At 43.6% G+C, this 67841-nt stretch overlaps 1 protein-coding gene across 1 annotated transcript; it reads left to right on the plus strand.

Annotated features, from left to right (window-relative positions):
* The first annotated feature begins 932 nt into the window (after window positions 1-932).
* LOC138672846 (myeloperoxidase-like) lies at window positions 933-40454 on the plus strand. Its single transcript, XM_069761249.1, has 13 exons — window positions 933-975; window positions 1065-1141; window positions 9242-9335; window positions 12073-12248; window positions 16599-16719; window positions 17472-17601; window positions 17740-17946; window positions 29959-30274; window positions 31138-31298; window positions 31378-31630; window positions 32677-32847; window positions 38643-38880; window positions 40243-40454. The coding sequence occupies exons 2-13, from the start codon at window positions 1066-1068 to the stop codon at window positions 40442-40444; spliced, it is 2145 nt and encodes a 714-aa protein (XP_069617350.1). The 5' UTR covers window positions 933-975; window position 1065; the 3' UTR covers window positions 40445-40454.
* The last annotated feature ends 27387 nt before the right edge of the window (window positions 40455-67841 follow it).

The following is a 67841-nucleotide window of genomic DNA, read 5'->3' on the forward strand; positions in this document are numbered from 1 at the left end:
ATGTATCCGTTTTGGGGGCCCTACTGTTTAGATTTATAAGAATAATTAAACTTTTATTTAATTACTTTGCAAATGAGAATCATATGCTGAAAGGGATGGTTTACCAACCTAGCTCATCCGGTCTTGGTAGCTGATTCCAGCTGTAGGTCTATCAAAGATCCATACTCAGCGAGTGAGGTGATCTACCCATCTCCCCATGCTCAGACACTATTCCCCGATGAGAATGGGGGAGGGGAGCATAAAAAAAGTCATTATTTTTTGCTAGACTGGTACAAATAATCTACTAGGATAGAATAAACTACACAGACATCCCATCAATTTCAGCATGGTGTTAGGGATAGAAGGAAGCAAATTACGGTAATGGAGTTTATTACAAAATTCAGAACTTTACAAGGGCTGAGCAGTAATTAAACAAAAAAAAAAATCAGCTACTCTTTAATTGGTTTACGCTCATATCTACAACATTTCCTGTGTATTTACCACCATGGAGCATAAGGTGTGCGCTGCTGAGGAAGATAGCAATGTTCTGATAACAAGAGGAGCAAAAACGATCTCTGCAGCAAAATCTGCGGGGCGAGACGTAGATGGATGAAGCAAACTGTAGACGATGGGGAGATGACGAGTAAGGCTGGACGGCCACCCCACTCCTGACCATACAGTCTATTAATGATGTTCCAAGTGTGCAGGGCAGACTGAGGTATTTCCTAACGTAACCTTTGTGGTATCATCACATTAGATTTCAAACGTCTCTAAGCATCCTAACCTTTATTTTGCCATAGAAAAACCATGTTAAGCAAATGACCAGATATTTCCTGTGTCACAACCGCTGTGTCCCAACAGTCACTATTCCTAAATGCATGGGCGTTCTAGAGACCAGAGCCTTCCCCTGGGTGGTCTCCACTCACTGGTGCCCCCCATTACAACATTATAAATTCTAGTGAAGAAACTGGCTGGCTAGTACAGAGGACCAGTGACGTGAGTGATCCTCAGGGTCTCTGTTATGTACAGTATGTTCTTTTCCATGTTAATCCAGCTTCTCCCTTTTTCTTTTTTCCCCTCCATAGCATGGCTTCTCTGTACACCGGTGTGTGGCTACTGCTGGCCTGGGGACTGATACATACAGGCTCATCTTCTTACTACGGTAAGTCCTAAATATCACTTGTATTACTCACTGTTAAGTTTTATATATTATGCTGTTTATCTACTATTTAATGTAATGTATGATCAATCATAATCGTGCCATATATAATATTCCAGTGACCATTAGGGCTCAGTATCATTTTAAAGGGTCCTACAGTTTGTCATTTCACTGATCATCTGCAGGGGGGGGGGGCAAATCCCTCTACTATAGGCCGTCATGTATGCACAGTGCATTGACTTTCTGCAGAAATCAAGTTAGAAGTCTAAATTTCCCAAAAACAAGCTCCATGACAATTGACAGTAAATCTTTTCTTGGGGTCCTAGAATCTCAATGGGTACATTGAATATGTCTACAGTATACTTGTACTATATAGCGGAGTTCACGATGACAGCCTATCAGCATGTAACCAATTTGAATTAGAAAGTAGGGATGAGCGGACCTGTGGAAGTTTAGTCCAAAGTTCGGTTTGGTTACCAGAACTGTACCCGAACTTGAACTAGAATCCGAATCCCATTGAAAACAATGGAGACCCGAACTTTGGATCTGGAAAACAAAAAATCTCTCATCTTTGGACTCCCTCTTGAACGCCAAAAATTAACGTAGACGTCCGGGAAAGGTCTGTGTTCAGAGTTTAGAACCGGAGACTGACTGCCCAGTATGAACCCCAAAGGTTCACTCATCTCTATTAGATAATATTTAGGGTCTTAGAAACATCGTAGGTAGTTAAAGAGGACGAGTCATCAGATCATAAGCCAGCTGTTTTGCTTTAAGGCTACTTTCACACATCAGGTTTTTTGTTTCAGGTTAAATCCAGCGAATGTTGGAAAAATTAGATCCGGCTCAGATTGTGAAAAACTGATGCGACGAATCCATTTATTGGACGGATCCGGCTAGCCTATCTAGATTATTGGATAAAAAAAAATTGGAGCATGCTCAGTTTAAAAAAATGGATCAGGCCGCCGGATCTGCCTTTTTCTGGATCCGGCACCTTCTGGCTCCCATAGGCTTCCATTCTAGCAAACAGCCGAGAGCGCCGGCGCTTCAGGCTTTTTCGCCGTAGACAAAAAACGTTACAGTAGACGTTTTTTCCAGACGCCGGAATCGAATGTTTGCCGGATCCGGAAAAAAAAAAGGAAGAAACGCTGGGCCATCCGGTGCAATCTGGCGCTAATACAAGTCAACGGGGGAAAAAATGGTTCCGGTTTTTATCTTTTCCGGTTCCGTTTTTTCTCCAAAGAGCCAGATTTAGCCTGAAACAAAAAAACCTGATGTGTGAAAGTAGCCTTAGATTATTCCTGCTGTTCCCCAGTGTGTTTCATTTTTTGTTTTTCTAATACCTGACATATGATTCCATAGCCTATTGTGCTGTTTTCTATGGACTGTACAAGGGGTTTGTCTCACCAGGTAATAATGCAGAAACTGAAGGAACGCTCCCACAAAATCCTAGGAGCAAGTAAAGACCATAAAAATTAGCACTATATAAAAAGGACCATATCTCTGGAATTGTATGTAGTCAAATTTTTTCAGAGGAAGGCACTGGAGCAAAAATTTTCTGAAAAAGGTGTTTGGTTTTTTTTAGCTTTTCTTGTCATTTTCTAAACTCTTGTTCAGTGCTTTTGACTGTTATTTTTCCAGAATTTTTAGGGTTAAATTTTTAATGGTGCTTTTTGGGCATTTTTTTTCTTTTAAAGGGAATCTGTCAGCATGTTTTTGCTATGTAATCTGAGGACAGCATGAAGTAGGGGCTGAGACCCAGATTTCAGCGGGCTGATGTTTCCATCCGAGTGTTTTTATCTGCAGGTGATTATTACTGCCTGCATGTGAGCCCTGGTCTGACCACGCCCCCTCCTCTGATAAGCAGCTCACTGTCAATAGGCAATGTGCACAGAAAGCTGTGGTGTATGTGGGGGCAGATTTCTGAGCTCTGCTACACCTAAGAACTAATTATTATGTCACAACTACTGCGCGCAGTAAACTAAGTGATGCATCACTGGAATCAGGGTCTCTTTTCCAACATTATGATGCTGTCAGGTGAGGTAGCAAAAACGTGGTGACAAATTCCCTTTAATGTCACAAAATATTTAATGATTGTTAAGGGTAATCAGCTTTATTACTGCTCCATTAATCAGAATAGTTATTATTCACGCTTCTCAATTTTCTTGGTCATTAATGATTCATCTGCGTTACGTGCATGTTAGGCAATGTAAAGCTGCAATTCTCTTTGCCTTTTTTTCAACAAGTGTTTCAAGTCCAAAAAAAACTGCTTGTATTGGAAAAAACCTTTATGCCCAACCTAAAAGGTTTTCTAAGACCAACTATCCAAATATTCGCAGTGCTCAAATGTACAGTACTGAATATTGTAATGTATGGGTCTGGGCAAAAGGTGGCTGAGCAAAGTATTACGAAGGTACTCATATCAACTTGGAGCTAAGTATATAGTGCTTAGTAGTAGGGATTTTTATAATTATTTAGTCCCTTGGCAATAGACATTATGTGTACACTGTATTACGGTAATCTGCGTATTGATCCCTACCTTCTTCTGTTCCCAGCTCGGTTTTGGTTCTCTTCTGCACCTTGTGACCACAGGTCTGACTAGCTGGCTTGCACAGCATCTTCTGGATGATCCGGAAGACACTTTGTCAATGCAAACCTATCAGACTCACATTGAGGCTCTCGTAGATCTATATTGAGAAGGTGACTTCCAGTCCACACAGAAGACGCTGTATGAGCCGGCAGCTGAGAACTGTATTCGGCTTAGAAGAAAATCAGAATAGCACTGGGAATGGAAACTGTAATCAATTGGTAAATACCGTACATTGATATATGCATTTTGCACACCTATACGTGACTAAGGAGGTAGGTGACCAAAAATTATTGGAGTTCAGCTCTGAATACATAAGTCCAGATGCCGAGGCAGGCCAGTCTCCTTCAACTAATTCCATTGGCTGCATTACAAATTGGTTGTATTTTTAAATCAAACCTGGCAGTAGATTCACGCTGCCCAAACCACAAGCAGCATGAATCAGGCACTGCCAGTGTGTTGGCAGTCCTGTTTTACGCTAAAATGCCGTCGCATTTCAGAGTAAACATGCTTCGAAAAATCATCCGGGGACAATACGCTTTGAATGATTAGGCAAAGGTGCCCTGTGGCTTCTCAATTCTCGGGCAGCATGAATCTCCTGCTCGATTCTCTTTAGGGCTTGTTCATGCAACCGTATTTTCGGTCCGCGTGTTCTCCAATATTATTCATTGGGCAGAGCAGATGAGCGATATTTTTCAATGATCAAAACTGCGTGTGAAAAAGATGCTGCCTGCACTAGTTTGTTTCGTAAATCGGATGAGACTCACCCATTCAAGTCTATGGGTGTACAAAATAAATTAGATGCTATATGAAGCCACTGTATACCATCTGATTTTTACAGGTTCATTGGAAATCTGTAAAATAGGAAATTGTAAATGATCCTCTAAATGACTGATAGCTGCTGCAGTAAAAAAAAATGGATATGGATGACAAGTGACAAGAATCCTGTGAGCATCCCCCATAGAATCCTGTGAGTCACCCCCATAGAATCCTGTGAACCACCCCCAGAGAATCCTGTCAGTCACACCCCCAAAGAATCCTGTGATCCATGCCCCAGATAATCCTTGTGAGTCACGCCCCCAGATAGTCCATTAAGCCACGCCCCAGTGAATCCTGTGAGCTACCCCATAGAATCCTGTGAGCCACCCCCAGAGAATCCTGTGAGCCACCCCCCAGAGAATCCAGTGAGCCACCCCTAGAGAATCCTGTGAGCCACCCCCAGAGAATCCTGTGAGCCACCCCCCCAGAGAATCCTGTGATCCATGCCCCAGATAATCCTTTATGCCACGCCCAAGGTAATCCTGTGAGCCACACACCAGAGAATCCAGTGAGCCACCCCCAGAGAATCCAGTGAGGCACCCCACATAGAATCCTGTGAGGCACCCCACATAGAATCCTGTGAGCCACACACCAGAGAATCCAGTGAGCCACCCCCAGAGAATCCAGTGAGGCACCCCACATAGAATCCTGTGAGCCACACACCAGAGAATCCAGTGAGCCACCCCCAGAGAATCCAGTGAGGCACCCCACATAGAATCCTGTGAGCCATGCTCCAGAGAATCCTGTAAGCCACCCCAGAGAATCCAGTGAGGCACCCCACATAGAATCCTGTGAGCCACACACCAGAGAATCCAGTGAGCCACCCCCAGAGAATCCAGTGAGGCACCCCACATAGAATCCTGTGAGCCATGCTCCAGAGAATCATGTAAGCCACCCCCAGAGAATCCAGTGAGGCACCCCACATAGAATCCAGTGAGCCACACACCAGAGAATCCAGTGAGCCACCCCCAGAGAATCCAGTGAGGCACCCCACATAGAATCCTGTGAGCCACACACCAGAGAATCCTGTGAGCCACCCCCAGAGAATCCAGTGAGACACCCCACATAGAATCCTTTGAGCCACACACCAGAGAATCCAGTGAGCCGCCCCCAGAGAATCCAGTGAGGCACCCCACATAGAATCCTGTGAGCCACACACCAGAGAATCCAATGAGCCACCCCCAGAGAATCCAGTGAGGCACCCCACATAGAATCCTGTGAGCCATGCTCCAGAGAATCCTGTGAGCGACCCCCAGAGAATCCAGTGAGGCACCCCACATATAATCCTGTGAGCCACACACTAGAGGATCCAGTGAGCCACCCCCAGAGAATCCAGTGAGGCACCCCACATAGAATCCTGTGAGCCACACACCAGAGAATCCAATGAGCCACCCCCAGAGAATCAAGTGAGGCGCCCCACATAGAATCCTGTGAGCCATGCTCCAGAGAATCCTGTGAGCCACCCCCAGAGAATCCAGTGAGGCACCCCACATAGAATCCTGTGAGCCACACACCAGAGAATCCAGTGAGCCACCCCCAGAGAATCCAGTGAGGCACCCCACATAGAATCCTGTGAGCCACACACCAGAGAATCCAGTGAGCCACCCCCAGAGAATCCAGTGAGGCACCCCACATAGAATCCTGTGAGCCACACACCAGAGAATCCAGTGAGCCACCCCCAGAGAATCCAGTGAGGCACCCCCATAGAATCCAGTGAGCCACCCCCATAGAATCCTGTGAGCCACCCCCATAGAATCCTGTGAGCCATGCTCCAGAGAATCCTGTGAGCCACACACCAGAGAATCCAATGAGCCACCCCCAGAGAACCCTGTGAGCCACCCCCCCATAGAATCCTGTGAGCCATGCTCCAGAGAATCCAATGAGCCACCCCCATAGAATCATGTGAGCCATGCTCCAGAGAATCCTGAGAGCAACACACCAGAGAATCCAATGAGCCACCCCCAGAGAATCCAGTGAGGCACCCCACATAGAATCCTGTGAGCCATGCTCCAGAGAATCCTGTGAGCCACCCCCAGAGAATCCAGTGAGGCACCCCACATAGAATCCTGTGAGCCACACATCAGAGAATCCAGTGAGCCACCCCCAGAGAATCCAGTGAGGCACCCCACATAGAATCCTGTGAGCCACACATCAGAGAATCCAGTGAGCCACCCCCAGAGAATCCAGTGAGGCACCCCACATAGAATCCTGTGAGCCACACACCAGAGAATCCAGTGAGCCACCCCCAGAGAATCCAGTGAGGCACCCCCATAGAATCCAGTGAGCCACCCCCATAGAATCCTGTGAGCCACCCCCATAGAATCCTGTGAGCCATGCTCCAGAGAATCCTGTGAGCCACACACCAGAGAATCCAATGAGCCACCCCCAGAGAACCCTGTGAGCCACCCCCCATAGAATCCTGTGAGCCATGCTCCAGAGAATCCTGTGAGCCACCCCCATAGAATCATGTGAGCCATGCTCCAGAGAATCCTGTGAGCCACACACCAGAGAATCCAATGAGCCACCCCCAGAGAATCCAGTGAGGCACCCCCATAGAATCATGTGAACCATGCTCCAGAGAATCCTGTGAGCCACCCCCAGAGAATCCAGTGAGCCACCCCACATAGAATCATGTGAGCCATGCTCCAGAGAATCCTGAGAGCCACCCCAGAGAATCCAGTGAGGCACCCCACATAGAATCCTGTGAGCCACACATCAGAGAATCCTGTGAGCCACCCCCAGAGAATCCAGTGAGGCACCCCACATAGAATCCTGTGAGCCACACACCAGAGAATCCAGTGAGCCACCCCCAGAGAATCCAGTGAGGCACCCCACATAGAATCCTGTGAGCCACACACCAGAGAATCCAGTGAGCCACCCCCAGAGAATCCAGTGAGGCACCCCCATAGAATCCAGCGAGCCACCCCCATAGAATCCTGTGAGCCACCCCCATAGAATCCTGTGAGCCATGCTCCAGAGAATCCTGTGAGCCACACACCAGAGAATCCAATGAGCCACCCCCAGAGAACCCTGTGAGCCACCCCCCCATAGAATCCTGTGAGCCATGCTCCAGAGAATCCAGTGAGCCACCCCCAGAGAATCCAGTGAGCCACCCCACATAGAATCATGTGAGCCATGCTCCAGAGAATCCTGAGAGCCACCCCAGAGAATCCAGTGAGCCACCCCCCCATAGAATTATGTGAGCGATGCTCCAGAGAATCCAGTGAGCCACCCCCCCATAGAATTATGTGAGCCATGCTCCAGAGAATCCAGTGAGCCACGCCCCAGGCAATCTTGTGAGCCACACCCTAATGAATCTTGTGAGCCACCCCCATAGAATCCAGTGAGCCACGCCCCAGGCAATCTTGTGAGCCACACCCTAATGAATCTTGTGAGCCACCCCCATAGAATCCTGTGAGCCATGCTCCAGATAATCCTGTGAGCCACACCCTAATGAATCTTGTGAGCCACGCCCCAGGCAATCTTGTGAGCCTTGCCTACTTAGAAAGACCATAAGAATTAGCACTAAATAAAAAGGCTGACATCCTGGGAACAGTTTGACGGATTAAAAAAAAAAAAAAAAAGAACAAATAGGGGACCAGTGAGCATAAAACAACATAAAAATGCTGTCAATCTTGACTTGGTGATAGATCATTTTTAAGAGCAGAACCAGGATCTATGATCCCCCTTACCTACCGATATGGAGAGTTTATACCAGCTGCTGTGGAGGCTGCATGTTACATCTATCCCTATAGAAGGGGGGCTGTAATGGGCGCAGCTGGATGAAAGCCCCCACATGACTGCGTTGCCAAGAAGGGAGTTTTAGAGTTTTGAATAAAAAAAAAAAAAAAAAAAAAAGGGATCTTATAGGTGATTGGTGGAAATTTTTGAATAAGGGGTGGACCTAGTGGGGAAAGGAGGCAGGGGCTGGAGAAGTGCGGGAAGGATCACTTGTGAGGTGAATCATCAGGAGAGAAGCCCACCCTCCCTCCCTTTATTGTGGATTAGTTTAAGTGAACAGTTTGATGGAGGGGTAGCCGGGGAGTTGGGTTTTTTCTCATCTCGGTTTTTTAATCAGTTGTTGCCAGAGGGGAGTTTTCGTTATCATTGTCACAGTGGCAGTTTTGGCGGGGGGTGGGGTTCTTGGAGGTGGTGATGACGTTTTTACGGGGTTGATCTGGCTTTTGTTTACGGGCTCTGGACGGGGAATTTACCTCGGGAGCTTTGGGGTTTTGGTTTGCCCGAAATGGGTTACATGGTGCCCTTGAGCTGGTGGTCACGGCTGAGGGTAAAGAAGTGTTTGGTTTTAAAGTTGGTGGTGGCTTTATGCCTATTTTTGAGCCAGATTTCTTACCCCCAAGAACCCTCCCCTCCAGGTTTTTACATATGGTATATATGTTGTTATTTATGTTATTGTTTGTTTAATAAAATGGCCGCTGTGGCCAAAATTATCCAAAGAAATTTACGTGTTGGTGTTTAATTTAAATTTACAGGAGAAGGGGAGAATGGCCCCCTGGGGATGGGGTGGGGGTCAGGAAGATTGAGTACGGGAAAGACCCTGTTTTGGCGATAGGCGGTCATGACTCCAGGAATGAACTGCTTTAGCTAAGGAGATTGTATTTATAAAGTCTTTTCATTTCCATTAAGGTATCATCTGTACTTATCACTGTTTTAATATTTTTTTCTATTTTGTTTCTCAGATGGAATTGAGGAACTGAATAATGACTTTATAGAAAATTGTGCAAAGGAAGCCAAACACCTGGTAGATACCGCCTATAAAAACACCCGCCAAGTGTAAGCAGACATTCATTGAAGCTGAGGTTTTACAAGTCATTGAGCAATATATGATGATGATACTTTAGTCATAAATGACGGCATATAAATATATAAGATTAAACAGGATGAAGTGATTAAGTGATAAGAATTTATTATGCCATTGATGTTAACTATCAAATGAAGTAACTGTGATGTCCCTGTATATAACTAGTGATTTCATTTATCCTAGGGAAAGGGCACTTGTTTGGTCACATTATGAGTTTATTAGTTCTCCCATTTCTTGTCCATTTAGTGGTCAATTTCATTCATTTACATTGCCCTACATTGACATCATATCATATAACAAGTCATTAACAAAACACAAATGATAAATGATAATAACAAATGACATATAAACGATAAATGACGTGATAAATCTGCACTGTGATGACCCATAAGGCCGACCCTTGTTAGAACTAATCATTTAGGGAAGGGTACCCCATAAGGATCTTCACACAGTCGCAAAGATGCCCAAAACATGCACAATCCTGAAAGTCACAGTCATTATTATAAACTGAGTGCAAATGATTGCTTAATGTTAGTGGCAACTGTTACATGAGACCCTATCATATCAACAATGGTCATTAACAATTGTTGCCGCTGTACTGAAAGTGCAGCTACCAGAAGACAATGAACTTTATTTCTCCTATTTGGTCTCACATGCACTGTGAGGTCTTAGGCTACGTTCAGATTAGCGTTTCCCGACGCTGCGTCGGGAAACGCAGCGGCGACGCACGCGTCATGCGCCCCTATGTTTTACATGGGGGACGCATGCGTTTTTCTTGTTGCGTTTTCCGTCACGTGCGTCGTTTTTGACGCTAGCGTCGGACGCAAGAAAATGCAACAAGTTGCATTTTTCTTGCGTCCGATTTCGTCAAAAAAACGACGCACGCGTCGCAAAACGCAGCGTTTTTGCGTGCGTTTGCACACGTTTTTTCGTGCGTCGTGCGTTGCGTCGCCGACGCAGCGGCGCACAACGCTAATCTGAACGTAGCCTTATATAGACAGGTGTGTGCCTTTACAAATCAAGTCCTATCAGTTTAATTAAACACAGCTAGAGTCCAATGAAAGAGTAGAACCATCTCAAGGAGGATCACAAGAAAATGTACAGCAATATGAGTGTCTGAGCAAAGGGTCTGAATACTTATGACCATGTGAAATTTTAGTTTTTCTTTTTTTAATAAATGTGCAAAAATTTCTACATTTCTGTTTTTTTGTCAGTCAAGATGGGGTGCAGAGTGTACATTAATGAGAAAAAAATGAACATTTTTGAATTTACCAAATGGCTGCAATGAAACAAAGAGTGAAAAATTTAAAGGGGTTTGAATACTTTCCGTACCCACTGTATAGCAACCTTTATCTCCATCATCACAACATGGAGGATACAGGAGAGAACTGATACAAACAAGATAGAGTGTTATGTGACTGTTGTTTGATATCCCGTGGCTAGGGGCTTTTTCCCTATCCCAAAAGCTAGGGGCGTCCTAGGTATCACTGCTCCTTAGATCACTTAAAATGGTGAAGATGTCGAGGCCACATACCACCTTGCTGAGCTCCTGAATAATTTATTATTTGTCCCCTCCACCACCCAGGGAAGTGGCTAGTAGCTGTTGTATATAAGAATGCACAAACCAGACTAACAAGGGAAGATGTACAGGGATAAATGATAAATGAAAATATCAATCATACAAATATGCACTCACAAACAACAGAGTGGAACACTTAGAAGTAAAGGGCGGAACAACCAAATAGAAGAGGATGAGAATATACACACAGACATATCACCAAGGAACAGTCTTTAGAACAACACTCCAAGTGCCTCCTTAACAAACACCTCCAACTCCACACCAGGCAGTATAAAAGTAATGCTGGCAATTCTGATTGTCAGATGTGAGTATATATAGCAGAGGGGAGTGGTCAACACTGAACAGCTGAGACCAACAAAGCAGTAAAGCTTCAAAGACTCTCAACTGAAAAGATTTAACCTCGACACTGCTAGCAGAAACCTGCACCGTTTAATATGATGGTGAAGCACTTCTCATCAGTGCAGGGTTATGTGGAGTCAGACACCGTGGTCTTCTGGCCTCCCTTTTTCATGGTAAACCCCTGACACAGAGAGGTCATGCAATACAGTCTAGAGAGCAGCTACACATATATGAACAAGTTACAATGCAGCCCCATGTGCCGTCTTTTTAACCCTCTAGCATAAGTCTACAGATGTTGTAAATTCCAACACATATAACTCTATGGCTATACTGGGTATTTTGAGGTCTGTATAAAAGAATTAAAGCTCTGTCCAAAACATATAAAAAAATTGATAAGCATTGATTATTTATAATTTATTGTTTAAACATTGACCTTTTATTTTGAAGAGTTTTCTGGTATTTTTAACACACAATCATGCAGCTGGAAAAGTATTACATTGATTAACATTGAATTCAGTGGTTATCGTCAGTTTTGCAGTGATGATATCCATCATTCACCTGGCATTTGCATTTACAGTATGTGACCACTGAGGCTAGTGACTTAATTTAGTGGTCATTGGATGTCATGATTGCAAAATCGGAGGGGACACCACTGAAGTAGCGGGAGATTTAATATGTGAATATTATTTATTTTAATATTTTATTACTTTTTAAACTGTTAATCAAATTTTTACTAATGCCATTAACTGCAGAGTAAGTTGGAGAAGCTAACATGTCTTTATATTATCCAGTTTGAAAGAACGTTTAAGGAGGAAGGATGTTGACGCTCGCGACCTCATGGCTTATTTCAAGCAACCTGTTGCGGGAAGCAGAAATGCCATACGAGCTGCTGATTACATGGGCACCACTCTACAGATTCTGCAAGGAAAACTCAAATACTTCTATGACCGTCCTTTCAATATTTCAGGTACCCTGGTCCACTATAAATGGTTTACATATTCAAATGAGGGTTTCCAATTTTTTTTTCTATACAATATTTTTCCTGCGTCTTACTTATATTTGTGCAACTTAAACTTTCCTTTTTTGAGTGAACTGTTCATTAATTTTTCACCTAAATATTTTATTTGTTTTATAGCTCAGTCCTATTCACTATCATGATATTAGCCATATTACCAGACATCATACTTAGACAGAAGTGGTGCATCTAGTGAATCCAGCAGGAAAGAAAGTTCTTTCTTTATATTTCCAATTCCATTAAAATCTAGTTCTGGTTTTAGTTCTACAAAATGGCTTTAAAAACTATGTTTTAAAAAAAAATAAATGTTGGGGTTAAATCCATTTTATTACCTTCCTTCAAGTGCAAGTTCAATTACCTCGGGTATATGAACTGGGGACAGAAGCTGTGCCAACAGCATCCGCGGCATTTGGTAACGCTGATGCACATGTGTGGGTCCTGGCTGGGTGTGTGGTCTTGGGTGGTGAGGGCCTAACACCCATGCAGTGGGTGACAAGGACCCACCAGTAACATTGACTTTGGGGAGCCCATTTTTCACCTGCATACAAATATTATACTACCTTCGTTCACAAATGTACCTATATCTCTATATAATAATAAACTGGGCAGCGTGATTAATGAATTATGAGATGCTGCTTTTTTCTGTAGAGAGTGAATCAAGTGAATTATGTACTACTCATCCAGTGGGGTTGGGGGCCCAGATCTACACAGGGGCCCACCGGGGGATTCCCCTGTTACCCTGTGGGCCAGTCCGAGCCTGCACCCATGCGATCCGCATGTAGCCGGTGGTGTGGGCTGACCAGTACCATAAGTTCCACAGTTCAATAAGGGAGAACGCCATTCAAAAATTAAGTCTTTACTGAACGGTAACTTGGTAAGGGTTATACAGAAGGGATAGCGGGTACAAAGTCTTATGGAGGTTTCCTCTACAGTATGGAGCATTTCCTTCACACAGTATCCTTCCTCTGTAGTCTACTCCAGGGCTCTGTAGACACACTATTTCATCCTACTTTGCCACAATACAGCCTTAACGCAACAATACTGATCAGCAAGTTTCCTTACTATCTCAGCGACTCGGCATCCTATTTCTTCCACTACTGGTGCTCTGAATCTTCTGCTCGGGCCCCTCAATAGTCCCTTGAATTCAGTCCTGTTTAAGCATGTTACCTCCTGTATTACAAGCTTTGTCACTAAGTGTCTTCCCCACGCACCCTTCTCTTGAAGGCCACAATGTCTCATCAGTCTCTTCTCTTAAAGGGAACCTGTCACCCCGAAAATCGCGGGTGAGGTAAGCCCACCGGCATCAGGGGCTTATCTACAGCATTCTGTAATGCTGTAGATAAGCCCCCGATGTTACCTGAAAGAGGAGAAAAAGACGTTATATTATACTCACCCAGGGGCGGTCCCGCTGCTGGTCCGGTCGGATGGGCTTCTCTGGTCCGCTGCGGCGCCTCCCATCTTCATTCCAAGACGTCCTCTTCTGATCTTCAACCACGGCTCCGGCGCAGCCGTACTTTGTCTGCCCTGTTGAGGGCAGAGCAAAGTACTGCAGTGCGCAGGTACTGGGAAAGGTCAGAGAGGCCCGGCGCCTGCGCACTGCAGTACTTTGCTCTGCCCTCAACAGGGCAGACAAAGTATGCCTGCGCCGGAGCCGTGGCTGAAGATCAGAAGAGGACGTCTTGGAATGAAGATGGGAGGCGTTGCAGCGGACCAGAGACACCCGTTTGACCGGACCAGCAGCGGGACCGCCCCTGGGTGAGTATAATCTAACGTCTTTTTCTCCTCTTTCAGGTAACATCGGGGGCTTATCTACAGCATTACAGAATGCTGTAGATAAGCCCCTGATGCCGATGGGCTTACCTCACCCGGGATTTTCGGGGTGACAGGTTCCCTTTAAGGATCTCGCTATCCTTAACCATTGGTTTCCTCTTTCTATGGATCACCCACTAGGCAGCACTGCTCACTTTGCACTTTAAACTCAAACTCACTAGCAGGAAGCAGTCACTTGCCCTAACGCTAGCCTCAACCCTATAGGCTAGTCCCAAACATTAACTACATCCTAACTTACCCTATCATCACTACCTATACTGCAGTCAACTATCTACATCCCTTCTACTACCTATCTTATACACTATGCCTTACATTATCACATCCTACACTATACATTACTACACAATTCACATGACACGATATATGTAAAGACGCATTACATAATACACATTACAATACAACACAGCGCGATTAGTGTCTTTAAGGGCAGGAATGCGACAGTACAATCCCCCACCCACACACAGCTGATGTCAAACTGCAATAGCCATAAATGGAGCTACCTGCCAATGGGGTGTCATAGTGTTTCACACTGTATGGCCATTATACTATGCCTAATCACTGACATACCAAAGTATTGTATCATTGACAGATCACAATGTGAAAACCATTAATACCAAAATAAAGAAACCTTTTTTTTCCCTAAGTGTGTTATGAAAAAAATACACAGTAGTTTTCCATATGAAAAGTGAAAGCATTAAAAAATTACACATAAATGGTATCACAAAATTCACTACAGAAACATAACTACAGAGTGAAAGTGCAGCAAAAATTCCACTGCATTTTACAGAGGCACTTGTGAAAAATATCCACAGCTCAAATTGGCCGGTGCTGACGATTTGAAATCTGCAGCAATTCAATTTCTGCTATGAAAATTTTGCTGCAGCATTTCTACTGTAGGAGGTCAGCACCCGAAATACAACCTGGTACTAATAACTTAAACCATATTGAAAAAACTGAAAAAAGAACAGAAAATAAGTACCGTACATTATTAATTTTTAATCCCCTAAAAAAACCCAACAAACTAATAATATGTAATAAATTACATTATCTCCAAAATGGTTTTATTAAAATATTTCTTTCCGCAATAAAAGGCTGTAAAGCAATAAATTATTAAAACAGAAAAGAGTATACAATATATATAAGATATTGTAGTAATATTACAGATCCATAATATAAAACACAATATGTATGTCCCATGGTGAAGAACAGCACGAAAACAATAGTAAAAATGCTATTTTTCCATTCCTCCTCAAGAGTTAACAAAACTTAAAGGGAAGGTGCCACCAGTTTTCTTGCATTTTGTTTTTTTTGTGAAATTAAGCTTAAAATAGTAATTAAAATGTATTAATGCAATGTTTGCACTGTTTGCAAACATTTCTATATGAAAAATATTATATATTTTTCTACAACTATACATATTTACCACTAGGGGGAGCATTTTCCGTTTTAGACCTCAAGCAGCTATAGTAAGATTTAGCAGCTCTGCCCCAGGGATATTAGACCACCCAAAAGGGGAGGGAAATGGTGATGTCAGCAGTTACTGCCCCAATTTTGCTTCTAACAGTAAGAATGAAGAGCAGCATCACAGGGCAGCACCATTTTGTGTGTGACTGCCCTGTGACCTGCTATCACCAGCAGTTACTGCATCAGAGGCACAGCTTGTTTACAGAGGAGCAGAACACAGTGGGCTCAGCAGCATTTTTTGTGAATAACATTCTTGCCATCCCCCTTCCCCCACCTTAATTCCTGTCCTGTCAGCTGCCCTGCTCCCTCTCCAAGTGTCACCTCCCTCTCTGCAGGCTGTGAGTGCCGCTTACCAGAGATCACAGGGACTGTGTGTGAGGGGGAGGCGGAGACACAGCAGGAGAAGCACACAGGGCAGCTTGTGAGGAGCAGAGGATATGCCTGCTTGGAGTACAGAGGAGCAGTGAGGGCTTCTTCTGTCCTGTGATAGAGAGCACAGGGCTATAATAAAATGGCAGCTAGTCACACCTACAGCAGTGAGTTGTGCAGCCCACAGAGGCATGCCCAGCTCACTGCTAATGCTGCTGCAATGTTACAGATAGGGTCCGTGCTGGTCTATTATCTCCTATGTCCATGGGGTGCCGTAATCTGACACTGATAGGGCCCTGCTACTGCTGCAAAACCAAGATGTCAGCCCCCAAGTGCATTCTTTAAACTCATATAACACATGAAATCTGTTTCACATGCATTTCAAACTTGCTTATAGCAGCATGTTATGCTACATTACAGTGATTTATTAATGACCTACAAACGCGGTACCTTCCCTTTAATCAGTAAGTTACATGTATTCCCAAAATATAGCCATTAACACACCCCACGAAACCAGCAGCTCTCATTCATCAGCTAACAGAATGCGGCAGCACAAAAAGTCCTGCAGTGCTAAGGACCAAATTAGTCCCATGTCTGAAGGGGTTTAGTTGAATTTTATAATTTTACTTTGTATTTTAGATTTACTAACAAAGAACCAGATGGATACTATTTCTAAGATTTCAGGCTGCGCCTCTCAACACCTTCCAAAAGCTTGTCAGAACAGTCAATACCGCACCATTACTGGCGAGTGCAATAACAGGTGAGAAGGTCTCCAAAGATCTGTTATTAGAGGTTGTCAATAGTATATGAATGGTTGTGTCACCACTCTGTTGTCAAGTGTCCCAGGACCAGGGGCTCCTTCCCTGTCCCTATCCCTAGCTCGCCCTGTTCCCCGGATTACTTCTGATGGTGAAGATGCCAAAGGCCACGTACCTTGCCTTAGCTCCTGAATCTTCCCTCAGTCTGTACCCTTCCCCCGCACAGGGAAGAGGGGAGTAGTAGTGTACCGTAATACACCAACCAGAAAAACAAGGTAATACAAACAGCGATAACGAAAAATACCTATGATACAAATATACTCACACAGACAACAGAGGAATGCACCAGGGAGTGGAGGATGGGGTTAAACCAAAGTAGGAGAAAAAAGGGAATTGTCACAGACTCAAAACCTAGCTAAAGTGACAGATAAATCCACCAAACGCCTTCTCCAATAACCACCAGCAACAACCTCCAGCCATGCAGCATAAGCTAACTCTGGCAATGAGTGCTAGCCAGGACCCAGATTACATAGGACATGGGAGTAGCTAACTGCACAGCTGAGAGCCTTAATGCTCCAGGAGCTCTCAATGGAGCAGATTAACCCCTGCACTGTTAAAAGAAACTTTCACTGTTTAATATGACGGTGAAGTGCTTCTAATCAGTGCAGTCGTAGGAGAAATCAGATGCTGCGGTCTTCTGGCTCCTTTCTGTCACAGTAAACTCATGACAGGTTGTTTCATTGTATGATTGCAGGAGAGATCTCAATCTTGGTGCTTCTAACACTGGGTTTACTCGACTGTTGCCGGCTCAGTATGAGGATGGAGTGTCAGTTCCTCGTGGCTGGACTGAAAATCGTAGAATTAACGGCTTCCGTCTGCCCTTGGTAAGGAAAAAGTGATTCTGTTAGTGTTTCAAGAGCCAATATAAACAAACCAGGTGTCCAGACCAAAAACCATGTTACCTGAAATAATATGCCAATCCAAATATTTAATGATTGATAACAACACATTTTCTTAATTAGGCACGTCAAGTATCTAATGAAATTGTCAGATTCCCCACTGAAAATATCACCCTGGACAGTGGCCGAGCACTTATCTTTATGCAGTGGGGACAATGGACAGACCATGACCTTGATCTCTCTCCTGAGACTCCAGCAAGGTCAACTTTCCTTGAAGGCATAAATTGTGATCTCAGCTGTGAAAGAGAACCCCCCTGCTTTCCACTCAAGGTAAACAACACATTTTGATGTGTTAATACAGTCAACCAGATCTTATTAAGCAACTTTTCTGATGTAGAGCAGATTTTTCTGTCAGTACTATTTCACTTTGCTATGTGAGTTGTCTACTATCGATAGATGCATGTGCCCAATTTGTCTCAACTATGTAATATTACTTCCATTCAGTCAGTATGCTAATTATTTTCTTGGATATTGCTTGTATAAGTTTTCTTTTCAGCTAGATGTGATTGTAGAGATGATTACTTAGAGTGTGGGGTGTTAAAGGGGCATTCCCATCTCCAAAATCCTATCCCAATATGTAGCAAGTGCAATAATAATAATAATAATAATAATAATACCAGCAAATATCGCCAATTAGGAATATAGTATAGTTCTTCTGATTTACTATGTCACTTACCCCACGTGCAGGGCATTGTAGTAGCTTAGGTATCCATGGTTATGACCACTAACAACTAACTAATGAACTGTCACTATATGAGTGGTCACAAACATGGATACCTAAGCTACTGCGCTACTGCAATGCCCTGCACACACACACACATTTAGGGTAAGCAACATATCAAATCAGAAGAACTATACTAATGTACATTTCTAATTGGAGGTATTTGCTAACATTACTACTATTATTACACCTACTACATATTGGGATAATATCATGAATAGGGTTGAGCGAAACGGATCGTTCATTTTCAAAAGTCGCCGACTTTTGGCAAAGTCGGGTTTCATGAAACCCGACCCGATCCCTGTGTGGGGTCGGCCATGCGGTACGCGACTTTCGCGCCAAAGTCGCGTTTCGTATGACGCGCTTGGCGCCATTTTTTCAGCCAATGAAGGAGCGTGGGCAGAGTGATGACATAGGTCTTAGGGGCGTGGACGCCTATCGTCATCTTGTCGCTTGTGCGCTGTAGCGATTTGAAATGTGTAACACCAGCTTTTCTGTTCAGGGACGGAGGAGGGAGGGAGGGAAGGAGAGAGAGAGAGAGAGAGAGAGAGAAAATCCCATTGACTTTGCATTGGGTTTCGTGTTTCGGTCGATCCCCAACTTTTCGCCATAATCGGCTGATTTCACTCGACTCGACTTTAGAGATAGTCGAGTTTCGCGAAACCCGACTCGACCCTAAAAAAGTAAAAGTCGCTCAACCCTAATCATGAAGATGGGAACACCCCTTTAAGTGTAAAGTATCACTTTTAATACAGTTGTGTGAAAAAGTGTTTGCCCCTTCCTGATTTCCTATTCTTTTGCACATTTGTCACACTTAAATGTTTCAGATTACAAAACAAATTTCATTATTAGACAAAGACCACACAAGTAAACACAAAATGCAGTATTTAAATAAAGGTCTTTATTATTAAGGGAAAGAGAAATCCAAAGCTAAAGGGCACTGTGTGAAAGTGATTGCTCCTTTTCCCTCCTTAAAGCATAAATTAACCGTGGTTTATCACATCTTTGGGAAACTGAGTTCAAATTCCTCACCACACCCAGGCCCGATTACTGTTGCACCTGTTCTAAATTAAAAATTCACTTAAATAGGACCAGCCTGATAAAGGGAAGTAGACCAAAAGCCCCTCAAAAGCTAGATATCATGCCGCGATTCACAGAAATTCTGGAACAAATTAATTGAGATCTATCAGTCTAGGAAAGGTTATAAAGCCATTTCTAAAGCTTTAGGACTCCAGCAAACCACAGTGAGAGCCATTATCGACAAAGAGCAAAAACATGGAACAGTGGTGAACCGTTCCAGGAATGTTCGGCTGACCAAAATTACCCCAAGAGTTCAGCTACGACTCATCCAAGAGGTCACAAAAGACCCCACAACAACATCCAAAGAGCTTGTACAGAGAAAAACAGACTAGGTCCTATAAATGGGGATCACCACAATATGGATATGGCAAAGGTATAAACACAGCTTTATTGAAATACACACAAAAAAGTGACAAAAACACTTACATTAAAAACATTTAAAAAGCATAGTAATGCTATACACACCAGCCCCTAATACGGCAGTAACCCACATTGGACTCAAACAATATAACTACAAATACAATATGTTCTCACAAAGGCCAACCTGGCCGTAATGTAGTACATATAGGCAAAAATACCTCGGCTCTCCCCCGGACAGTATACATGTATACAAAAATACTGATAATAGATAAAGAAAACATATATATATATATATAGCAGTAGCAAAATGTGAAGCTTACACCAATATGTCAATCCCTGCGCTCTAGGTCCAAGGTAAGGTAAAGAGCCGCACCGCTCACACCTCCCTAACAGTAAAAAGACAGATATGCATAAGGATACATACAATACCAGGTATCAGGGACTGTTAGCAAGCTGCGTAGTCACTTGTGATATGCGACCCACGATATGCCACAAAGCTGCCAAGGAAATAACACAAGGGGAATGTAAAAGCCACATGTAAAACAGAGGCAATGAACGTATAGTGCCCAAAGGCATGTAATGCCTAAGCCTGTTAAACCTCTCGTGGGAGTCCTAATGTGGGCTACTAAGAGACCCAACGCGTATCGCCACCACATAGGGTGGCTTCGTCAGGGGTTTTCTTTATCTATTATCAGTATTTTTGTATACATGTATACTGTCCGGGGGAGAGCCGAGGTATTTTTGCCTATATGTACTACATTACGGCCAGGTTGGCCTTTGTGAGAACATATTGTATTTGTAGTTATATTGTTTGAGTCCAATGTGGGTTACTGCCACATTAGGGGCTGGTGTGTATAGCATTACTATGCTTTTTAAATGTTTTTAATGTAAGTGTTTTTGTCACTTTTTTGTGTGTATTTCAATAAAGCTGTGTTTATACCTTTGCCATATCCATATTGTGGTGATCCCCATTTATAGGACCTAGTCTGTTTTTCTCTGTACATGTCCATTATTGTATAGGTCCTGGTGGTATCCCACAGTCCGTGGTGCCCCCTTATAACTAGTTAACATCCAAAGAGCTGCAGGCCTTACTTGCCTTAGTTAAGGTCAGTGTTCATGACTCCACCATAAGAAAGTGACTGGGCAAAAATTGCCTGCATGGCAGAATTCGAAGACAAAAACCACTGATGAGCAATAAGAATATAAAGGCTTCTCTCAGCTTTGCCAGAAAACATCTTGATGATCGCCAAGACGTTTGGGAGAATACTCTGTGGACTGATGAGATAAAAGTTGACCTTTTTGGAAGGTGTATGTCCTTATGTGTATGTCATTACATCTGGCGTAAAAGTAACACAGCATTTCAGAAAAGGAACATCATAGCAACAGTAAAATATGGTGGTGGAAGTGTGATGGTCTGGGGCTATTTTGCTGCTTCAGGACCTGGAAGACTTGCTGTGGTGAATGGAACCACGAATTCTATTGTCTAACAAAAAGTCCTGAAGGAAAATGTCCAGCAATCTGTGACCTCAAGCTAAAGCACACTTAAGTTATGCAGCAGGACAATGATCTAAAACCCACAACAAATCCACCTCTGAATGGCTTAAGAAAAACAAAATTAATACTTTGGCGTGGCCTAGCCAAAGTCCTGACTTTAATCCGATTGAGATGTTATGGCGTGACTGTAAAAAGGCAGTCCATGCTCGGAAACCCACCAATGTGGCTGAATAACAACAATTCTGAAAATTCCACAAGAGCATTGAAACAGACTCATTATCAGTTATCGCAAGAGCTTGATTGCAGTTGTTGCTGCTAAGAGTGGCCCAACCAATTATTAGGTTTAGGGAGAAATCACTTTTTCACACAGCACCCTGTAGGCTTGGATTTCTTTTTCCCTTAATAACAAAATCCTTCATTCTAAAATTGCATTTTGTGTTTACTTGTGTTATCTTTGTCTAATATATACATTTATTTGATGGTATGAAATATTTAAGAGTGACAAACATGCAAAATAATAGGAAGGTGGCAAACACTTTTTCACATAACTGGTATGCCTCTATTCTCAATCATCAGGCACAGATGACTGTGGTTCACAAAAACTTGGAGACCTTTGTACCATAATTATTCTCCCTCTAATTTGAGAGGGTTAGAAGTCTAAAGGAGCCAACACATCTTAGATCTCTTTCAAGAACACCTGTGCTAACTCCCGACATACACTTACACGCTCAGTGCGGCTGAGTATTCATGTACAGAGCTGCCACTAGAAATTTTGGGGCCCTATACTGGCAAATTTTTTTGGGCCCCCTTGAGATTCCGCCCAGGCTCCATCCCAGCCCCGCCTCCACGCTCCACCCCTCGAACTGTCCACAGTCCCACCGCTCTCTCTTGGAAAAACGCCACTTCTCACCTATCACACATTAACAGTTCCCATCACCAGATCACACATATAACCAGCAGCTTTTGTTTTGGCCAAAAGATTTTTTAAACCGCCACCATAACACGGTAGACACTTTTGGCCAGGCCCTACTCTGTTGTAACCTATTAAATATTTGTTAAAATATGCAATACAATTTAGGTATATTTTTATTTATTTTTCAATTTTTAAAATGACCAATAATATCACATACAAGGAACAAATACCACAACACCATGGCCACACCACATATTACCACCACCAGTGACCAAATAATATCACATACAAGGAACAAATACCATCGCACCATGAGCAGACCACATATTACCACCAGTGACCAAATAATATCACATACAAGGAACAAATACCACCGCACCATGACCAGACCACATATTACCACCACAAAGTGACCAAATAGCACATACAAGGGACAAATACTGCAACACCATGATCAGACACCATATTACCACCACAAAGTGACCGAATACTACAATATTGATCAGTAATAAAAAAAAACACTATACTATCACCATCAGTGCCATTATACACAGGAGATCTGTACTTAGTATGCAGTGTCTGTGTACAGGTAATACAGTGATCACCGGTGACATTATACACAGGACCTCTGTATACAGTATACAGTGTATAGTGTCAGTGTATAGGTAACACACTGACTCACCAGTGACGTCTCTAGGTGAAGTCCTTCATCTTTCAACTTTCATCCAGCACAGACCGCCGTCACTTCTTCCAGCCAGGACTTGTCTCTGCAGGAAATAACACAGTTATCTCGAGCTCCGCTTGCAGAACACATTACTTAATTTTTCTCAACGTCTACATTACACCACATGAAGAAAAAAAGGCGGCATAGTATCACTCTACACAGTAAGAGGACCGCGCCCCCATTTAAAACAGTATACTCAAAAAATAAAATAAATACATCACTGCAGTAATAATATCCCTTAATTAGCCCCCATGGTAATAATATCCCCCATCCTGGCCCCCGTGTGTTTCATTCCTGGCTCCAGCCATATGTTCTCCCATCCTGCCCTCATGAGTATCCATCCTGCCCCATATGATCTCCCCATCCTGCCCCATCTGTTTCCATCGTATCCATCCTGCCCCATGATCCTGCATGATCTGCCTCCAATCATGCCCATGTCTTTCATTCTGCCCCGTGTCTCCAATCATGCCCGTATCTCCATTCTGCCCCCAGTGTCTCCAGCATTTCTGCCCCCAGTGTCTCCAGCATTTCTGCCCCCAGTGTCTCCAGCACTTCTGCTCCCAGTGTCCCCAGCATTTCTGCCCCCAGTGTATCCAGCATCTCTGCCCCAGTGTATCCAGCATCTCTGCCCATCGTGTCCAGCATCTCTGCCCCATCGTGTCCAGCATCTCTGCCCCCAGTGTCTCCAACATTCTGCCCCCACTGTATCCAGCATCTCTGCCCCAGTTTCCAGCATTTCTGCCTCAGTGTGTCCAGCATCTCTGCCCCCAGTGTGTCCAGCATCTCTGCCCCAGTGTGTCCAGCATCTCTGCCCCAGTGTGTCCAGCATCTCTGCCCCAGTGTGTCCAGCATTTCTGCCCCAGTGTGTCCAGCATCTCTGCCCCCAGTGTGTCCAGCATCTCTGCCATAGTGTGTCCAGCATCTCTGCCCCAGTGTGTCCAGCATCTCTGCCCCAGTGTGTCCAGCATCTCTGCCCCAGTGTGTCCAGCATCTCTGCCCCCAGTGTGTCCAGCATCTCTGCCCCCAGTGTGTCCAGCATCTCTGCCATAGTGTGTCCAGCATCTCTGCCCCAGTGTGTCCAGCATCTATGCCCCAGTGTGTCCAGCATCTCTGCCCCCAGTGTGTCCAGCATCTCTGCCCCAGCGTGTCCAGCATCTCTGCCCCATCTGTGTCCAGCATTTCTGCCCCAGTTTGTCCAGCATCTCTGCCCCAGCGTGTCCAGCATTGTGGATTGCCGCTCTAAAAAAACACGAATTCTTACCTGGCCGCGCTTCTGCTCACTCCCTCCACGCAGGACTCACCGGCTGCTGACAATGACATTAGATGCTTGTGAAGAGCGCACTGCGGCTCTAGTCGGGCTCTAGTCAGTTGCCAGCCTCCGATTGGCTGGTGGTTGTTAACTATTGTCAATAGTGTGCCGCAGCGCCTGTAGGGGGGAGCCCGGTGAGCAGATGAGACATGGCCCGATGCAGGCCCCCTCTGCCCACCGGGCCTCATACGCCAGTCAGGGCAGTAATGCCCTGATGGCGGCCCTGTTCATGTACTTTCAATGCGTAGACTGGAGTAAGCTGCTTGCAGAAACCCCTGGCAGCAACTTATCTCTTCAAAAAGGATCCAGCAATGCAGTTTGACAATCCCAATTATTTTCTCCCGATATCATCAGATTAGGTGTAATTGGGAAGTCCCCAAACATTACATGGTTGGTCAGCACCAAAGGTTTGGACGACTTTAATGTGTATGGAGATCCTAAAGGAAAACCTGTCATGTAAAAAAAAATGCTATTAGCCTGCAGATATGGGGTTCTGATCTTGCCAGTCCTGCTGCTGGGAGGAATTTAACTTTATTCTTCCCAGCAGCCCTGGGCTTTCAGTCATAGGGGAGGGCCGGCAACAGTCAACCCTTATGACTCAAAGGCTAAGGTAACAGAGAGGAATAAAGTTCATCTCTTCCCAGCAGCGGGACTTTCAGTACAGGCAGCTTTGGAACACTATTAACCTGCAGATTAACCCCATATCTGCAGGTTAATAGTGTTTTTTTTAACATGATTGGTCCCCTTTAACCTACAAGAAGATAATTTTTTTTACTACAATTTTTGGCATAAATCTACCAGAGGTTTCACTGTATTAATCCGGACCTGCCTTTATCTTAATTGGGTTGTCTGGTCTTCTGCTAAAAGTCTGCAGTGACTTTGTCTGTGTGACTGCAGACTTCCGAGTCCTTACAGCATGAGCACCACACGCTGTCAGAATCTGGGGTGTCGTAGGTGCGAGATTGCGAGGCGGTGCACGTCTAGTTGAAATATGTCCGGAAGTACGCACATCACATAACTGATGTCGTTTGACCACCTGCTCTCGCCACCAATGCCGCACACTGTGAGGATTTACAAATCTGCAATAACATGGAGTGGTTGCAGACTTTACGCAAAAGAGCGGACAAACCCTTTAAGGTTTATATTCCTCTGATAAAGTATTACAATGTTTCAACAAATGTTTTCATAAAAAATATAAGTACAGAACAATGTGTAAAAGAGGGCTCTAATTGTGTACAAAGTGTACTTTACATCAGAAGTCAACCGTATCATGAGCCATTTAGTTATTCAGCTATTTGTTTTAGTGCAAATTAAAATAGTGAAAGATAAAATACTATGAATAACATGAATAAATAACTATAAAACCTTCCACACAAGCTCTCCGAAGTAGCATAAAGTTGTTATGAAACTATCACCTGGACTTCATGCACTGGTATAATTTGTGATACCTTTTTAAAAAAAAAAAAAAAAATGTAATAAAGCAGATTGAAATGTCCTACTTATTAGGCCACAGAAAAAAAGGGAAATTGTACTGAATACCTTTTAAAAATTGTGGCATATGGATGCCGTATGCCACCATATAGCTCTTCAGTGGCATACAGTATGTTGGAGCCTTCTGTTGGAAATAGACATAAAAAAATCTTACAACCATATACCTTTATCAGAATCCATAATACAGAGTGTGTACAGAGCCTAAGAAAGGCAGGGAAACTGATGAGTGCCTTTTAAAGGGATACACATTTTCCTGTGTAACCAATGCCACACCAGTACAGTTCTGTATTATTTCCTTATAAAACATGTATAGTGCAGCAGTAGCACACTTATGCAGTGAGCTAACAAAGTTCCAAACCTAAGTCTCTTTAATGTGTTTACTTCACAGCATTAATGTCCAATTCACAGCAGTACATAGTACCGGGTATCCTCCAGATTACAGTCACTAAACACGCCAGTCGACCTCTGACCGGTTGCCGTGGATGACTGCACCATCATGTTAATGTTCTACTCACAGCTTTACACAGTACATGATATCCTTCAGTTTACAGTCACTAAACACGCCATTCCCCGTCTGACCAATCTGACCAGTTACTGTGGGCGACGGCACCGCTGTGCACACTGTGGGTGCCAGTCGTCTCAGCTCCCGTGGCTACTTGGCTTCGCTTACCTGTGTTGCCTCACACAGGAGCTCTGCAGAGCCGAATGAAACAGACTGCACGACTACCATCCTACAGTCTGTTTCAAAATACAAAAACCCCAGGGCAGGTTTTCCCAACTATGCCCAAGACTAACACTTATTTTAGTCTGCATTGCAATCACAGCTACGCCAATGACTGCAATGCACTCTCATGGTCTCCAAGCGCTTCCGTGCACATCATGGGGGGAACACCCAGCGACCCCTACCTGTGACATCTGTCACTGCCTCACAATTGAAATCACAGCTACGCCTGTGACTGCAATGCACCCCCATGGCCTCAATACGCCTTCGTGCACATCCTGGGGAAAACACACCTCCTCCATACTTCGTTATGGGACCACCCACCACCCCGTTCTCTGTTGCAGATGACATGCCCACTTTCCTGATTAACCATAGATTTGGGCCAGTTTGGGTGGTCTCGACCTTGTTTATTTTGGGTTCACTAACCCTGCAGCTCATCCTGACCTTAGTACTTGCCTTCGGGCCCTTTGTACCATTTCCTCCATACCCTTACCCGTGCCTCGGTGACTACGCCATGCCGAAACGCTGCAGTCCACCCCGGAAACTCCATGCATACATCTGTATTACGTCGCACCTGAACACGAGACTCCCGACGCTGCTGACTAGCGAGAGCTCTATCAATTTTACCCTGACCCCCAGCTACATCTTTGGCCGATGCCAGAGGCTTCCTCATGGGCATGACCCTAGTCACCTCCACGACCACACATTCCTGGTTCTTCCGGGCTTTCTTGTTATCCGTGCGTTTTTTATACCTGAGTTAGGGAGTCTGGAACTGAGCTGTCCCTAACTTACCAGGGGACATTTCAATTAATGTTACAGCACAGTATGTTTCTATGTTCTCTGTTCATTTGGCCTCAGCTATCCTTTTGCTTAATGGCTCCCTTGACCCCAGGTTTACTCCATCCGGTCCCATAACTCCCATGAGTTCCATCCCGTCTCCCCTTCTGGCTTCCACTTGTGGGAAGGGAATAAGGCACAATTTCCAATGCCTAATTCTGGCCAAAGGCTTCGAACATTGCAGGAGGATATTTGCAGAAAACAGTAGTCGACATGCTGACCGAACAGTCTGTACTTCTCTTGCCCTCCAGCAAGCTGACATTGAATGCTGATAACACTTTACTTGCCAATCTAATCTCTCACTCCAAACTCACTGCACTAACCAGGAAGTGCTTACCTTCTTAAAGGGAATCTGTCACCCCGAAATTCGCCTATAAGCTAAGGCCACAGGCATCAGGGGCTTATCTACAGCATTCAGTAATGCTGTGAATAAGTCCCCAATGTAACCTGAAAGATAAGAAAAACGAGTTAGATTATACTTACCCAGGGGCGGTCCCGGTTCTGTTCGGGTCTGATGGGTATAGCGGTCCGGGTCGGCGCCTCCCATCTTCATACAATGACGTCCTCTTCTTTTCTTCCTGCCGCAGCTCCTGTGCAGGCGTACTTTGTCTGCCCTGTTGAGGACAGAGCAAAGTACTGCAGTGCGCAGGCGCCGGGAAAGGTCAGAGAGGCCCAGCGCCTGCGCACTGCAGCACTTTACACTGCCCTCAACAGGGCAGACAAAGTACGCCTGCGCTGGAGCCACAGCAGGAAGAAAAGAAGCAGACATAATCGTATGAACATGGGAGGCACCGGACCGCGACACCCATCGGACCCGAACCGAACCGGGACCACCCCTGGGTGAGTATAATATAACATGATTTTCTTATCTTGCAGGATACATCGGGGGCTTATCTACAGCATTTCAGAATGCTGTAGATAAGCCCCTGATGCCGGTGGCCTTAGCTTATAGGTGAATTTTGGGGTGACAGATTCCCTTTAACTAATTCTGTCCCCTGCCATGTTGGAGCTGATCCCAAACATTTAACTGTATCCTAACCTGTGCAATTCACTTCCTACTTCTAGTATGCCCCCATCTGAATATTTCCCTTCCTAAATTAATCCCTAAGTCATTTGCAATCCCTATGTCCGATCCTTAACCCTAGACTTTCCCTATATGTTGCACATAAAGAATATTATACATTACATCATATTTACTGTGCACATTAGTGCCTATAAGATTCATTTTACATGACTCGTACAATACAATAAAACCATGTTCTAAACACATATTCACACACAGTTACTGCATACATTGTCTTTAGGGTGAGAGGCGTATGACAGCTCCTGTCACACCCTTACACATTCACTTGTTCGGTAGGATTTCAATTAAGGAACAGTGGATATGACCCCAGCCCAAACACTCGGGCACACAAATCATTAAAGCTGTTTTTCAACACAACAATTCAAGGTTGCATGCTGCTGTTGTTACTGTGAACATTCTGAAAAGCCTAAACGTGTTCCCATGGTCTGCAGAGTCTCCAGACTTGTCTCCTAATGAGCACATCTGAGACATCATTGGTTGGCAATTGCAAAGAGAAATGCCAGCAGCAGATCTTGATCATTTGCATGCCAAAGTGCATTCAGCATGGCAGGACAATCCTCAGACAATTATTAATAATAGTGATGAGCGAGTGTACTCGTTGCTCGGGTTTTCCAGAGCACGCTCGGGTGGTCTCCGAGTATTTATGACTGCTCGGAGATATAGTTTTCCTTGCAACAGCTAAATGATTTACAGCTATTTGACAGCTTGATTACATGTGGGGATTCCCTAGCAACCAGGCAACCCCCACATGTACTCAGGCTGGGTAGTAGCTGTAAGTCATTCAGCTGAGGTGATGAAATCTAAATCTCCTAACACTAACAAATATTCGGAGACCACCCGAGCGTGCTCTGGAAAACCCGAGCAACGAGTACACTCGCTCATCACTAATTAATAACCTTGATAGCAGCCAAGGCGTGTAAGTGCTGGGAATCTGCATGTAGCGACTATACTCTGTACCGACTGAATTAAGATGCTTTAAAAACTTTGTTTCCATTTTGTTATCATTTGCATATTATTATCTTGTCTATCGATCCTGTGATTTCCATAATTCCTTGACTTTTCCTTCTTGGTGATGCAATTTAAAATTTTGAGGACTGTACATAACTTAAATGTTAAAACATTTTGTATAGCTCTAGCTACAGAATAAAGGGATTTTCTAGTCTTAAACCACAGGTCTACAGTTACTGTATATGATTGCGCGCTGTGAGGATTCACCGGTGCCGGCACTGGTGGCTGTGGTCATGTGATGGCAAGTATGTAATTTGCATACTCCTGGACAAAATCGCACTAGACTGTTTCAGGCATCTCCGAATACACCTGCATTGAGCGAGGTTGCATCCATCTAGTCTGACTGTGGCCAGGAGTATGGAAATCATATACTTGCGATCACATGACGGCAGCTCTCAGCGCCGGGAATCCTCACAGTGTGCAGTGCACGCCATGTGAGGATTCACAAGTCTACAGTCACATAGAGTAACTGCAAACTTGTAGTTTAAGATTAGACAACCCCTTCAAATTTTAATCCTATGTTTTTTTTTATACTGGTAGATTCCACCAAATGATCCCCGGTTTACAAATCGCAGTGACTGCATCCCCCTCTTCCGCTCCTCTCCTGTGTGCACTCCTGGATCACCAATTCGTGAACAGATAAACATTCTCACCTCCTTCCTTGACGGGAGCCAAGTGTATGGCAGTGATCTGCCACTGTCTTTTGCACTTCGTAACAACACAAATCAGTTGGGACTTATGGCTATTAACCAGAACTTCACCGACAATGGACTTGCATATCTTCCATTTCAAACAGAAGGAGAAGACTTCTGCGTCCTGACTAACGTGTCATCTGGAATCCCCTGCTTTTTGGGAGGTACTCATTTCACACATTGTCATCGGTAGAATGGTGAAAAAATGGCAAATATCAAGTGGAAAAAGGGGGCATTGGTGAATAAATGTTGAAAAGTGTTCAGCAGTAGATTGCATGTAGACATTTCATGCACATTATATTATCATATTCTGACATACAGTCTATTAAATCCTTACCGTTCCAACATCTCTTTATATGCTGCATGAGTTTTGTATGTATAAATCATGCTAATTCCATCCATTGTTGTAGGCACTGGTCTTAGACCTGTGAAGATCATGCTGACTGCAAAATCTAGTCTATATTGACAATGCTTGATCTGATTTTATTTTATAAGTCTACTTTCTGATTGGCCATTATTGGCTTCATGTCATATACATGTTCAGTCACATCTCTGCTTATCTATAATGCCATTGGCCAGCCCATGTCCTAAAGAGTTAATGCCATCATTATTAATATATGTTCTGTTAACACTGCTTTCATAATTCCCGGCTGGACATCTAATGTGTATGGGGATGTACTGATTCACCACAGACAGCAGATGATAGCGAAAAGATCCGTCCGGCAGTTAACCCAATAACAGGCCCAATTATTTTTCTTCTCATGGGACATAAACTGATGTCACAGTTCACTGTAAAAAGCAAATGTATGGTCAGCAGAGCTGAGCATGCATGTGTACGGTGGGATGGGGGTCTTTAGAAATGTTAACTGTCTAAAAAAAGTCAATGGTTATCCTAAGATTGATAGATAATGTGACTTTTAACATTTTATTGTTATTGATTTTTTACAGTACTCTTGTACTATATCAATGTTGCATATTAGACTATATGATCCTATAAAAGTCCATTGTCCATTTTTATAATTTGTAGGAGACCCCCGTGTCAGTGAGCAACCTGGCCTCACTGCCTTCCACACGCTCTTTGTACGTGCACACAACACCATAGCCACGGAATTACGGCGGATGAACCCAAGATGGTCTGGAGAAACCATATATCAAGAAGCTAGGAAGGTTGTAGGAGGAATATTGCAGGTGCGCTATTCTTCTTTTTGTATTTTCTAAAGACTGTTTACATTCCTTATCATTGGGTGTAATACTTTTTTCCATACAGAAAATCACATACAAAGATTGGCTACCATTACTATTAGGATCTGAGATGCCCAGAGTTCTCCCTCCATACAAGGCTTATAATGAGTCTGTGGATCCAAGAGTGGCCAACGTATTCACCGTTGTGTTCCGAATGGGCCATACTCTCATACAGCCACTCATATACCGCCTTGCAGATGGCTATCGTCCCTATACCCCAGCACCAACGAGCCCCCTTCACATGACTTTCTTCAATAGCTGGAGAGTGGTCAGACAAGGTAAGATATCCTGTAAATATTTTCATGTAAAAAATATTTCCTTCAAAAATATAATACAAAATAATTGTGTAGGTCCAAGCACTAAAAGAGGATTTTTTGTCATCAAGATTCAGATGCTTATAGAGGTTGTTCCATAAACAATATATGTCACTCGCATATATATATAAAGCGGTAATGCGCCTATCTCCATTCACTTCTAAGGGTCTATGGGAGCAATAATTCATATGCATGACTGTGGCTCCCATTGACAGTAAAAATACCAATAATGACACATATTCATTACTGCTCTGCTCACACAGGCCACTTTGTGACCCCAGTTGGATCCTTGATCACATATTTATAACCAAATTTGTGTCTAGGTAATGAATGTTGTTAATGTGGCAACTCCTTTTATGTGAGAAGTGAAGCTAATGATGATGTAATATCTGTGTAAGCTATGGACTTGTTTCTTCAAAATTCTTTTTAATTATTGGTGCTTAATTTTTCAAACCTCGTCTCGAAATTCCCTCTGTACATTTAGAGTTAACTATAAACGGGTTGCAGAGTACTGAGGAATTTTTCGGCATGGTGTGCAGCTTGTAGAATCTTAGCTCAGTTGTGGTTAATTGCCTACTATAGTCTCAGGCCCTTCTCCCCATGATGAAAGACATGTCTGAGTCTTTGGTCAGCACGTGACCTTTGCAAATCGCATTCTTGATGTGATGACAGCTCGAACTGGCAATCAGAGCTGAATCCTAATCTTGTGTACACTACACACTGCAATGATTCAACCGGCTGCAGGGCTTGTCAAAAATTTCCTTTGAGGTAGGCAACCCTATTATAGGTGTGGTAATAAAAAACCACTGTTGAACCATCCTCACTCCTCCTATATACCTTGCCGGTCTCTTGGGGAGTTATGAGACTACTACAGCCAGTCAGTGGCTTCTGATTGCCTGCAGCTTTCACATTCTGTCTAAACAAGTTTATTTTTCTTCTGATGGAATGTAAAGAATCCATGTGATCTGTCCACTGAACATGTAAGAACCTATCTTATATGTCGTACACAGGGGGAATTGATCCTCTTCTCCGAGGACTGATGGCAAATCGAGCTAAACTAAATCGTCAAAACCAACTGGTTGTGGATGAATTAAGGGAACGTCTCTTCCTGCTCTTCAAACGGGTTGGCCTTGACTTACCAGCCCTCAACTTGCAAAGGGGTCGTGAGCATGGTCTACCAGGTAACTACTATAAATCTTCATCTGTGAATAGTACAATGATTTTAAAAGGCTTAAACGGTATGTGATTCTTCGCACTATTCTTTACTGTGTATTTACTTCCTAAATGCAAACTTATGTATCTTTTTAAATAGTCTTTATTAAATGTTGGAGAAAATTAAAACAACTGATCCATTTTGTTCTCAGATAAGACCCTGCCAGGGTAGTCTGGCAGTAGCTTTCTTAGCGCTCTACTAGAAATACCTTTCGATAACTGAGCACTCATGTATATGGACAGATCAGAGGCGTAGCTAGGGTTTTGGTTCAGGGGGGAGAGAAACTTCTGAGTGGGCCCCTAACCAGGTAACCTTAATTACAACTTGATGACGCACCCTAATAGTGCAGGAGAACCTCAGCAGATGACCGCGCTGTTACTGAAGATAATCTCTATATAAAGACCAACATGGATATTACCGCCATGTGGTCAGTGGTAGATATCAGCCCTACAGAACATATAAGAGATCACAGCACACTTACAGATAATGACTTACCGCTGATGTCCTTTCTGATGGAATCGTTCATTTTTCCCCACCTTTTCCATCTGGCCCTGCTACAACTCGTCTGCAGAGAATACAACAAAGACACATTTAACTTGTCATATAATAGCCCCATCACCATCTATTCCCAACCTGCACAAACTCCTCATCCTGCTGATACCCCAATACTGAGCCGCTGCTGCCATATGTGTCCCTATTACTGCACCTGATACCCCAATACTGAGCCGCTGCTGCCATATGTGTCCCTATTACTGCACCTGATACCCCAATACTGAGCCTCCGCTGCCGTATGTGTCCCTATTACTGCACCTGATACCCCAATACTGAGCCGCTGCTGCCGTATGTGTCCCTATTACTACACCTGATACCCCAATACTGAGCCGCTGCTGCTGTATGTGTCCCTATTACTGCACCTGATACCCCAATACTGAGCCGCTGCTGCCATATGTGTCCCTATTACTGCACCTGATACCCCAATACTGAGCCGCTGCTGCCGTATGTGTCCCTATTACTGCACCTGATACCCCAATACTGAGCCCCTGCTGCGGTATGTGTCCTTATTACTGCCACTGATACCCCAATACTGAGCCTCCGCTGCCGTATGTGTCCCTATTACTGCACCTGATACCCCAATACTGAGCCGCTGCTGCCGTATGTGTCCCTATTACTGCACCTGATACCCCAATACTGAGCCGCTGCTGCCTTATGTGTCCCTATTACTGCACCTGATACCCCAATACTGAGCCGCTGCTGCCGTATGTGTCCCTATTACTGCACCTGCTGTGTGGTTCTCTGTGCCATCTATATTCTAAAGCACCCTTCTATAATATATTAACGCAGGGTGCAAGTGCCCCAGAAAACAGTGCCCATATTTTGCCCCCTAGAAAGTAATAATGCCCTGTGTGCCCCTTTGATGGTCACAGTAACCTGAGTTCTCCTATAACAATAAGTGCCCATTTTACATTTAATGATGTCCCGAGTCTCCCCCTGTACAGCTCCCCTATACACAGCATAATGCCCCCTCACTGTATAGTACCACCCACACAGTATACTGACCCCTTAGTAGCACCCAAACTGTTTGATGGCTCCAACACTGTATGATGGCCCCTTCACTGTAATCTCCATTCTGTATGATGGCCCCCTAGATAGCCTCTATATACAGCAGCATAATGTACCAAATAGTCCACAATATAGTATAATGCACTCCCCATAGGCAGACTATATAGCATCAGGCAGCCTCCATAGGCAGACACTGTAATAAGGCAGCACCCACAGGCAGACACTGTAATAAAGCAGCCCCCATAGTCAGACCCTGTGATAAGGCAGTACCCCAATAGGCAGACCCTGTAATAAGGCGGCAGACCCTGTAATAAGGCAGCATCCCCATAGTCAGACTCTGTAATAAGGCAGCCCCCATAGTCAAACCCTGTAATAAGGCAGCACCCCTATAAGCACACCCTGTAATAAGGCAGCCCCCATAGTCAGACCCTGTAATAAGGCAGCACCCCTATAGGCAGACTATCGAATGAGGCAGCACCCCTATAGTCAGACCCTGTAATAAGACAGCACCCCCCATAGTCAGACCCTGTAATGAGGCTGCACCCCCATAGTCAGACCCTGTAATAAGGCAGCACCCCCCATAGTCAGACCCTGTAATGAGGCTGCACCCCCATAGTCAGACCCTGTAATGAGGCAGCACCCCTATAGTCAGACCCTGTAATAAGGCAGCACCCCCATAGTCAGACCCTGTAATAAGGCAGCACCCCTATAGGCAGACCATCGAATGAGGCAGCACCCCTATAGTCAGACCCTGTAATAAGGCAGCACCCCCATAGTCAGACCCTGTAATAAGGCAGCACCCCCATAGTCAGACCCTGTAATAAGGCAGCACCCCCATAGTCAGACCCTGTAATGAGGCTGCACCCCCATAGTCAGACCCTGTAATGAGGCAGCACCCCTATAGTCAGACCCTGTAATAAGGCAGCACCCCCATAGTCAGACCCTGTAATAAGGCAGCACCCCTATAGTCAGACCCTGTAATAAGGCAGCCCCCCATAGGCAGACCCTGTAATAAGGTTGCAGATCCCCATAGGCAGACCCTGTTATAAGGCAGCCCCCCCATAGGCAGACCCTGTAATAAGGCAGCACCCCTATAGTCAGACCCTGTTATAAGGCAGCCCCCCCATAGGCAGACCCTGTAATAAGGCAACAGCACCCATAAAAAAATAAATAAATAAATGCTCACCTCTCTTCTTCCTGGTTTCTGCGTTGCTCCCGCTCATCTCCTGACAGCGGGTGCCGGGCAGTGACGTCATTGCGCCCGCTGTCAGTGTTGGCGATGTCAGACGCCGACGCTGACAGGGGGATGATGGGAGAAGGAGCGCAGCGCTCCTTCTCCCATCATTGCGGTCAGCTGTATCGGCTAAATGCCAGTACAGCTGATCTTCCGATCACGGCGGAGGGGCCTCTGCTGGCACCGGGCCTCCCCACCTTCTCAGGGGCCCCATAGCGGCCGGGCGGCAGAGAAAGGAGATCGATTCTCCCGGCTCTGCCGATACAGTTACAGTAGCGTAGCTCCGGGTGGGCCCCCTCAGAGCACCAGGCCCGGGGCGCCCGCACCCTCTGCCCCCTCGGTAGCTAAGCTACTGGGACAGATGAATGCCAACAGCTATCTTATGTATATGGGCCTCTACAAAGAGCCTCAATAAGTATGGAGAGGAGTTGGCAGGTCAGATCATTGAAAGAATCTTGCAAACTTTACAACTAATGGAGATTTAGTGAAACTTTTTTAAGTAAAGATAATTACTAACACATGAAAAAAAAAAATTCTTCTACTTCATTGGCGTCCATAACATTTTAGACAAGTTTTCATCATTGATATACTATCCTGTACGCGTACTGCAGGAGTTTTGTGGGATGTTCAACTCATATTTTAAGAATGACGCAGAAAATAAATGTTTGTTTCAGTAACAGGGTATAAAAAATGTGAATTGAGTGTACAATTTTCATCCATTATTGCCCAGTATGTAAGAATGTAGACTGAAGAACTTCTTGTGTACCCAAGCTTTACCGTGCAATTTATGAAGCTTAGTATCTGTTCTCATCTGCCCTGAGCTGTTTTAGGTAATGGTTTTAGAAATTCTGAAGAAATCTCTGGACTAATTAATTAGTTTTATTGAAGTAGATGTAGTGTGGCTTAATTTAATCAGATTTGCCCTGAAGTTCGCTATGGTAAACATCAAGCACTTTTCTTTTAAATGTAAAAGTCAGTAAAAGGATTTGATCACTTCATAATGTCAGAAGATTCAAACTCTCCTTCAGTATTGCCTAGAATTGAGGTATAATCTGAATAACTGGAATGAATGCTGTAGTTCTACAATAAGCTATCGCTGGGTCAGTAAGGAGATCTTTAAAAGTCCCATAAAATACCCCAAATTGGGGTATGCTTGACAAAATCATGTTTGTATGGTAGTTAGGTCAAGTGCAGGGCCATATTCACACGTTCAGTATTTGATAAGTTTTTTACATCAGTATTTGTAAGCCAAAACCAGAAACACGTCACCACTTCTGTATTTATCATCCACTCCTGGTTTTGGCTTACAATACTGAGGTAAAATACTGATCAAATACTGAACACGTGTGACTGTAGACCTATAGCTGTCATCTAAGCCCCTGTTCAGTTTATAGTTAGTGAAGGTGTATGATGTTAGATTAATACGTTTAGGTGCGGAAAGAAGATAATAATGAATAGGCTAGTAATGGTCATCAACTAATTGTTCCAGTAAGCAATCTTTCGCAATAATAACAAACTGGATATTGGGTAATATAATCATCTGTATTCGGAAGCATTTATAGGGGCTGTCCATTAATTGGACATTTTCTTTCCTAAATTAAAACAGGGCACTGTGTAAAATAAAAACTGCATATTCTCTCCTACCACTGTGTCTGCTCAATCACGTGATATTGTTATGTCATGTGAACGCTGCAGCCTATCAGCAAACCAGGGAAGTGTGAGCAGCACTGCAGCCCATCTCTGGCCGGTAGTACAGGCTGTAGAGCTCACGTGACATAATGTCAAGAAAGTGTGGGCAGACACCGTCCCGGTAGTGAGTATATGCTTTTTTATTTTCTACAGGGCTCTGTTTCATAAAAGAAGTGCTTTTCCAGGCAGTGAACAAGCCCTTTAAAAAGTATATTATTTCATACTTAATGTTCATTATATACATTTATTTTCGTTCATATGTTTTCCTATAATTTTAGTGGCAAATAAACTGGAACATGAACTTAAAATATGGCTTTGTGAATAGTTACAATAAGTTCCGACTTTGCTCAAACTAGGGTCAGGCATTTTGAAGCCATGTCAGCTTTATTTTCAAATGCATCCTAGCAAATTCTGACATGTCTCATCAGGGATCTGATGGGGTTTCTGGTGTTTATACAGACAAAATAGAATTAGTAATACTTTACAATAAAACTAAAACCAATATTGAATAAAGTGCATAAGAAGGATTAAAATGAAGCGAGTATCCCCCGGTGTAAGCTGCCCATGTGGCCAGCATGCATAGTTCCATCCTTATGCACTTTATTCAATATTGGTTTCTGTACACTGCATGCACTTTATGCTTGTTATAATTAACTTAATAAAAATTACTATTTTTTAATTACCTATATGCTACCTTTGTACTCCTTTTCAACAGTTTCTATGGAGTTGGTTCCTCGTTCTGGTGGGGGGTTTCTCTGCACTACTTAGTGCCTTAATCACAATATCATATATGTTGTATTTCCTTACAAACAACAAAATGTATTAAAAGGGATTGACCCAAGATTGACAGTTGTCACTAATCCATAGGATGTATGATGTGTCTGAATTGAGGTTGTCTGACTGCTGGGACACCAACAAGTACAACAGCAGTAGTTTAGAGTGCCACTTTCTTAAGAGAGCATTGATCGTGCACATGCACGGTTGCTTTATTCAAACTCTGTGGGACAATTAAAGATAGTCAAAGCCTGGATGTAGCCATCTACAACAGTCCCATAGACAATGAATAGAATGGTAGTATACATGACATTAAATTTACATAACTTGGGTCCTATTTTTTTGCAGTCAGTGGGGTCCCAATGGAGACAGATAATGTGGATAGGTGATGTGTCAATCTTGGCCTAACAGTTTGAGAGTACATCCAAAGTTTTTTGTATCAAAAAATTTAATCAACCACCTGAACCTATGAATTGTTTGATTTTTTTGAATTTTTTTTTGTATAGGATACAATGCATGGAGAAGGTTTTGTGGATTTTCTGCACCGAAAAATTTGAATGAGTTAACTACTGTGTTAAATAACAGGGAGCTCGCCCAAAAGTTTATAAATCTGTACGGGACACCTGAAAATATTGACATCTGGGTTGGCGGGGTTGCTGAACCTTTAGTTCGTAATGGCAGAATTGGGCAGCTACTTACATGTCTGATTGGCAACCAATTTCGAAGAGCTCGAGACGGAGACCGGTAAGTTCATCTTGAATAGGAAAGAAACCCTATTTCAATGAGAATGCAAAAACCTTAAAGAGGTCCTGTCACCAGATCAAAAAGTGGTCATTTTTTGATGTTATTGTTTCCCTGCAGCTCCCCTGAGTACTCCTTTTATTTTTTTAAAATCAGATTAAAGACCGGGATATATAGGCGACCTTTTGGTTTCTTGCTATTTTTTATGGACTTTACAAGGAATCTGCTCTACATTGTTACCCTGTGAGCACCACCCCCTTAGTTTTGACCACAAAAATCTGCTCTTGATAAAAAGAAAAGGTCCATATCTCTGGGAATGTATGCGAGATATAAAAAAAAAAAAAAAGTGAAAAAAAATAAATAAATAAAAATAAATAAATATATATACTACTGTACATATATGTATATACACACACATACAGTATATATATATATATATATATATATATATATATATATATATATACACATACACGGGGTGGATTAAGAGTAGACAGGGCCCCTGGCAGCTTTCAAGACATGGGTCCTTCAGCATCTGATGTGTCACGTGACTTAACACATGACTTTGTCTAAGTATAGGTCACGTAATTAACACACATGTGCTCTGATGCACTACTGCAGATGGAAAATGACATACAGATCGGCACGCATGGCTTGCTGCACAAATTTTTTTACTAGTGTACAGCGCTATACATAAAATAGAGCCATACATAGAGGATACTATGTAATATGAGAGGACGACATATTATATGGGACGGCGCAATATATAACAATAGGGAATGCTATGTAATAAGGGACAGTGCCATATGTATATAACAACAGTGAATGCTACATAATATGGGACAGATCGCTCAGTGCGCACCGTTTAGCAGCCTGTTTAAACGGAGATACCGAAGTAACTGACTGCCGATCGGTAACGGTTTAGCGTTTGGTGGAAGTTTAGTGCCGCAGTTTGGTCTGTGTTATCGCACCCCTACACAGTGTAGATATATATTTCCATCCAGTAACTTACCTCTGACGTCTCGTCTGATTAGATTTGCTCTTCTGCATCTCGTCAAACCTTCATATCGACGTCCTAACATCGGGACTCCGTCACTGTAGTTTGCCGAACTGATCACCGCTCCCCTAAAAATAAAAAAGGTCACATATATGTACACATATGTTTGCTGAATAAGAAATTTCCCCTCTTTCTGCTCCACTGAATACAGACGTGCGCCCACCAAAAATATATAATTAGTTATTATGCAACCCACCATTACAAATGTAAACTTCATACACCACCGTGTATATTTTATGACTTGCTGATTCATAAGTAATATGTCCAATAGGCAATGTTACAAATGTACTCATTGTTTTCCTATGTAGGTTTTATTATGAGAACCCTGGGGTGTTCACCCCCGCTCAGAGGAATGCCATAGAGAGAGTGACATTTGCGCGAGTCATCTGCGACAACACTAAGATTACTGAGGTTCCTCGAAATGTCTTCCTGGGCAATCAGTATCCTCAGGATTTTGTCAGATGTAACAGTATCCCAGCCCTGGACCTGAGCCCATGGAGAGCAACCTAAGGCGAAAATGGTGAGCTTAGCTAAATGTTTCCAGCTATCACTGATAGGTGATCTGAAATAACAAAACGTATGGAGAATGCCATAGAAAATAATAATCTTTAACACAAAGGCTAGATGTCTCCTACCCACGTGACTGCTGCAGCCAATCTTTGGCCTCAGTGGTACATCTCTGAGGTCACTGATTAGCTGCAGAAGTCACTTGGTATTGTAGTGGCGGATTTATCAGAACTTATAAATGTGTATTTCCTAATTTAGTACAATTTCTCTTTGGTGCAACCTTTGAAGGTTTGGAAAACCCCTTTAACCCTGCTGTACTGTTCAGGTCTATTTAACTCGAAAAAAAAGTTTGTGAAACTGCAGATTATTTATTGTGAGTATCTGCAAATTGTGGTTAGGTGAATGTTTGTGGGTAGGTGTTATTATGAATGTTGTATTTTATTTTTGTTTTAACTTTTTTTTTCTATGAAATAATTATTGTTACATATGTACTGATAGTGTTTTAAACAGATCTCGCACCATATGTTCAGTGACATAAACAATTTATAATATCATTGTGGATTATTTATTGCATCTACTATTTTTTTATCGATTTCTCCAGTTCCTGAAGGTCCATGAGCTCGATACATTTGCAAGTTACTGCAGATGGATGGGCTTTAAGTACAAATCTATTCAGGTCTGTTTCGCAGCAGCATATAAGCTCTTATTGTTGCTAAACTGGTTAGTGTTTTCTGTCATTTTATTATGCTTTTGTCTCGATGTGACTGAGGGACCCCTAGTTTGACCCTGCAGCTAGGGGTCACTATCTATCACTGTACTCGAGATTACTCCTCTAGGTGGAGATGCCTGGGCCGCGTTCCTTACTATGCTCTTAAGCAGCTCTAGTCTGAATGTGCATGGGGTAATACAAAACAAGACACACAGGGTGGAACTGAAACACAGTCACACAACACGCTCTCAGGGAAATACGCAAAGGGGCATAAAGTGTAAATCGTGAGAGGCAACAAAGTAATATAAAGATACTTAGGGGAAAAGGGAAAGGTGACGCTAAGGCTACTTTCACACTAGCGTCGGAATCTCCCCGTCGCAATGCATCGGGCAGAGATTCCGACGCTAGTGTTTAACGCACTGCACAACGGAGGCAGCGGATGCATTTCTCCGGCGCATCCGCTGCCCCATTGTGAGATGCGGGGAGGTGGGGGCAGAGTTCCGGCCACGCATGCGTGGTCGGAAAAAGCGGTCCGTCAGGAGCAAAAAACGTTACATGTAGCGTTTTTTGCTCCTGACAGTCCGCCAAAGCACGATGCATCCGTCGCACGACGGATGCGACGTGTGGCAATCCATCGCAATGCGTCGTCAATACAAGTCTATGGGGAAAAAACGCATCCTGCAAGCACTTTTGCAGGATGCGTTTTTTTCTGCAAAACGACGCGTTGTGACGGATTGCAGTTAACGCTAGTGTGAAAGTAGCCTAACTCCGCTTGCAACAATCTTTGGTAATAGACCAGTAGAGAAAACGAAAGTAGCCTAACTCTGCTTGCAACAATCTTTGGTAATAGACCAGTAGAGAAAACTATTGCTGTCATCACCTGATCAGTGGAGTCAGTGTAAACAGGGTCACAGTGTATTAACCCATTCGAGAGTGTGTCCATCCCTTTAAGTAATCCAGCATTGTGAGTAGCTTCTGTACACTACAGCTCACTCTCTAACTGCCCCTCTACATTATCCCCTACATTTGTGAGCTGTAATTCTCCATTTCTAGTCACCTCCATCTTAGATTCAATGCATTTCTCATTTGCTGTGTTCTGGCGCCGCCTAATGGTGAAAGTGTACAATGACTCATAATCATTGTTTTGTATGGATCCGAGATGTGAATCCGGTGTCCTATTGGCCAACTCCTAGTCACATGGCCAATAGGAGGAGCTGTTTTCCAGGCAAGTCTAGAATGTTCTTTAGTCTGAGGGATGCCCTCAGGGAGAGCAGAACACACGTGGAGACTGTTTTCACTACAAGATCTCCTGCAGGCCTAAGAGTCTGGGTTCCCTCCAAAACCTTTACAGACATCATTCTAAAGTATTTCTGACTGGAATCACCTCAGTTTTTACATTCACCTATAAGTACTTGTGCACGTGCAGTGACACACTGTGGAGTTAACCCCGAGTATAGGTCTGTAACCTCTCATTGCTGCATCTACCTCCTTCTGTAAGCTACCAAAAGACACTGTCCAGTGCTCTTAAAGCTCCTGACCTCAATCTCAGCATCTAAGTGTGAACTTTAATTGCCGTGGACTATCCATGAGAGACTGTTCCTTATTTGTTCCAAGTTATAATTCCCGTTCCTGCTGAAGTAAAAGCAACTGTTATCCCCAAGACCAGCGTGTGTCATAATTCCTTCAACTGCAGACACTGTGTGGGGGTGGATAGCAGTGAACTTTTGGCCTGGTCATTACAACAGCATGTGACCACAGGCAATCAACAAGCTAAAGGCCCCGTCACACATAGCGAGATCGCTAGCGAGATCGCAGCTGAGTCACAAGTTTTGTGACGCAACAGCGATCTCAGTAGCGATCTCGCTATGTGTGACACGTACCAGCGATCAGGCCCCTGCTGTGAGATCACTGGTCGTGTCGGAATGGCCTGGGCCATTTTTTGATCGTTGAGGTCCCGCTGACATCGCTGAATCGGCGTGTGTGACGCCGATTCAGCAATGTCTTTGCTGGTAACCAGGGTAAACATCGGGTTACTAAGCGCAGGGCCGCGCTTAGTAACCCAATGTTTACCCTGGTTACCATCGTTAAAGTAAAAAAAACAAACGCTACATACTTACCTACCGCTGTCTGTCCCCGGCGCTGGGCTTCTCTGCTCTGGCTGTGAGCACAGCGGCCGGAAAGCACAGCGGTGACGTCACCGCTCTGCTTTCCGGCTGCCCGCCGCTCACAGCCAGAGCAGAGAAGCACAGCGCCGGGGACAGACAGCGGTAGGTAAGTATGTAGCGTTTGTTTTTTTTACTTTAACGATGGTAACCAGGGTAAACATCGGGTTACTAAGCGCGGCCCTGCGCTTAGTTACCCGATGTTTACCTTGGTTACCGGGGACCTCGGCATCGTTGGTCGCTGGAGAGCTGTCTGTGTGACAGCTCTCCAGCGACCAAACAGCGACGCTGCAGCGATCCGGATCGTTGTCGGTATCGCTGCAGCGTCGCTAAAGTGTGACGGTACCTTAAGATCAGCAAAGATTTAACTCCTTCTAACCTGCCTAGGGGCTTCAGCTCTAGAAGTCGATGCCAGTGTCACTCTGTGCTGAACCCAAACTATCTATGGAGTCACAAGGAGGATTGTCTGAAACACTGGAATCCACAGACCCTGACGACACCATAACAGTTGGAGATGTTTGAGAAAACATATTAACATATTACATATTAACATATTATTGTTGTTTATATATATTTATACTGCTATTTTATTCCACATCGCTGATTTTACCCCTTGAAAGTCGTAAGTGTCAATTATTTGGAAAGTTAGATAAAAATGTTGCACAGATGTCCATTGAGTGCAGCTGAAGAAGATATCCAACTGGAGAAAGTATCTGAAGATGAGGACCACATAAGTGGCGAGGAAAGTAATTACGTGAATTCTGATTCTGAAGTTGAATCTGATGATGGATGAAAGCCAGACAACTATTCCGATGCAAGCAATTCAGTCTAAAAACAAAAATTTTATTTGGAAGAACTTGCAGCCTTTTGCCGTGGCAGGAAAATTGTCCTCTGCTAACATTATATAATTCTTTAATAGCAAGCCACTATTAGAGAAGTTTAGAATAAATTGATAGAGATTCTTCCCAAATTATACAATACTGAAGAAAATATCACTTTGGTGAGCCACTTGTGGCATTCTGAGGTAGATGTCCATTCATACAATATATACCGAGTAGGCCAACAAAGTACGGCATCAAGATATGGACACTTTGTGCAGCAGCAGTTCATGCGCTCTAAACACTCAGGCACATACAAAAAATATATAATGCCTGGAGAAACACCTGAAAAGAATCATGATATGCGAGTCACATTTGACATATGGACTAAGATGACAAAATGTGCCATGTGACAGCGTTTTTACATCTTGGGGCAGCTGTTGTTAAAACAAAAGCTTATAATGGTGGGCACTGTAAGAAAAACAAAGCCTGAACCTACGCAAGGTATCGTTGGTAAAAGAGATGTTCATAGTTCAACGTTTTATTTTAGTGGAGATGCGACAGTGGTTTCTTATATTCCCAAAAAAACATACTGGTCATTCTGATGAGCACGATGCACCATGACAATGCATTAAGTAGAGATGACTAAAAGCCGCAGATTATTATTATTATTATTTATTATTATAGCGCCATTTATTCCATGGCGCTTTACATGTAAGGAGGGGTATACATAATAAAAACAAGTAAAATAATCTTAAACAATACAAGTCATAACTGGTACAGGAGGAGAGAGGACCCTGCCCGCGAAGGCTCACAATCTACAAGGGATGTGTGAGAATACAGTAGGCGAGGGTAGAGCTGGTCATGCAGCGGTTTGGTCAATCGGTGGTTACTGCAGGTTATAGGCTTGTCGGAAGAGGTGGGTCTTCAGGCTTTTTTTGAAGGTCTAATATGTTGTGGTAGAGATGAGAGTTCCAGAGTAGGGGTGATGCGTGAGAGAAATCTTGTATGCGATTGTGGGAAGAGGAGATAAGAGGGGAATAGAGAAGGAGATCTTGTGAGGATCGGAGGTTGCAGCAGGAAAGTACCAGGAGACGAGGTCACAGATGTATGGAGGAGACAGGTTGTGGATGGCTTTGTATGTCATGGTTAGGGTTTTGTACTGGAGTCTCTGGGCAATGGGGAGCCAGTGAAGGGATTGACAGAGGGGAGAAGCTGGGGAATAGCGGGAGACAGGTGCATTAGTTGGGCAGCAGAGTTTAGAATAGATTGGAGGGGTGCAAGAGTGTTCGAGGGGAGGCCACAGAGCAGGAGGTTGCAGTAGTCAAGGCGAGAGATGATGAGGGCATGGACTAGGGTTTTTGCAGATTCTTGGTTGAGGAATGAACGGATTTGTGAAATATTTTTGAGTTGAAGTTGGCAGGAAGTGGAAAGGGCTTGGATATGTGGTTAGAAGGAGAGATTAGCGTCAAGGATTACCCCGAGGCAGCGATCTTGTGGGACTGGGGAGAGTGGGCAGCCATTTACTGTAATGGATAGGTTCGTTGGGGGGTCACGTGAGATGGGGGAAAGATGATGAATTCTGTTTTGTCCATGTTAAGTTTCAGAAATCTAGCGGAGAAGAAGGATGAAATAGTGGACAGACATTGAGGGATTCTGGTTAGTAGGGAGGTGATATCTGGTCCAGAGATGTAGATCTGTGTGTCATCAGCATAGAGATGATACTGAAAGCCGTGAGGTTCTATGAGCTGTCCCAGGCCAAAGGTGTAAATAGAGAAGAGCAGTGGCCCTAGGACTGAACCTTGTGGGACTCCGACAGATAGGGGCAAGGTGAGGAGGTGGTGTGCGAGTGGGAGACGCTGAATGTCCGGTCTGTTAGGTATGATGAGATCCAGGATAGGGCCAAGTCTGTGATGCCAAGGGATGAGAGGGTCTGTAATAATAGGGAATGGTCCACTGTGTCAAAGGCAGCCGACAGGTCCAGGAGGAGGAGGACAGAGTAGTGTTGCTTGCTCTTGGCGGTTAAGAGGTCATTGGTGACCTTAGTAAGGGCAGATTCAGTGGAGTGGTGTGACCGGAAGCCAGATTGTAAGCGGTCAAAGAGGGAGCAAGAAGAGAGATGGGAGGACAGTTCAAGGTAGACGTGTTGTTCTAGGAGCTTGGAGGCATAGAGGAGAAGTGATATAGGGCGATAGCTAGATACAGAGGATGGGTCAAGAGAGGGCTTTTTGAGGATAGGTGTGATGGAGGCATGTTTAAAGCTTGAGGGGAAGACACCAGTTGTTAGTGATAGGTTGAAGAGCTGGGTTAGGGTTGGGATGAAGACTGTGGTGAGGTTTGGGATGATGTGGGATGGGATCGGGTCAAGTGCACAGGTGGTGAGATGTGATCTTGAGAGTAGAGTGGAGAGTCGATCTTCTGTAATGGTGGAGAAGTTGGTTTTGGAGGTGGAGGGCTGGGAAGTCGGGAGGAAGGGCTCTGGGGGTTACATAGTTACATAGTTATTAAGGTTGAAGGAAGACTATATGTCCATCTAGTTCAACCCATAGCCTAACCTAACATGCCCTAACATGTTGATCCAGAGGAAGGCAAAAAAAACCCATGTGCAAAGAGTAAGCTCCACATTGGGGAAAAAAATTCCTTCCCGACTCCACATACGGCAATCAGACTAGTTCCCTGGATCAACGCCCTATCAAGGAATCTAGTGTATATACCCTGTAACATTATACTTTTCCAGAAAGGTATCCAGTCCCCTCTTAAATTTAAGTAATGAATCACTCATTACAACATCACATGGCAGAGAGTTCCATAGTCTCACTGCTCTTACAGTAAAGAATCCGTGTCTGTTATTATGCTTAAACCTTTTTTCCTCCAACCGCAGAGGATGCCCCCTTGTCCCTGTTTCAGGTCTATGATTAAAAAGATCATCAGAAAGGTCTTTGTACTGTCCCCTCATATATTTATACATTAAAATGAGATCACCCCTTAGTCTTCGTTTTTCCAAACTAAATAGCCCCAAGTGTAATAACCTATCTTGGTATTGCAGACCCCCCAGTCCTCTAATAACCTTGGTCGCTCTTCTCTGCACCCGCTCCAGTTCAGCTATGTCTTTCTTATACACCGGAGACCAGAACTGTGCACAGTATTCTAAGTGTGGTCGAACTAGTGACTTGTATAGAGGTAAAATTATATTCTCCTCATGAGCATCTATGCCTCTTTTAATGCATCCCATTATTTTATTTGCCTTTGTAGCAGCTGCCTGACACTGGCCACTGAATTTAAGTTTGTCATCCACCCATACACCCAGGTCTTTTTCATTGTCGGTTTTGCCCAGAGTTTTAGAATTAAGCACATAATTATACATTTTATTACTTCTACCCAAGTGCATGACCTTACATTTATCCCCATTAAAGCTCATTTGCCATTTATCAGCCCAAGCTTCTAGTTTACATAAATCATCCTGTAATATAAAATTGTCCTCCTCTGTATTGATTACCCTGCAGAGTTTAGTGTCATCTGCAAATATTGAAATTCTACTCTGAATGCCCCCTACAAGGTCATTAATAAATATGTTAAAAATAAGAGGGCCCAATACTGACCCCTGTGGTACCCCACTGCTAACCGCTACCCAGTCCGAGTGTGCTCCATTAATAACCACCCTTTGTTTCCTATCCCTGAGCCAGCTCTCAACCCACTTGCACATATTTTCCCCTATCCCCATTATTCTCATTTTATGTATCAACCTTTTGTGTGGCACCGTATCAAAAGCTTTTGAAAAGTCCATATACACTACATCCACTGGGTTCCCTTGGTCCAATCCGGAACTTACCTCTTCATAGAAACTGATCAAATTAGTCTGACATGAACGGTCCCTAGTAAACCCGTGCTGATACTGGGTCATGAGGTTATTCCTCTTCAGATACTCCAGTATAGCGTCCCTTAGAATTTCCTCCAGGATTTTACCCACAGTAGAGGTTAAGCTTACTGGCCTATAGTTTCCGAGTTCAGTTTTTGTTCCCTTTTTGAATATTGGCACCACATTTGCTATACGCCAGTCCTGTGGCACAGACCCTGTTATTATGGAGTCTTTAAAGATTAAAAATAATGGTCTATCAATGACTGTACTTAATTCCTGCAGTACTCGAGGGTGTATCCCATCCGGGCCCGGAGATTTGTCAATTTTAGTGATTTTTAGACGCCGCCGCACTTCCTGCTGGGTTAAGCAGGTGACATTTAATTGGGAATTTTTATCACTAGACATTTTGTCTGCCATGGGATTTTCTTGTGTAAATACTGATGAAAAAAAGTCATTTAGCATATTGGCTTTTTCCTCATCCTCATCCACCATCTCACCCAGACTATTTTTAAGGGGGCCAACACTATCATTTTTTAGTTTCTTACTATTTATGTAGTTAAAGAATATTTTAGGATTATTTTTACTCTCTCTGGCAATGAGTCTCTCTGTCTCAATCTTTGCTGCCTTGATTTGCTTTTTACAGAATTTATTTAATTTTCTGTATTTATTTAATGCCTCCTCACTACCTACTTCCTTTAATTCTCTAAATGCTTTCTTTTTGTCCCTTATTGCGCCCCTTACAGCTCTATTTAGCCATATTGGTTTCCTCCTATTTCTAATATGTTTATTCCCATACGGTATATACTGTGCACAGGTCCTATCCAGGATGCTAATAAACGTCTCCCATTTTCTCTGTGTATTTTTGTGTCTCAGGATATCGTCCCAGTTAATTGCATCAAGATCCTCTCTCATCCGTTGGAAATTTGCCCTCTTGAAGTTTAGTGTCCTTGTTACCCCTCTACTACACATCTTTTTAAAGGATACATGAAAACTTATTATTTTGTGATCGCTATTTCCCAAGTAACCCCCAACCCTTATATTTGATATGCGGTCTGGCCTGTTGGTTAATATTAGGTCTAGCAGTGCCCCCCTTCTTGTTGGGTCCTGAACCAGTTGTGAAAGGTAATTGTCTCTCATAATTGTCAAAAACCGATTACCTTTGCTGGAACTGCAGGTTTCTGTTCCCCAATCTATTTCAGGGTAGTTGAAGTCCCCCATAATAATGACTTCTCCTTGAGTCGCAGCTTCATCTATTTGCTTTACTAGGATATTCTCCATTGCTTCCATTATTTTTGGAGATTTATAACAAACCCCTATCAGTAATTTATTATTTTTTCCCCCTCCCCTTATCTCCACCCACAGGGATTCTACATTTTCATTAAATTCACCTATATTATCGCGCAGGATGGGTTTTAAGGATGATTTTACATATAGACACACCCCTCCCCCTCGCTTATCTGTACGGTCATTTCTGAACAGGCTATAGCCCTGCAAGTTAACAGCCCAGTCATGGCTCTCATCCAGCCACGTTTCAGATATCCCCACCATGTCATAATTATGCTCCAACAACATTAGTTCTAATTCGTCCATTTTGTTGGCGAGGCTTCTGGCATTAGTATACATGCACTTTATGTTCCTCTCTATACTTCTATTTCTTAAATTATTAACTGTTCTGACCCCACCCCCCATGCCACCGCCACCCCCAACTTCCTTATTTGTGCCCAGGACTCTGTCTGCACTATCTTCCCCTCCTATAAAATGAATACCCTCCCCCCCAATTCCTAGTTTAAACACTCCTCCAACCTTCTAGCCATTCTCTCCCCCAGCACAGCTGCACCCTCCCCATTGAGGTGCAGCCCGTCCCTAGCGTAGAGCCTGTAGCCAACTGAGAAGTCGGCCCAGTTCTGCAGGAACCCAAACCCCTCTTTCCTACACCAATTCTTGAGCCACTTATTAACCTCCCTAATCTCCCGTTGCCTCTCTGGCGTGGCACGTGGTACCGGCAGTATTTCGGAAAATACCACGTTGGAGGTCCTTGCTTTCAGCTTGCAGCCTAATTCCCTGAAATCATCTTTAAGGACCTTCCACCTACCTCTAACTTTGTCATTAGTGCCAATGTGCACCATGACCGCTGGGTCCTCACCAGCCCCTCCCAATAATTTGTCCACCCGATCAGCGATGTGTCGGACTCGAGCGCCAGGTAGGCAGCACACCGTTCGACGATCCCTGTCTTTGTGACAGATTGCCCTATCTGTTCCCCTAATAATTGAGTCGCCCACTACCAGCACCTGTCTGGCCTGCCCTGCTCTCCTATTTCCCTCCTTACTGGAGCAGTCACTCCTCCGGCTTTCAGAGGACATGCCTGGCTGCAGCAGTGCTACCCCTGTACTGGCACCCCCCTCATCTGCCAACTTAGCAAACTTATTGGGGTGTTCCAGATCAGGACTAGCCTCCCTGGCACTCTTCCCTCTACCCCGCTTCCTAACTGTCACCCAGCTTGCTACTTCATTGTCCTGCAGCTCCATCCCACCATCCCCCCCCCTCATCTGTCCCATTGAGCGTCTGCTCCGTGAGCAGAAGACTCCTCTCCATGTTGTCTATGGATCTCAGTGTTGCCAGCTGCACATTTAGAGTCAGAATCTGGGTTTCCAAATGCACAACGTGCTCACATCTCGCACAGCAGTATGCACCCTCGATCGGCTGCTCAAGGACTGCATACATGTGGCAAGATGTGCACTGGATGGCATTAACAATCGTGGAGCACATTTCCTAATGGGGATTGCACCAGACAGAACAGTTCAATAAAAAAAAAAAATAAATACAAAGTATTAATAAAAATCAGACAGCAATTCAGTAATTCCTCCCCTGAAAACTCCCTGACTCCAAAGTCACTGAATCACAAGTCACACTTACCGCCGTCCACACTTACACTCAGCTCACACGCAGCTCGCTCACACTCGCTCTGCTGAAGATTTATAGAGATTTTTTTTTTTTTTCCTAGTTCCCCTCAACAGCAATCAACCTTGCTGTTCAAATGCACTTCCAAAAAGGACTTGAGCCCCAAACAGCTGCCCCTTATAAACCCTTAACTATGAGCCCCCACCCTAAGTTAACCCTTATGAATATAGCTACCCCCAATTCAGCAACTCACACCAATTCACACAGGTATTTGTTAAAGGCTTTCCAAATACCTCTTCACTGAATCACAAGTCACACTTACCACCGTCCACACTTACGCTCTGGTCACACTCAGCTCGCTCACACTCGCTCTGCTGAAGATTTATAGAGATTTTTTTTTTTTTTTTTTCCTAGTTCCCCTCAACAGCAATCAACCTTGCTGTTCAAATGCACTTCCAAAACTGTCTCTGATGTTATCAATCTTCTGCTTGAAATATGAGGCAAAGTCTTCATCTGAGATGAGTGGGGAGGGAGGAGGTGCTGGGGGATGGAGGAGAGAATTGAAGGTGCTGAATAACCGTTTAGGGTTGTGAGACAGGGAGGATATGAAAGAAGAGAAGTAGGTTTGTTTAGCTGTGGCGAGTGTGGTCTTGAAAGTAGTGAGGGACTGTTTGAATGCGATGAAGTGCTCGTTGGAGTGGGATCTTTTCCATCTGCGCTCAGCAGCCCTGGAAGCTCGCCTCAGTTCTTTGGTCAGGCTGGTGTGCCAGGGCTATCTCTTGATTTTGTGAGCTTTGGTATGTGTCAGTGGGGCAGCAGATTCCAAAGCTGCAACTATTGTGGTGTTATATAGAGCGGCAGTGTCATCAGCATTGCGTAAGGAACTTATATCTGTGAGAGGGAGGAGGGATCCAGAGAATGAGTGCAGGTCAAGGTGTTTAAGATTTCTGCGAGGGTGTGAAAGTTTGTGGGGTGGGGATTGTAGACATGGAGTGGAGAGGGAAGAGAATGAGAGAAGGTTGTGGTCAGAGAGAGGAAGAGGTGAGTTAAAGAGGTTAGATAGGGAGCAGAGGCAGGTGAAGATAAGGTCCAGTGTGTGACCATCTTTGTGAGTGGCCGTAGAAGACCATTGAGTGAGGCCGAAGGAGGAAGTGAGAGATAGAAGTTTAGTGGCAGCTGAGAGGGAAGTGTCAATAGGGATGTTGAAGTCGCCCATGATGACAGTAGGGATGTCCGCAGAAAGGAAATGAAGTAGCCAGGTGGTGAAGTGGTCAAAGAAGGTGGTGGCTGGCCCTAAGGGGCGGTAGATGACAGCCAGTTGGAGGTTGGAGGGGGAGTAGATGCGCACAGAGTGCACCTCAAAGGAAGGGAGGGTAACAGAGGTTGGCAGTGGGATTGGGGTGAAGGAGCAGGTATCTGACAGGAGAAAACCAACTCCTCCGCCATGTTTGCTGCTGGGGCAGGGGGTGTGAGAAAGGTGGAAGCCACCATACGAAAGTGCAGCAGGAGAGGCTGTGTCAGAAGGGGTGAGCCAGGTTTTGGTGATGGCGAGGAAGGAAAGTTTGGTAGTAACAAAAAGATCATGGATGTAGGAAAGCTTGTTGCAGACAGAGCGAGCGTTCCACAGAGCTCCTGTTAGTGGGACTGGGGAAGCGGGGGCTGGGTGAATGGGTATAAGGTTAGAGAGGTTACGGAAGGTTGTGATAGAGTGTGAATGGGAGGTAGAAATGACTGTGGGAATGTGGTGAGGAGGACCAGGATTTGGAGAGATATCACCAGCAGTGAGAAGGAGCAGAGAAAGTGTTAGCAGGTGGGAGCAGAAGAGGGCATGAGGTGGCTGTCAGTGTTTGGAGACAGAGGATTGTATGTTAAGGAACAGTTTTGAGGAGGAGGTGAGGTGGATGGGGAGGATTAAAGAAGAGATGAACAGTTCCTTACTTGGTGTAGGGATCAGGGGAGTTGGCAGAAAGTGAAGGATTATAGGGGTGAAAGTGAAAGCAAATAGAAACATTGTTTCTGATTTTATATTATAATTCCACCAAAGGGTCACTTGATACGTTAGATCAACTAATAGTTGTGTATGCAAGCAGACGCAAAACCAATCGGTGGACATTGGTTGTATTTTATAACATTGTTGATGTATCTGCCTACGATGTATTTTTTTTTTTTGCCGCAAAATAAATCCTGATTGGAACAAATAAATTGCATAAACAAACACTTTCTGGAATAATTAGCACAGTCACTTGTTATGGCATCTATCTTGTGACGATAAGTAAAACCCCAAAGTGAAGGAATAGCAGCCATAGTGACCCGTATACAGCAGCAAGCTCAACAATGCAAACCCATGGCCTCCACCAACACTGGAAAAAGCCTAAAAAGGGAAAGTTGCAAAATGTGTTCATCTTCCTGTAATAAAACAAATATTACATGTTTCAGTTATAGTAAACATTTACGTAAAACACATGTGAGTTATTTCTGTACAGAATGTAGGAATGGCTGAACATAAGTGATCATGTGCAACCTTTTTCTATAGAAAATAAAGCAAACTGAAGTGTTGATTTTCATTTGTTTTTGACCAAGCAGGTTCACATACAGTTAAATAAGGCAACTAGTAATCAAATAATGCGTTTAGAGTAGCTAAAAGTCAAAATGAACAGACTTGAATAGGTTGGGTCATTGACCAGAACAGTACAAGTGTAAAACCAATGCGAACAGAACAGCAGGGTTAAATGAAGATATGTGACTCATGGATCCATTAGAAGAATGCAAAGATTTATTTGCTGTTGGCAGGGGGTAGCTATGGTGGGATTGGCATGCAAAAAAGTGGTAGGCTCCTGCAATCCAAATCTGCCTTTGCCATGGTTTTAATATACAGGACGATGGCAGCTCACAGGATCTGTTTCCCTGGGAATTTCAGTTGTCCCTGTTGTCAGACTTTTTAATTAATACAAATTCAAATGCATTTATTTGGATTTAAATATATAAATTGTGACTTTCTCTATTTCAGATAAAAGCTCTCTGGTCGGAAACGAAGATTACGTAGTAAATCAGAACACATTAGTTCTCGAAGAGTTACACAGCTATGTATATAGAGCAATGCTTTCATGTTCTGTGTTTTACTGATTGATAACATTGGGAGGAAGATTTATCAACAAGGTAACAGCTATAGTGGGTGCTGTGGTGGCTCTTTAGTGGGTGCTGTGGTGGCACTATAGTGGGTGCTGTGGTGGCACTATGGTGGGTGCTGTGGTGGCACTATGCTGGGTGCTATGGTGGCACTATGGTGGGTACTGTGGTGCCACTACAGTGGGTGCTGTGATGCCCGCTATAGTGGATGCTGTGATGCCCGCTATAGTGGATGCTGTGGTGGCAGTCACATCCAGTCCCTTGTGTCTGTGGGGGCCAATGAAGACTCCGGTTTGATAAAGAACATATTGTAGATGAAGGCCTTGTTAAAAATTTTGCATTGGGACCAGGAACTTAAAATGACGCTTTTATGAAACATTGAGCATTGGAAACATGGACTAGTGGTCCATATCAACCTCTCATTTTTCAGTGGTCCTTTCTTTCCACCATTATTTCTTTTTGCCACTTTTGATAAATCTTCCCCAATTTTTCTACTTCCGTAAGCTCAGTATAAACTATTATTCAGTATTTTAGAAATGTTTTTGTGTTTTTAATCCTTTTCTAGCATAAGAAACCTTATACTGTGTTACAAATAAATAATTTTAATTTGAAAACATTTGGGAAGATCTGTCTGTTTTGTTTTTTTTAGAGATTCTCACAAGTATAGAGAAAGAAATCTTACTAGATAATTATTGGTGAAATAGAGAAAAAACACAGACCTTTAAAACTAGTAATAAATCTTGGACTATGTGCAGAGTGAGGTCAGATTTATCAAGTGTCCCACAGGAATACTGTCTTTGTTACCTATGGCAACCAATAACAGCGCAGCTTCAATTTTACCATTTTTATTTATGAAATGAAAGGTGCACTATGTTTGGTTGCTATGGGCAACAAAGCCAGTTTTCCTTTTCAGACACTTTTAATAAATGAGGCCCAAAGTCTCTTTTTGCAGATTTTTTGGAGCAGATACTGAGCAGAAACTCTAAGTTTTTGAGTTTCGAAGAGGATTTGAAGGCTTTAATCTCAGGTTCTGTTCCCAAAATTCGTAAACCGCTTTCTGACATCGGGCATAAAAGTACACCAATGTCGGACACCCTCCCTTTATTGTGGGCTCCGGCAATGAGCCCACATCTTTCCGGCACATGTCAGCTGTTTTGAACAGCTGACATGTGTCGCTAACAGTCGCGGGAGGAATCGCGATCCACCCACGGCTGTTAACCCTTTAATTGCCGCTGTGAAACTCTGATAGCAGCATTTAACACGCACTTCCTGCAAGCATGCCGGAAATCTACCCATCGGTGACCCCCGTCACGTGATCGCCGGTCACCGATGGGTTGGCATGACAACCAGAGGTCTCCTGCAGACCTCTATAGCTGTCACTGCCGGATTGCTATGAGTGCCACCCTGTGGAGACTATTGAAGCATGCAAAAAGTAAAAAAAAAGTTTTTGAAACTATAAAAAAATAAAAGTTCAAATCACCCCCCCTTTCGCCCCATTCAAAATAAAACAATGAAAAAACATACACATATTTGTTATAACCGCATTCAGAATTGCCCGATCTATCAATAAAAAAAGGATTAACCTGATCACCAAACGGCGTAACGAGAAAGTCAAAAAGCCAGAGTTATGTTTTTTGGTTGCGGCAACATTGGATTGAAATGCAATAACAGGTGATCAAAAGAACGTATCTGCACAGATGTGGTATCAGTAAAAACATCAGCTCGGTGCACAAAAAATAAGCTCTCACCCATCCCGAGATCATGAAAAATGGAGACACTACGGGTAAAGGAAAATGGCACAATTTTTTTTAAAACAAAGTTTGGAATTTTTTTTCACCACTCAGATAAAAAAGAATCTAGACATGTTTGGTGTCTATGAACTTGTAATGACCTGGAGAATCATAATGGCAGGTCAGTATTAGCATTTAGTGAACACAATAAAAAAGCAAAACAAAAAACTGTGGGATTGCGCTTTTTTGAAATTTCACCGCACTTTGAATTTTTTTTCCCCTTTTCCAGTACACGATATGTTCAAACCAATGTTGTTGTTCAAACGTCCAACTCGTCCTGCAAAAAACAAGCCCTCACGTGGCCATATTGACAGAAAAATACAAAAGTTATGGCTCTGGGAAGAAGGGGAGCAAAAAACGAAAACTCAAAAACAAAAATATCTCCGGTCATGAAGGGGTTAACCCCTTCCCGACCTTTGACGCATACGCTGCGTCATGAAAGTCGGTGCCATTCCGACCCATGACGCAGCATATGCGTCATGGAATGATCGCGTCCCTGCAGATCGGGTGAAAGGGTTAACTCCCATTTCACCCGATCTGCAGGGACAGGGGGAGTGGTAGTTTAGCCCAGGGGGGGTGGCTTCACCCCCTCGTGGCTACGATCGCTCTGATTGGCTGTTGAAAGTGAAACTGCCAATCAGAGCGATTTGTAATATTTCACCTAAAAAAATGGTGAAATATTACAATCCAGCCATGGCCGATGCTGCAATATCATCGGCCATGGCTGGACACACTAATGTGCACCCACCCCACTCCTCCGATCGCCCCCCCAGCCCCCCGATCTGTGGTCCGCTCTCCTCGGTCCTGTGCTCCGCTCCCCCGTCCTCCTGCCCGCTCCCCCCGTGCTCCAATCACACCCCCCGTGCTCTAATCAAACCCCCCCGCACTCCGATCACCCCCCCGCACAGCGATCACCCCCCCCGCACAGCGATCCCCCCCCCGTGCTCCGATCCGCCTGCCCGCACAGCGTTCCCCCAGTCCGTGCTCCAATCCACCCCCCCCCCCGTGTTCCGATCCACCCCCCCCGTGCTCCGACGCCCCCCCCCCGTGGTCCCCCCCCCACCCCATCATACTTACCGATCCAGCCGGGGTCCCGTCCGTCTTCTGCCTGGGCGCCGTCATCTTCCAAAATGGCGGGCGCATGTGCAGTGCGCCCGCCGAATCTGCCGGCCGGCAGATTCGTTCCAGAGTGAATTTTGATCACTGAGATAGATTATATCTCAGTGATCAAAATAAAAAAAAAAGTAAATGACACCCCCCCCCCCTTTGTCACCCCCATAGGTAGGGACAATAAATTTTTTTTTTTTTTCCACTAAGGTTGGGGTAAGAACTAGGGTTAGGGTTAGGGGTAGGGTTAGGGGTAGGGTTAGGGGTAGGGTTAGGGTTAGGGGTAGGGTTAGGGGTAGGGTTAGGGTTAGGGGTAGGGTTAGGGGTAGGGTTAGGGTTAGGGGTAGGGGTAGGGTTAGGGGTAGGGTTAGGGTTTCGGTATGTGCACACGTATTCTGGTCCTCTGCGGATTTTTCCGCTGCGGATTTGATAAATCCGCAGTGCTAAACCGCTGCGGATTTATGGCGGATTTACCATGTTTTTTCTGCGCATTTCAATGCGGTTTTGCAACTGCGATTTTCTATTTGAGCAGTTGTAAAACCGCTGCGGAATCCGCAGAAAGAAGCGACATGCTGCGGAATGTAAACCGCTGCGTTTCCGTGCAGTTTTTCCGCAGCATGGGCACAGCGATTTTTGTTTCCCGTAGGTTTGCATTGAACTGTAAACTCATGGGAAACTGCTGCGGATCCGCAGCATTTTCCGCAGCGTGTGCACATACCTTTAGAATTAGGCTATGTGCACACGGTGCGGATTTGGCTGAGGATCCGCAGCAGTGTTCCATCAGGTTTACAGTACCATGTAAACATATGGAAAACCAAATCCGCTGTGCCCATGTTGCGGAAAATACCGCGCGGAAACGCTGCGTTGTATTTCCCGCAGCATGTCAATTCTTTGTGCGGATTCCGCAGCGTTTTACACCTGTTCCTCAATAGGAATCCGCAGGTGAAATCCGGACAAAAAACACTGGAAATCCGCGGTAAATCCGCAGGTAAAACGCAGTGCCTTTTACCCGCGGATTTTTCAAAAATGGTGCGGAAATATCTCACACGAATCCACAACGGGGGCACATAGCCTTAGGGCTAGGGTTGGGTTGGAATTAGGGTTGTGGTTAGGGTTAGGGGTGTGTTGGGGTTACGGGTGTGTTGGGGTTAGGGTTGTGATTAGGGTTATGGCTACAGTTGGGATAAGGGTTAGGGGTGTGTTGGAGTTAGAATTGAGGGGTTACCACTGTTTAGGCACATCAGGGGTCTCCAAACGCAACATGGCGCCACCATTGATTCCAGCCAATCTTGTATTCAAAAAGTCAAATGGTGCTCCCTCACTTCCGAGCCCCGACGTGTGCCCAAACAGTGGTTCACCCCCACATATGGGGTACCAGCATACTCAGGACAAACTGCGCAACAATTACTGGGGTCCAATTTCTACTGTTACCCTTGAGAAAATAAAAAATTGCTTGCTAAAACATCATTTTTGAGGAAAGAAAAATGATTTTTTATTTTCACGGCTCTGCGTTGTAAACGTCTGTGAAGCACTTGGGGGTTCAAAGTGCTCACCACATATCTAGATAAGTTCCTTGGGGGGTCTAGTTTCCAAAATGGGGTCACTTGTGTGGGGTTTCTACTGTTTAGGCACACCAGGGGCTCTGCAAACGCAACGTGACGCCCGCAGACCATTCCATCAAAGTCTGCATTTCAAAAGTCACTACTTCCCTTCTGAGCCCCGACGTGTGCCCAAACAGTGGTTTACCCTCACACATGGGGTATCAGCTTACTCAGGAGAAACTGGACAACAACTTTTGGGGTCCAATTTCTCCTGTAACCCTTAGGAAAATAAAAAATTCTGGGCTAAAAAATTATTTTTGAGGAAAGAAAACGTATTTATTATTTTCACGGCTCTGCATTATAAACTTCTGTAAAGCACTTGGGGGTTGAAAGTGCTCACCACATATCTAGATAAGTTCCTTTCGGGGTCTAGTTTCCAAAATGGGGTCACTTGTGGGGGGTTTCTACTGTTTAGCAACATCAGGGGCTCTGCAAACGCAACGTGACGCCCGAAGAGCATTCCATCAAAGTCTGCATTTCATAACGTCACTTCTTCACTTCCGAGCCCCAACATGTGCCTAAACAGTGGTTTACCCCCACATATTGGGTATCAGCGTACTCAGGAGAAACTGGACAACAACTTTTGGGGTCAAATTTCTCCTGTTACCCTTGGGAAAATAAAAAATTGCGGGCTAAAAAATCATTTTTGAGAAAAGATTTTTTTTTTTTTTCATGGCTCTGCGTTATAAACTTCTGTGAAGCACTTGAGGGTTAAAAGTGCTCACCACACATCTAGATTAGTTCCTTTGGGGGTCTAGTTTCCAAAATGGGGTCATTTGTGGGGGATCTCTAATGTTTAGGCACACAGGGGCTCTCCAAACGTGACATGGTGTCCGCTAATGATTGGAGCTAATTTTCCATTTAAAAAGCCAAATGGCGTGCCTTCCCTTCTGAGCCCTCCCGTGCGCCCAAACAGTGGTTTACCCCCACATATGGGGTATCAGCATACTCAGGACAAACTGGACAACAACATTTGTGGTCCAATTTCTCCTATTACCATTGGCAAAATAGGAAATTCCAGGCTAAAAAATCATTTTTGAGAAAAGAAAAATTATTTTTTATTTTCATGGCCCTGCATTATAAACTTCTGTGAAGCACTTGGGGGTTTAAAGTGCTCAGTATGCATCTAGATAAGTTCCTTGGGGGGTCTAGTTTCCAAAATGGGGTCACTTGTGGGGGAGCTCCATTGCATAGGCACACAGGGGCTCTCCAAATGCGACATGGTGTCCGCTAACAAATGGAGCTAATTCTCCATTCAAAAAGTCAAAAGGCGCGCCTTCCCTTCCGAGCCCTGCTGTGTGCCCAAACAGTGGTTTACCCCCACATATGAGGTATCGGCGTACTCGGGAGAAATTGCTCAACAAATTTTAGGATCCATTTTATCCTATTGCCCATGTGAAAATGAAAAAATTGAGGCGAAAAGAAATTTTTTGTGAAAAAAAAGCACTTTTTCATTTTTACGGATCAATTTGTGAAGCAGCTGGGGGTTTAAAGCGCTCACTATGCATCTAGAAAAGTTCCTTGGGGGGTCCAGTTTCCAAAATGGGGTCACTTGTGGGGGAGCTCCAATGTTTAAGCACACAGGGTCTCTCCAAACGCGACATGGTGTCCGCTAACGATGGAGATAATTTTTCATTCAAAAAGTCAAATGGCGCTCCTTCCCTTCCGAGCCTTACCATGTGCCCAAACAGTGGTTTACCCCCACATGTGAGGTATCGGTGTGCTCAGGAGAAATTGCCAAACAAATTTTAGGATCCATTTTATCCTGTTGTCCATGTGAAAATGAAAAAATTGAGGCTAAAAGAATTTTTTTTGTGAAAAAATAGTACTTTTTCATTTTTACGGATCAATTTGTGAAGCAGCTGGGGGTTTAAAGCGCTCACTATGCATCTAGATAAGTTCCTTGGGGCGTCTAGTTTCCAAAATGGGGTCACTTGTGGGGGAGCTCCAATTTTTAGGCACACGGGGGCTCTCCAAACTTGACATGGTGTCCGCTAAAGAGTGCAGCCAATTTTTCATTCAAAAAGTCAAATGGCGCTCCTTCCCTTCCAAGCCCTGCCGTGTGCCCAAACAGTGGTTTACCCCCACATATGAGGTATCAGCGTACTCAGGACAAATTGGACAACAACTTTCGTGGTTCAGTTTCTCCTTTTACCATTGGGAAAATACAAAAATTGTTGCTGAAAAATCATTTTTGTGACTAAAAAGTTAAATGTTCATTTTTTCCTTCCATGTTGCTTCTGCTGCTGTGAAGCACCTGAAGGGTTAATAAACTTCTTGAATGTGGTTTTGAGCACCTTGAGGGGTGCATTTTTTAGAATGGTGTCACTTTTGGGTATTTTCAGCCATATAGACCTCTCAAACTGACTTCAAATGTGAGGTGGTCCCTAAAAAAATGGTTTTGTAAATTTCGTTGTAAAAATGAGAAATCGCTGGTCAAATTTTAACCCTTATAACTTCCTAGCAAAAAAAAATTTTGTTTCCAAAATTGTGCTGATGTAAAGTAAACATGTGGGGAATGTTATTTATTAACTATTTTGTGTCACATACCTCTCTGGTTTAACAGAATAAAAATTCAAAATGTGAAAATTGCGAAATTTTCAAAATTTTCGCCAAATTTCCGTTTTTATCACAAATAAACACAGAATTTATTGACCTAAATTTACCACTAACATGAAGCCCAATATGTCACGAAAAAACAATCTCAGAACCGCTAGGATCCATTGAAGCGTTCCTGAGTTATTACCTCATAAAGGGACACTGGTCAGAATTGCAAAAAACGGCAAGGTCTTTAAGGTCAAAATAGGCTGGGTCATGAAGGAGTTAAAAAACCATCAGTGTGCATATACCGTTAGTGAAGTTTCCCATTTCAGCCTTACATGTCTTAGTTATGAATAACTCTGTCCAGGCTCTAACCACTGGAGGTGGGCTACAGATAAAGCCTTTCCCATCTCAGTAAAACAAGTAATATTATGCCTGCGACACCAGGACTTCTAGAGTTCAGGAGTAAAGTTAAACAGGCTGTCAAATAATTTTTTAATTGATGACCTATACTTAGGATAGGCCAACAATGTCTGATCGGTTGGCACCCCAGCTAATCAGCTGTTATCAGAGTCATCAGAAGCTGCAGACCCGAAATACTCACTTGCGGAGCTGCTCCGTCTACTTGAAGTGTCAGAGGCAGGGTACTACACATCCACCTCACATTGATTTGCAGTACCCTGTAGTGGCCACTATCAGAAGATGGCCAGCTCCCCGAGCGAGTACAGTAGATTGCCTACAAAAATATATTTTTAGCCCCAATTTTTTTCATTTTCATAAGGATAGCAGGAGAAAATGGACCCCACAATTTGTTGTGCAGTTCCTTTTGAGTACACCGATACCCCATATATGGTTGAAAATTACTTTTGAGACACAATGCAAAAGTTCAGAAAAGAATAAGCTCCATATTGGAGTTTAGATTTTGCTGGACTCGTTTGATTGTGCCATAACACATTAGCAGAGCCCCTGACGTGCTAGAACAGCAGAGCCGCCCATAAGTGGCCCCATTTTACAAACTACACCTCTCAATGAATTTATCTAGGGGTGACCATTAAAATTTAGTTTTAGCCCCAGGTTTTACACTTTCACACTGAAAAATTGGTAAAAATGGCACCAAAACTTGTCCCACAATTTCTGTTGAATGTAGAAATACCCCATATGTGGCTGTACAAAACTGCTTAGCCGTATGGAGAGACTCGGGAGGGACAGAGCGCTTTTTGCCTCCTGGAGCCCTGATTTTCCTAGAATAGTTTGTGGATTCCATATAGAGACCCCTAAAGTGCTAGAAGAGCAGAATCCCCATTCATGTGACCCCAGTTTGGAAATTACACTCCTTTGGGAATTTATCTACAGGTGTACTGACGATTTTGACTCCATGGGTGTTTTCCAGAAACAAGCAGCAATGGCTATTGCTGAGTGAAAATTACAGACTGCCGTTGTAGTGACCTGTACGTTGTAGTGACCAGTACATTGTAGTGCCCGTACATTATGCCTAGCTCATGCTTCTGGAGACACACACCTGTAAATTAGGCGGGCTCTCATCGCCAGAGAAATACCAAACATGTGGACGCTAAATGTGGTTTAGGCACACTGGGGCTCAAAAGGAGGGGACATTTGCATTTGAGACAGCAGAATTTGCTGGCTTTCTTTTGGTAGATGAGGAGCCATTTCGCTTTTCCAAAGTCTTTGTACTATCTGTAATGTGGAAACTCCATATATTTCCATTGACAGATGACGAACCTGAGATGGCTTTTTTCTCTAGATTGATTTGAAGCTTTTGTTATTAACATTTTAGATAATGTTTGGGATCACATTTATCCAGTGCTCTATGCTGAGCACGTACATCGGGGATTCCATCTAAATCTCCGAGTGATATGATTCAGAGGAAACCCATTTAAGCCATTTAGGTGCTTAAACTGCCGGGAGTGGTGCAGGCCCCGCTCCTGGCAGAAAGTGCTAGGTGTCAGCTATCAGAATCAGCTGATACTTCATGACGTTCGTGCAGACCCTGTGAGTGTAAAATCGCCAGGATGCATCCATACGTCCAAGGTTGGTAAGTACCTACCGATCTGGACGTATGGATATGTCCAAAGTTGTTAACCCCTTTACGACATGTGCCATATATGTACGGTGCTGTGGGAAGTGCATTCCTGCAAACTGTACATAAATGGTTCTGCTATTTCTGCTCCATTCTGCGGTGACAGAGTTAAGATGGCTGCTGCCTCTTACAGCAGGTAATCCCTGCACATCTCCCCAGGAAGCTGTGCCGCCCTCACGTGTCGGCGAGCGCTGTGATTGGTTGATCAATTCTGACCAACCAATCAGAGCAATGTGACAATAAAGTTGTAAAAAAAAACTGCAGAGTGCAACTTTATTTGTAAATTATATAAAGAGATGACTACTCTTAGATCGCACCTGTACACACCAGTTTTCTATTTTGGAAGTGCAGGTTAGTTTTTTGTTATTTGCATATTAGCTCTCTCACCGAGCACGCCGCCCCCCAGCCTGTGGCAGTTTTAATTGCAGCAGGAGCCTACCTACCCATAAATTCTGGTTTTACCTAAGGAGTTATTCACATTAGGCCGGTTCCCAGGAAACCAGAGATCTTCTTGTCGTTGGCTGCTGGGCATGCATGAATTGACCACAGACATAACCAGTCAATAGTAATATCAATTTCATTCCCCTATTATATGTAAATACCAAAAATAATATATGACTGGATAGGACCATATCCAACCAACTGCATATTCACTAGGAAAAAAGCGTGCAACAAAAAGCAGTCAAAAAGTCCAAATATAGAAAAGTGCAAAAATACTTTATTAATATTAACAGGTAAGACAAACAGCAAGTGTGCACTTCCCCGTGCCAGAATCCAGCACACACAAAAGGACAGGCAGGGACATATGTAGCACTGCTTCTATCTAACACCCATGTTATAGTAGCAAAAATATAAGTGCAGATAGAGCCTATGGTAATAAGGTCATATTAGACCAATAACATGGGCATTTTACAGCATACTGTTAAATAAGTACGCAAAAAGCATACAGACCGAGAAGCAGATTATCAAGCCACACACGCACGCACAACTACTGTCCACCCCAATGCGGGTTTCGGCGAGTATTTTTGCACATTTCTAAATTTGGACTTTTTGACTGCTTTTTTTGCACGCTTTATTCCGCATGCATGAATTGGCCAAATTATGCGCTAAGCATCTCCATTTTTTTTTATTATCCAGAGCAGTAATGCTATTCATATTTCATAGATTTCATATTTACATAGTTAGCACTACAGAGTGCAACTTTATTGGTTTGTTAGTTTCGAAATGGGGGTAATTTCCACTGTTTAGGCACATCAGGAGCTCTCCAAATGCAACAAGGTGTCCACTCCCTGTTTCAGCCAATTTTGGGTTCAAAAAGAGAAAAACGGTGCTGCTTCACTTCCGAGCCCTGCTGTGTGCCCAAACAGTAGTTTTCGCCAACAGATGTGGTATCAACGTACTCAGGAGAAATTGCAGAACAAATTTTGTGGTCCATTTTTTCCTTTTACTGGTGTGAAAATAAAAAAATTGGGGCTAAAATACATTTCTTGAGAGAAAAAGTTAAATGTTCAGTTTTTCCTTCCACATTACTTCATGTGAAGCACCTAAAGGGTTAATAAACTTCTGGAATGTGGTTTTGAGGGCTTGGAGGGGTGCAATTTTCAGAATGGTGTCACTTTTGGGTATTTTCTGTCATCAATGTCACTTCAAATGTGATGTGGTATCTGAAAAAAATGGTTTTGTAAATTTTGTTGGAAAAATGAAAAATTGCTGATCAACGATTAACCCTCCTAACTTCCTAACAAACAATAATTATGTTTCAAAAACCGCCCAACTATTTTGGGTGACATAACTCTCTGATATAAGGGCATAAAAAATGACAAGTTTGAAAATTGCAAAATGTTTGATAAATTTCCGATATTTTCACAATTAAGCGCTAGTTGTATCGAACAAGTTTTACCACTATCATGAAGTACAAAATGTCATGATTAAACAGTCTCAGAATCACTGGAATCTGTTGAAGCGTTCCACAGTTATTACAACATAAAGTGACACTGGTCATAATTTAAAAAATTGGCCTGGTCAGGAAGATGAAAACAGGCTTCTGGGTGAAGGGGTTAAATTAGACACTTTTTAAATTCCATTTAAAAAAACTGATCAAAATTTGCTGCAGTTTGAGATGTGACTTGAAGCTATACACTCTCTAGTGCTGCAAATCAATATTACTAACCAATTAGAGATTTTTTTTTACATATTTATTTTCTCAAATCTACATTTTTGTGGCACTATTGAATTATGTCTTGCAATATTGACTTATGAAGAAATATAGAAACATGTATGAGGAAGTGACAGTAGCAGGAAGCAGTCTTTTTTCTCAGAAGTCATATTGTTTCATACTGTACATGCCTCTGGTTAAGTGTTAAAATCTTTATCAAAACCGAGACTTGATCAATGTACGTCTCCACTTCTGATGAATTTGTCCTGTCACACCCTGGCTCCTCCCCAGCTCCACTACTTTGATAGAGATGGCCAAAAAAGGTGTGTAAATACCAAAAATACCTAATTTTGCAACTTTTCAAATTTTTTAATTTCAGAATTCTGAAGTAAACAATGCAATGAATCGGGGCCTTAATGTTTGATCACTATAGTTATTTTCATTCATACTGAGCAATTGCCAGACTAAGATTCTCAAGACCATTAGTCATGCACACAATTATAAGTTGAACTGAGCGTCCGGTCACTATAAGAACTAGGTAGTGACAATACTGACTGCCACAGTGGCAGTGGTGTGTAATTTATTTATTATAATCATTTTGGGGCTATTTTTTGAATTGTTGGGCTAGAGAACTCTTTCGCTCCCGCTGTCCTTCCAGTGGTGGAGTTACATGAGCTTGGTTAATGACTCTCTGTATGCATTTAAGTGTGCAAATAACTGTAATAGTCACATTACCACTGTCAGATTGACAAAGGGGATCTGGTTACCTCAAAATGAGCTGCATTTTTGAGATTTTATATCATGTTCTCTAATCTATTTGTATATTACTTATATATTGTTTTACCTTTTTTAACTAATATAATTTTTATATAAATTTGGACTACTTTTTTATATAAATTTGGATTACCTTTTTGGTTGATCCTTTGAGATCTACCTAGAATATATTTTTAATCACGCATGTCCAATAGCAATACAGAACTTCAGTGCTAGACACTTTTATAACTGCAACTACTACAGTATAACATTTTATACCTATATGCTCTGATTAGTTGTGGAAGATCTATTTTTATCTACTATTGATCTTCTACAACAGACCCGTTGAATTGTTTGACGCACTTACTTCACCAATAGGGATCAAGTATTATAGGGTCTCCCTCTTATTGGAGGTTCCCTTGCCCCATTTTTATTGTTGTTATGAATTTGTAATTTTGTATTAACAAAAATTATATTTTTTATTAAGCTAGAGCCTCTTTAATTCTTCAGCCTTTTTGTGGCTGGCAGGGATCTGGGATATATATCTAGCATATATTTTGCATACATTCCTGGAAAGTTTTGTCATTGGGACCAAGGAAACATTGGCCGCAGTCCCAAAATTCGCTGATAGAGTTGTGCCTTTATAACATGCAACTTTCTCAGTTGAGCCTTCACCTTTATTGATATTTATGTATATGCACTAGATGGAGGCCCGATGCTATCGCATTGGGACGGCGGTAATGTCATGATGGGGGCAGGCTTTGTAGCATTGGGAATCTCTCCCCCCATGTGCTCATCCACTTTCTCTTTCCCCATGTGCTGACTTCTTCTGTCTGTGCTATCTTCTTTGACCTGTCTACTAGGGTTGAGCGACTTTTAGTTTTTTAGGGTCGAGTCGGGTTTCGCGAAACCCGACTATCTCAAAAGTCGAGTCGAGTGAAATTGGCCGATTATCGCAAAAAGTCGGGGATCGACCGAAACACGAAACCCAATGCAAGTCAATGGGGGAGCATAGTCGGCAGTGAGTGGAGGCCAGGAAAACATGTACAGTGCCCATTTTAATGGCAAAAACATACATTCTTGTTACTGAAGCTTGTCAATCTTAATTTACCTTATAATAATAGTAAGGCATTGGAAATTGGGGGTCATTTGGCTAAAGTTGTGGGGGGTAGGACTGGTTCAAGTATTTAGTGGACCCAGGAAATCTGGACCACGTCACGGCAGTGGAGCAGGGAGAAGTAAGTATTTCAACTTTGCAAGTGCTGTGATCCTGAGCAAGCAGGGAGGGGCCCACTCGTTGGCATTGGCATTGGCACAGGGCCCCTCAAAGTACGGCGGTGTGTTTGCACGGCGGGGGCGCCTCCCACCGGCAGCGACACTTTTGCATACTATGAGGGGCCCTGTGCCAGTGACGTCGCCAACGAGTTTCCCCCCCCCACACCTGATGAAGGAACCTGCACTTTCATCTGCACCTGACACAGTGAGTAGGCCCAAATCAGTAAGTAGGCTAAATGCAGTTCAAAATTGATAACAGAAGTAAACAGGCGGCACTGGTTTGTTCAGTGTAGGAGAACATCAAGGAGCAGCAGACACCGTTAGTAGGGCCAACAAAACAAGTAGGCCAAATGCAGTGTTATATTAAATACAATTTAACAAGAGCCTGAAGATAGAAGCTAGGGAAAGGCAACCTGGAGAACACCTTGGAGTGGAAGACACCGTTTGTAGAACCCAGACCCAACTTGTAGGCCTAATGCAGTGTTGTTTCAACAACTACTTAACAAGAGCT

Source organism: Ranitomeya imitator, chromosome 3 (assembly GCF_032444005.1).
Source record: "Ranitomeya imitator isolate aRanImi1 chromosome 3, aRanImi1.pri, whole genome shotgun sequence".
NCBI lineage: Eukaryota > Metazoa > Chordata > Amphibia > Anura > Dendrobatidae > Ranitomeya > Ranitomeya imitator.

Bases quoted from the DNA above. Each gene is read 5' to 3' on its own strand.
- LOC138672846 (XM_069761249.1), top strand. From the start codon at position 1,066: ATGGCTTCTCTGTACACCGGTGTGTGGCTACTGCTGGCCTGGGGACTG. The intron at 1,142-9,241 runs GTAAGTCCTAAA...TTTGTTTCTCAG, and splicing joins AGGCTCATCTTCTTACTACG to ATGGAATTGAGGAACTGAAT. The intron at 9,336-12,072 runs GTAAGCAGACAT...TATATTATCCAG, and splicing joins TATAAAAACACCCGCCAAGT to TTTGAAAGAACGTTTAAGGA.